We start from the raw sequence: 71,735 nt of genomic DNA, 5'->3' as shown, positions 1-71,735 counted from the left end.
CTGCAACTAGCCAAGGCTTTTCAGAGCTGCATCCCCACCTTGCCTGGTGAATATGCCTCTCCCAACTCTGCACGGTGGGCCTATGCAGGGTTTCTATGGCCTCCAAGGAGGTGGTAACCACAGAGGGAATCTTGGCTCTTCCAAAAGGCCTTCGCATAGGAAGTTGAAGCTTTCACCCACCATTAGATAGATGTATGTGTCATGACAGGCCTTGGGTGGGTAGAGGGGGGCACTGGTCAGGAACCCCTGAATCCTTTATTTCTGCAAATTCCCAGAAGGTCTAAGAATAGTATCCTGCTCAGGGAAGGCACTCAACAATTTTCAGCAAATATTTGAGTCTCTACTATGTTCCAGGAATTGTATGAGGACACAGTAGCAGACAAGAGAGACAAGGCCCCTACCCTCAGATAGCATATATTAACAGGAGTACTCAATATATATTTATTCATCAGTTGATTTGGCTGTCTCAGCTCTTAATGGCTTAAACTACGTTTATTTATTTATTTATTTATTTTAGTTCTGGAGTTTGGGAAATCCAAGATCAAGGTGCCAGCTGATTTAATTCCTGGTGAAGGCTGTCTTTCTGGCTTGCAGACAGTGGCCTTCTCACTGTGTCCTCACATGGCAGAGAGGGAGCGGGAAAGAGAGAGAGAGATCTGACTTCCCTTCTTCTTCTTATAAGGACACTAATCCCATTAGGAGGGCTTCACCCTCATGACCTCATCTAAATCTAATTACCTCCCAAGGTGCTGCCTCCAAATACCAGAACATTGGGGGTTGGGGCTTCAACATATGAATTTAGGGGGAGGGACACAATTTAGTCCATAGCACTGGCTTTATCACATCTTTGCAAGTTATCATCAGAACGTTTTTGAGATGAATAATGTTTGTGTGTGGGAGTAACAGAAGAGCCATCTGTATTGTTTTCTAGAAGGGGTAATAGCTATCAACTGGAGTCTTAAGACTACTGGAAAATCCTTCTTAAGATGTTTAAGTGGATAAGCCACTAAGAGCTTAGTAACTGAGAAGCAAGGAAACAGTGAAATGGAAAATACGGGAGTATAAATTGAACTTTGAAGACATCATATTAGAGAAGTCAGAAGATGGCTTTCTAAAAGAGTGTTGTTGCATTTGAGTAATAGAAGCCAAGAGCCAGGCATGGTGGTGCACCCTGTAGTCCCAGGAGGCTGGGCTTAAGGGATCTCCCAGGAGGCTGCAGTGAGCTATGATCATGCCACTACTCCCCAGCCTGAGTGACACAGCAAGACCCTCTGTCTCTCTCTTTTCTTTTATTTTTAATAAGAAAGCTAAGCATATTCTTTAAAGTACGATCATTGCAGATGATAAATGCACATTTGGCCATGTCTATTTTTCTGCTCCTTTTAACTAGTTTTAGTTCTGTTTTCCTTTTTCTTGTCCTGTTTTATAGAGGAAAATATTTCAATTTTTAAATGTCTTCAAAGCTTTTTTGGAGTAGAGTGGGGTATAAAAAAATACTTAAAAACAATCAGACTAGTATGTGAACAATAGATGTCCCCTGGGGTGAAAGGCAGGAACAGCTGGGGCGGAGAAAAGTATGCTGGGAAGGACAGAAAGTCCGCTGATAGCATTATTCCTCTACGTGGTTCTGAGCACAGTGTTCTGTGTCATTCCAGACAAAACTGACCTTTAACTAAAGAGTTCTTTTTTAAAAACCAAGTACTTTTGGTACATCAAGGCCCTCTGCTCCTTAGATAACTGAGATCCCTTAATTGGACAGTAATATGGTTTAATCCATATTCACAACTTTCAGGAAAAGGAACGTATTGTCTTAGGCTTGATACAGTAGATCAAAGTGGAAGAAAATGAGATAGACTTGGATGACAACCTAGGAATCTGCTTGAACACAATCCACTGGGGAGGGGTAGGGTGCTATTCTCTCAGGTTGAAAATCAGTTCAATTTTGCCACAGGTGGGCAAGGGCCTTTGTTAGCTTTGCCCTGCTTCTTTACAAAACACAGGCAGAATCTGAACCCCTTTTTGGAGATCCAGAGAGTAAATACCCTTCCTTTCACCTGAAGCTTCAAACGGCTGACTTTGAGCCTCTGCTGGATCCAGACAGTAATTTCCTTCTTTAATGCTTCCATAAAGTTGGTTTTTCCTGCTGAGCTAGGTGGTCCACAGAGAAGCTTTCCCTGACACAGCTTCCTGTTAGGGGTGACCAGGGGTCATCATCCAAAATGCATCCTGACTGCTGGGCCTGCAGGCTCTTAGGGCTAACTCTGGAGAAATGGGCCACCTCTCATGCTCTAGTCCTGCCGCTCCAGTCCCTCACATACAAGAGCTGGGTGTCCTCCATGCTCAGAAAGCCTAACTTGGAGCCAGGCACACAGGAAATGTTAGCTAGTTAGCATTGGCTCTAATACTTTAATGTGTATATAGCTTTCCAAAAGAAAGTATGAACACAGCTATCAGAATGGCTGAAACAAAATTAGTGATAATACCAAATGCCAACAAGAGTGCAGAGAAACAGAATCACTCATATATCACTGATAAGAATGTAAAATGCTACAGGTGCTCTGGAAAAACAATCTGGCAGTTTCTTACAAATTTAAACATGCACTTACCATATGACCTAGCAACTGCACTCCTGAGAAATAAAAACCTATGCTCACACAATAACCTGTATATGAAAGTTTATAGCAGCTTTGTTCATAATAGCCCAAAGTGCAAAATAGCCAGATATCCTTTCACAGGTGAATGATTAAACAAACTTTGGTACATCTATACCATAGAATACTACACAACAATAAAAAGGAATGAACTATTGGCCAGGCACGGTGGCTCACACCTGTAATCCCAGCACTTTGGGAGGCTGAAGCAGGTGGATCGCCTGAGATCAGGAGTTCAAGACCAGCCTGGCCAATATTGCAAACCCCGTCTCTACTAAAAATACAAAAAATTAGCTAGGCGTGGTGGCAGATGCCTGTAATCCCAGCTACTTGGGAGGCTGAGGCAGGAGAATCACTTGAACCCAGGGAGCGGAGGTTACAGTGAGCTGAGATCACGCCATTTCACTCCAGCCTGGGCAAAAGAGTGAGACTCCATCTCAAAAAAAAAAAAAAAAAAAAAAAGGAATGAATTATTGATATATAGAACAACTTGGATGGAGCACAAGGAAATTATGCTGAGTCCAAAAAAAAAAAAAACAAAAAAGAAAAGCCCATCCAAAAATCATACTGTATGATCCAATTTATATAACATTTTTTAAATAACAAAATTATTTATGATACTATAATAGTGAATACAAGAATACCAGACATTAAGCATCTTTCAAAACCCGTAGAGCTTCACATTTTAAGGAGTAAATCTTTTTTTTTTTTTTTTTTTTGAGACAGAGTCTCGCTCTGTTGCCCAGGCTGGAGTGCAGTGGCGCAATCTCGGCTCACTGCAAGCTCCGCCTCCCGGGTTCACGCCATTCTCCTGCCTCAGCCTCCGAGTAGCTGGGACTACAGGCGCCCGCCACCGCGCCCGGCTAATTTTTTGTATTTTTTAGTAGAGACGGGGTTTCACCGTATGATCCCCCCGTCGGCCTCCCAATCTGTGGTTACAAGGTGACCACCGGCCCGGCCTTTTTCAGAGTCTTGCTCTGTCATCCAGGCTGTGGTGTGATCTTGGCTGTGGCTTGTAGTGTGCAGTGATGTGATCTTGGCTGACTGCAACCTCCGCCTCCTGGGTTCAAGTGATTCTCCTGCCTCAGCCTCCCGAGTAGCTGAGATTACAGGCATGCACCACTATGCCCAGCTAATTTTTGTATTTTTAGTAGAGATGGGGTTTCACCATGTTGGCCAGGCTGGTCTCGAACTCCTGACCTCAGGTGATCCACCCACCTTGGCCTCCTGAAGTGCCGAGATTACAGGTGTGAGCCACCGCGTCTGGCCAGGGGTAAATCTTAAAATGCACATTTAAAAAATAATTTAGGAGGTCAGTAAATCCCAGGATAAAATGCAGAATATGACCAAAGTATATAAATGTAATCCAAAAATAAGAAACAGCCTGACGGGCCATGTGCACTGGCTCATGCCTATAATACTAGCTACTTGGGAGGCCAAGGCAGCGGGGGATTGCTTCAGCCCAGGAGTTGGAGTCTGCAGTGAGCTATGATCATGCCACTGCACTCCAGCCTGGACAACAGAGTGAGACCCCACTAAAAAAAAAAAGAGGAAGGAAGGAAGGAAGGAAGGAAGGAAGGAAAGAAGGAAGGAAGGAAGGAAGGAAGGAAACAATAAAAGGGTGCAGGAGTAAGGTGCTGACCTAAGTAACTTTGGAAGTGAAAGGGGTCTATACAACTAAAAGCAAATGGAATTGCATAAAAGTCCCATACTCTTGTTGATAAAGTTGTTTTCTATGGAGGTATGGATTCAGAATTAGCAATTCTGAAAACCACCATACATGTTTACTGGAATTAAGCAATTAAGTAAATGAATAATGGACGATGGGAGTGATTGTTGGAGTGGGAGGTTACAGATAAGGGAAAGAAGCTGGAATAATCCATGTGGCAATGGATTCACGTTGGAGACGTGAGTGTGAACTCATATTTAGCTTAATATAGGCACACATGGTTACATCTAGAAATATTTACAGATATGTGTGTATCTAGATGGGTTAGCATACACACCTCTAATTATTTGTCAACTGAGAGGGTCTATAAGAAATGACAGCCTAGCAGAAATGAACACACCTAGAGCCTATTCTCCAATTAAATGAATCAAGACTTCTTAGAGGAAAAGGCTGATTCTAAGAATGGGCATGAAACACACAATTTGAGCCTAGAGGATCTTGTAGTGCCAGGAGGTAAAAACATGCTCAAAAAAGAAAACACAAAAACTCCTTATATCAAAAGGATACAGGAATCAACTCAAAGAACTCCTAATGGCCAAAACTGGAACAATTTGAGCAAGAAAATGAGTAAAGTAGTATGGGATTATAACCGTAAGTATAAAATAAATATTCATGACTCTGCTGATACAAATAAATGATTGAATAAAAAAGTAAATTGGGGAGATTAGACATATCTCTATACATAACGAGGATCATTTGCAGAAAAATAAAAAATAAAAATGAATAAAAAGATATATCTCCATGCAGAATTCCAAATAATTGATGTTGATATTCTGCCCTGAAGAAGTTAGAACATAATTCCCTACTTCTTAAATATGAGTTGCACACAGTGACTTTCTTCCCAAGAGTACAGTATGAAATAGGATTAAAAAAAAAAAAAAAACTTTGCAGTGGTGAAACCTGACAAACACTATCTGAAGACAGATGGTCAAGGTCAACATCAACAGTGATGTTGGCCAGGTGTGGTGGCTCATGCCTGTAATCCCAGCATTTTGGGAGGCCGAGGCGGGCGGATCATTTGAGGTCAGCAGTTTGAAAGCCTGAGCAACATGGTGAAACCCTGTCTCTACTAAAATACAAAAAAAAACAAACAAACAAACAAAAAAAAAACAGCTCAGCATGGTGGTGGGCACCTGTAATCCCAACTACTCTGGATGAGGCAGGAGAATCACTTGAGCCTGGGAGGCGGAGATTGCAGTGAGCAGAAATCAAGCCATTGCACTCCAGCCTGGGCAATGGAGCGAGACTCCGTCTCCAAACAACAACAACAACAAAGCCAGTGATGTCGATGTGATGACAATGGCACTTTACCTCTCTAGTCTTCCTCCCTAAAACACATTACCCCAATGTGATCTTAAGGAAATCATTAAATAAGTCACAATTGAAGGACATTCTATAAAATACCTAATCTGTATTCCTCAAAACTCTCACCAGGCATGGTGGCTCACACCTGTAATCCCAGCACTTTGGGAGGCCGAGGTGGGCGGATCACAAGGTCAGGAGTTTGAGACCAGCCTGGCCATGATAGTGAAACCCTGTCTCTACTAAAAACTACAAAAATTAGCCGGGCATGGTGGTGCGAGCCTGTAATCCCAGCTACTCGGGAGGCTGAGGCAGGAGAATAGCTTGAAACCGGAAGGCGGAGGTTGCTGTGAGCCGAGATCACGCCATCGCACCCCAGCCTGGGCGAAAGAGCGAAACTCTGTCTCAAAAACAAAACAAAACAAAAACTCTTAAAGTCATCAAAGACAAGGAAAGTCAGAGAAAGTGTCATAGCCAAGAGGCGCCTAAGAAGATAAAACTGCCAAACAAAATATGGTATTCTGGGTGGCATCTTGATACAGAAAAGGGACATTAGGAAAACACTGAGGAAATCTCAAGTATGGACTTCAGTTAATAATAATATATCAAGATTGGTCCATTCATGGTGACGTAGGTGCCCCACTAATGTTAGATGTTACTAAGAGTGAAAACTGGGCCTGGAGTATATGAGAACTCTCTACTATCTTAACAGTCTTCCTGTAAATCTAAATCTGTAAATCTAAACTTCTAAAATTAAAATTTTATATTAAAAGGAATGAGTGAGGGTTGTGGTTTGCCTGGGCCAGGGTGGGGACAATGCCATTGCACTTTCTCCTTTTCTTCACTGCGTCTCCCTGAAACCCCTGGTGCAGCAGCTGCTCAGAAGATCCTCTGCTGAGATGGTCTAATGACCGGGGGACACAGTGGAAAATTCACTATCATCACTGCTTCCCAGAAGGAGTGATTTGTACCTCTCTTCCTAAGTTCCCAATTTGGTTTCCCATTCTATCTCATGTGGCTTTATTTGTTTTTAATTTATTTTTCAACTGTTATTTCAGGTTCAGGGATACATGTGCAGGTTTGTTACATGGATAAATTGCATGTCACTGGAGTTTGGGGTACAAATAATCTCATCCGCCAGATAGTGAGCATAGTACTAGACAGGTGTTTCTTCTTTTTCTTTTTTGACACGGAGTCCCACTCTGTTGCCCAGGCTGGAGTGCAGTGGAGCGATCTCCACTCACTGCAAGCTCTGCCTCCCGGGTTCAAGCGATTCTTCTGCCTCAGCCTTCGGAGTGGCTGGGATTATAGGCATGCGCCACCATGCCTGGCTAATTTTGTATTTTTAGTAGAAACGGGTTTTCTCCATGGTGGCCAGGCTGGTCTTGAACCCCCAACCTCAGGTGATCTGCCTGCCTCATCCTCCCAAAGTGCTGCTATTACAGGCGTGGGCCACCACGCCTGGAGACAGGTGCTTTTTCAACCCTCCCCCACCTTTCACCCTCCACCCTCAAGTAGACCCAGTGTCTGTCATTCCCCTCTTTGTGTCCACATGCACTCAATGTTTTGCTCCCCCTTTAAGTGAGAACATGTGGTATTTGGTTTTCTATTCCTGTTGTTAGATATGAGTTCTAAATTTCTTTTCAAAAAATTAATATGTCAGTATGTTCAATTCTTTGCCTTCTAGTTTTAAACTTAACTTCCTCCTAAAGCAACCTTTTTCAGTTACCTACTCCACCCTAACTCATCCCAATTACCTACTCCACCCTGACTCTTTCTGATCACCTGCTCCATCCTAACTCGTTCTGATCATCTGCTCCATCCTAACTCATTCTGATCATCTGCTCCACCCTAACTCATTCCAATTACCTGCTACCTGCTCTGCCCTGACTCTGGCCAAAACACTCACCCCGTCATTCTCTTTAAATTAGCCAATCAAAATTAGTTTAGCCTGTACAGTCTAACCCTAGCCAATAAAAAATGACGCAACAACAAAAGCCATGTGCATCAAAAATAACCCCTTCCCTTCCCTTGTCCAAGTGTGCACTCACCATTGTTCCATCTATAAAGGCACACCCTTCTGTATAAAAATACCTTGCCTTGGCTGGGCGCGGTGGCTCATGCCTATAATCCCAGCACTTTGGGAGGCCGAGACGGGCAGATCGCCTGAGGTTGGGAGTTCGAGACCAGCCTGACCAACATGGAGAAACCCTGTCTCTACTAAAAATACAAAATTAGCTGGGCGTGGTGGTGCATGCCTGTAATCCCAGCTACTCAGGAGGCTGAGGCAGGATAATTGCTTGAACCTGGGAGGCAGAGGTTGCGGTGAGCTGAGATTGCACCATTGCACTCCAGCCTGGGCAACAAGAGTGAAATTCTGTCTCAAAAAAATAGATAAATAAATAAATAATACTTTGCCTTACTAAAAAAAATTTATATTCGAGTGCTATTTCTTTTGCAGCACTGAAACTTCATATATAACACTGTGTTAATTTGCTTAGGCTATTGGCGTCTGGCTGCATCTATATTGTTGCTAAGGACATAGTTTTTTTATTTTTTATGTTGTGTGGGGTTTTATACCTCAATTTTTTTTTTTTTTTTTTTTTTTTGGAGACAGAGTCTCCAAAGGCGGAAGTGCAGTGGCATGATTATACGATTGCTCACTGCAACCTTGACCTCCTGGGCTCAACCGATCCTCCCACTTCAGCCTCCCAAGCACCTGGGACTACAGGTGTGTGCCACAATGCCTAATTTTTATACTTTTGTAGAGATGGGGTCTCACCATGTTGCCCAAGCTGGTCTTGAACTCCTGGGCTCAAGCGATCCTCCCACCTTGGCCTTCCAAAGTGCTGGGATTACAGGTGTGAGCCACCATGCCGAGCCATACCTAATTCTTGACTCAACTCCCTGGGCTCAACCAATTGGCCTAACATATATTGGGCAGTTGCATTACCTGTCTACCTCCTTATTACTGCAGTAATCAGATATGCACACTTATTTGAAATTAGCATGATTAATAACCCTCCACTTGACTCCATTCACACAATCACAGATAACTGTGGTAAAAATCAGCAGCAGAAAAATACCAAGAAGAGGCTCTCTCAACATTAAGAGATATTCCTATTAGTGAAGTAAACTAAATATATTTTTCTTGTAGCCAAAGTACATTATACCAAAAACTGAATTTGATGTAGACTTTTCTTTTTTTTTGAGACAGAGTCTCACTCTTTTGCCCAGGCTGGAGTGCAGTGACATGATCTCGGCTCACTGCAACCTCTGCCTCCCAGGTTCAAGTGATTCTTGTGCCTCATCCTCCCTAGTAGCTGGGATTACAGGTATGTTTCAACACCCCTGGCTAATTTGTTTATTTTTAGTAGAGACGGGGTCTCACTTTGTTGCGCAGACTGGTCTCAAATTCCTGAGCTCAAACGATCCACCTGCCTCAGCCTCATAAAGTGCTGGGATTACAGCGTGCACCACCACACCCAGCCAAGACATAACAATTTATATTAAAATTTTGAAATAACGAAATTACAGAGATGGAGAACAGATTCGTGGTTGCCAGGGATTCGGGATGTAGAACAGAAAGGGTATGAGTACAAACAGGTACCATAAAGGATCCTTTGATAATGGAACCGTTATGTCTCTTGACTGTCATTATTGTTGCAGTCATCTACACATGTGATAAAATTGTGTAGAACTACATACACACATGAGCAGGTAAAAATGGCAAAATCTGAATAAGCTTTGTGGATTGTACCAGTGTCATCCATTTTCCTAGTTGTGATATGGTACCACAATTATGCAAAATGTTACCACTGGGATAGTCTAAATACAAGGTAAGTGGAATCTTTCATATATTTTTAAAGGCATTAGTTGTTATTTTTATTCATTCTTTTAAAATTGACATATAATTCATATACCATAATATTCGCCCTTTTAAGTGTACAATTCAGTGGGTTTTTTTTAGCATATTCACAGTTGTGCATCTAGCATAACTATCTAATTCCAGAACAATGTCATCATCCCCAAAAGAAACCCCATACCCATTAGTAGGCACTTACCATTCTCCTGTCCTCCCATTCTCTAAAATCTGTTAATCCACTTCTTGTCTCTGTGGATTTACTTATTCTTGATATTTCATAAAAGTGGAATCATACAATATATGTTCTTTTGTTTCTGGTGAACATTTTCAGGATTCATCCACATTGTAGCATGTGTCAGTACTTCATTCCTTTCTGTGGTTAAGTAATATTCTATTATACAGATAGGCCATATTTGGTTTATTGATTGATTTGGTTTACTGATTGGTATCTAGGTTGTTTCCACTTTTTGACTATTATGAATAATGTTGCTATGAACACTTATGTACACATTTTTGTGAACATACGTTTTCAATTCTCGAGTATATATCTATAAGAGGAATTTTTGGGTCATATTTTAACTCAATATTTAATTTTTTGAAGGACTGACACAGTTTTTCAAGATGTACCATTTTACATTCCCATCATCAATGCACAACAGTTGCAATTTCCTCACATCCTCAATAACACTTGTTATTATCTGTGTTTTAGATTATAGACATCCAAGTTGGTATTAAGTGGTATCTCATTGTGGGTTTGATTTTCCATTTTTCTTGGCCCTGTTTCACTAGCTTTTGTCATTCTAGGAATTAATCTGTTTTATCTAGGTTATCCAATTTGTTGATATATACTTAATCCTTTATAATCCCCTCTATTTCTGTAAAATTTGTAGTACTGCCCACTTTTTCATTTCTGATTTTAGTAATTTGAATCTTCTCTTCTTTTTTCTTCATCAATCTAACTAAACGTTTGTCAATTTTGTTGATCTTTTTAAGGAACCAACTTTTGGTTTTACTGATTTTCTTTATTTTTTTATTCTCTTTTTTTTTCTTTCTTCTTCTTCTTCTTTATTTTTATTTTTGGAAGAGACAAGGTTTTGCTGTGTCTCCCAGGCTGATCTTGAACTCCTGGGCCCAAGTGATACTCCCACCTCAGCCTCCCAAAGTGCAGAGATTACAGGAATGAGCCACTGTGCCCAGATGGCTTTTCTATCCTTTCTTTCATTTATTCCTTTCTAATATTTTTTCTTCTTCCTGCCACTTGCTTTGAATGTAGTTTGCTCTTCTTGTTCTAGTTTCTTTTTTTTTTTTTTGAGATAGAGTCTTACTCTGTCACCCAGGCTGGAGTGCGGTGGCATGATCTCGGCTCACTGCAACCTCCGCCTCCTAGGTTCAAGCAATTCTCTGCCTCAGCCTCCCGAGTAGCTGGGATTACAAGCGCCCACCACCACACCTAGCTAATTTTTGTATTTTTAGTAGAGATGCGGTTTCACCATCTTGGCCAGGCTGGTCTTGAACTCCTGACCTCGTGATCCACCCGCCTCGGCCTCCCAAAGTGCTGGGATTACAGGCATGAGCCACCGCGCCCAGCTGTTCTACTTTCTTTAGGTGAAAAATTAGGCTACTGATTTAATTTTTTTCCTTCTTTTTAAATGTAGGCATTTATAACTTCTGTATATTTATGCCAATTTCAGGTGAATCTATAATTATTTCAAAGTAAAACCTTATGAAGAAAGTATGTATTAGGGGAGCCATGTATGGTGATGACTCAACTGTTATATTTACCCTTAAGTAGCTTAATTTAGTGGAGAAAGATATAAACAGAGTGATACGGAAGATGGGACGAAGAGATGGCTGGCTGCTGCAGAGATGACAGAAAACACTAAGCGATATCCAGGAAAGCCACGAAGGCACAATCAAGGGCTTATTTGAGTTGAAGAGTGATGCTTTTTATCTCCTTTTTTTCTTTCTTCCTGATATCTCCTTCTAGATGAAGAGAGTGATGCTTTTATCATGAGAGTTCCATACTCAGAGGCCCAGCCTCTAGGGAGGCTGTCACTTATTTCTCCTCAGATCTTTAGAGACCACAGCTGAAGCCATTTGAGACAGGGATGGACCTACATTCTGATTAAGGCTAATGTTCCTAGCTGAGGGCTTTTCTCTGTAGCTCAAAATGTTCAAAGTCACCCCGTCTCGTACCAAGTCACTTATGTGTTCTAAATGTACAGACTGACTCCCTTCACAAAAGGTAGCAAGAATGGTATTTAAACAGCAAGGGAAAACTGTAGAAAATTTGTTTGGGACTGGGAGCAGTGGCTCACACCTGTAATCCCAGCACTTTGGGAGGCTGAGGCAGGTGGATCACATGAGGCCAAGGGTTTGAGACCAGCCTGGCCAGCATAGCGAAACTCCGTCTCTACTAAACATACAACAAATTAGCTGCGTGTGGTGGTGCACGCCTGTAGTCCCAGTTACTCAGGAGGCTGAGGCATGTGATTCGTTTGAACTCAGGAAGTGGAGGTTGTAGTGAGCCGAGATCGCGCCACTGCACTCCAGCCCGACGACAGAGCGAGACATTGTCTCAAAAAAAAAAAAAAAAGAAAAGAAAAAGAAAATTTGTTTGGGTTGTTAATGCTGAAAACATTTATTATAACTTTTCATTTTGAAATAATTCTAGACTCACCGAAAAAAGTTGCAAAAATAGTACAAAGAACTCCTCTGTACCCTTTAGTCAACATTTCCAATTCTCCCAAACAGTAACAACTTGAATTGGGTTGCTAACACTTTTTTTGATGCTTATTTTTAATTTGCTTTTTTTTTTTACTAGGTTTTTCTTTTAGTTTATAAAGCAAAACAATATAAAGAGATACACAAGTGAGAAATCTTGTTCTTGCCCCTACCCTTTATACCCCATCACTCTCACCCCTCACAAACACAGGTGACCATCTGTCTTTTTCTTTATGCAAACATAAACAAAAAAATATGTTTTTCACCACCCTTGTCTCTGTACACATACAAAAGCTAGCATCTATGGATACTGTTCTGGATCTTGCATTTATTGTTTAACAATATAGTTTAGAAATATTTCCCAAATTGCTAGGTGTGGTGGCTCATGCCTGTAATCTCAGCACTTTGGGAGGCCGAGGCAGGTGGATCACCAGAGGTCAGGAGTTTGAGACCAGCCTGGCCGACATGGTGAAATCCTGTCTCTACTAAAAATACAAAAATTAGGTGTGGTGGCAGGTGCCTGTAATCCCAACTACTAGGGAGGCTGAGGCAGGAGAATTGCTTGAACCTGGGAGGCGGAGGTTGCAGTGAGCCGAGATCATGCCATTGCACTCCAGCCTGGGTGACAAGAGCAAAACTACATCTCAAAAAAAAAAAAAAAAAAAAAAATCCCAAATGAGAATGTAGCCATGCTTTTTAATTTTTTTTTATTTTTAAAGAACTTTAGGGCCGGGTGCGGTGGCTCACGCCTGTAATCCCAGCACTTTGGGAGGCTGAGGCGGGCAGATCACCTGAGGTCAGGAGTTCGAGACCAGCCTGGCCAACATGGTGAAACCCCCATCTCTACAAAAATACAAAAATTAGCCAGGCATGATGGCGATGCCTGTAATCCTAGATACTCGGGAGGCTGAGGCAGAAGAATCGCTTGAACCCGGGAAGCGGAGGTTGCAGTGAGCCAAGATCATGCCATTGCACTCCAGCCTGGGTGACAAGAGCGACAAGAGCAAAACTCTTGTCTCAAAAAAAAAAAGAGAGAACTTTAGTATTTACTCCATCTACCCTCCAGCAACATCTCAGACATTGCTTATGGCTCCCTCTTTTCTGTCTAACCTGGATTGTTCAGATCTCAAATTCTCCAAGCATATTTCATTTTCTGCACTGTGTAGGCTCAGGGCTTACACAGACCTCAGGCAGTATGACTGGAGCAAAGCCATCAATCCCTTGTGCCATCAGGACTACAGGGACACATTCAGAAACAACACCAACAGGGTGATGATTGCTTAGCCTGAGCGACACCCCAAAGAGATCACTCCGGGCCAAAGAGACGAGATGGTCTGGAACAAGGCCTTGTTGCCAAGCAACCCCGGAGGGGATGAAATTAACGCAGTCTGTTTTTCATGTAACTGCATCTCAGATGAAAGCTGAGGCCAGAGTTGATCCTATGCAAAATTAATAATTACCATATGATTCTTTCTTTTAAATGGCTGTTGCCAAAAGACCGAGGGCTAAAGAAACCAGTATATCCTTTATTTAAAAGGGATAAGGGAAAAGGAAAAAAAAGAACAAGTATATTCAGATCCTGTGTTTTTCCATTTGCGTCTTAGGTAGGAAATCAGACATTGCTGTCTTAGACTGCTGTTGAATCTGCCTGGTGGGAAACCTGCTTTGAAAGCAGATCCCAAGCAGACAAGATAATATGTACCAAAGAGCTGAGAAAAGACATTTTTTTAGGGAAAAGAAAAAGCTTAGGATCATTTGAGACCCTTTTAATGTCCTTTCTAGAAGATCTAAAATGTACTTTTCCCCATTAGTACATTCAGAGAGGGCAAATTGTTGTAAAAATAAAAATAACCCTACTGCTTCCACTCCACTCTCCCTAACCTCATACTTAAAGGCTGAAAAAGCACAGATTGAGATACCCAGTAATCCTTGCTTCTTGAGAGCTTATTAATATTTTTAAAAATGCAAAAATGAGACAGAAAAGAAGATTCTACCCCCACCTGCTTTTGCTGCGTTGATTTGGGTAAATTAACTGTGTGGTCAGAGCAGAGCGATGGCCTTTCTCACCAAGAGAAAATTTTTGATTATTATTTTGTGGTTATGCAATAGAACATAATTCAAAACAAAGCATTTTTTAGCCAAATAAACTATTTTTTTCTGAAAAGGAAAACTTTCTTGCCTAATGGAAGGTTGGATCCAGACTTTGTTCTGGGGAAAGTGTCCACCAAGTTCAGTGACTTCCTCTTAACATTTATGCAATGAAATTATTGGCATTGAGGGATGACTCCCTTCTCTCCCTCCTGCCACCTCACCACCCTCACCTCATACTGGGCCATCAGACTGGCAAATATCCTCCCAGCCAACTTTCCCCTGTGCAGCTGTGTTTGCTGATAAGGTTGAGCAGAGCGTACCAGTACATAGAGAAAACCAGAGAGCAAAAGGTGCATGCTTGATTTGGGGGACCTCTTATCATTCAAAGTCTCAGCAAGAAACAGATGGTACAGTCAAATTGGGTGGGGAAAGGGTGTTACGATGGGCTGGTAACATGGGTTGGGAGTCATTACCATGTCTAGGCCTGAAAAAATGAGAGAATTGGGAGGCAGAGGGGTTGTGTGGAGAGGGCTGCCTCACGACAATGTCAGGCTCAGGGGGAATGAATATCCCAGTGTCACTTGCCTTCTTCCCTCTGATGTCTGGCTAGGACTCCTCATTTGGCTGGAACCCACCAGAAGTCAGAGGACAGGGAAGCCCTTTAAGGTAGTACCTGCAGAGCAGCCTCCTGGGGCAGGGAGCAGCAGGGAGATGGTGGCACACAGAAGATGGCCAACACTGAACCTTAAATAACTTTTTTGGTTCCCAGTCTATTCAATCACTCAGCCAGCACTTATTGATCACCAAGCTATTTGATCAACCAGTACTATTGATCACCAAGCTGTTGATCAGCCAATGCTTATTGATCACCAACCTATTGATCAGCCAGCACTTACTGATCACCAAGCTGTTTGATCAGCCAGCACTTATTGATCACCAAGCTATTTGATCAGCCAGCACTTACTGATCACCAGACAGGCACTGAACTAGGAGATACAGTGGTAAAAATGCAGCCCTCATGGCTCACAATTCTTGTGGCTGCATCAGGCCCCGGCAAGCTTCAAACCATATCCAGACTGAAGGTGTAAGATCACAGCTCTCCAGCTTGTACTGTAGTTATCACATGACTTCTCTTATCTTCTTCCTGCCTGTCAGGAAGGAGTATGGTCTCTGGTTACACTTAATAGTGGTGATAATGGTGACATGTACTTGTTGGCGTATGTTAAGGTGCGGATATTGAAAGGGTGCATATACAGAAGAACCCAGAAAAAGAAAAACACTGGGTCTCAGGAAAGGCAGGAACGGTGGTAAAGCCAGGTCACAGGAGTTTCTCTCCAGCACTTGGCTCTTCATGCGACCCAGCTGCTACCCATGCATCTGACCCTCTGCCTCCTCCACATACACCCAGCTTCCGGCTACAATTTCCATAAATGTAGCCCCGCTCATCTATCCATGCCAGCCTCACTTGAGCTCACTACCTAGTCTATGTGGGGTGGTCCTTGAGCTGGCCCCCTTGGTCCTGGCCCAATCAGTGGCCATTCCTGGGCATAGAATAGCTTGGTGCTATCTCTGAGCAGGGGGCTATAAATGAGGCAGTTTCCCCGCTCTATAGGAGATACTGGGCATGGCAGAGCCCAAAGCTGACATGCGCAGAGCCCCCTACTAGGAGATGATAAGCTCCTGGAGGCCAGGGACCTAGGACTTACACTGGTTTTCCAGTAGCATATGGCATCATTTCATGGAATTCAGCCACTCAATTGACATTAAATTAGACTGGGCAAAATAACCCCAAAGCTAAAAAATGGATGCCTCAATCACATCTGTCATAGGAATCTTTTAAAGCACCAAGACAGTTGACATTTGTTGAGAAGGACATTGTTGATCCACAGGCAGAGAAGCCAACCTGTGTTTGGGATGACAAGGAGACAGGCTGGCAAGGTGCACATCCTGCTGGGGACAATGGCTCCTTTCTCCTGAAATGCCTCCCAGCTCTGTGTGGCCAAGCCAAGGTGAGGCAAAGCTGAATTCCTTGCCCTAAGAAACCTCCTGCAGCAGCAGGAGAGTAAGGGAGGTGCTGCCTTTGTACTGTGGTGACCTGCTTATTCTGTTTCAGTGACACAAGCTCATTGACATTGTATGGAGAGACTGATGTCATCAATTCTTCCCAGAGCCAAGCTGGCCTTTCTGATGGTGCACATGGTACTCCAATGCTGTGTACCATAGAGATGTTTTCCTCCTGGCTGGATGTGGGGAATTGAATTCCTTTGGCTGAAAATGAGCTATGAACCATAGTAAAAGCTGCTAGTAGGAAGGCCTTTGGACTTTACTGGCTTAGAATTTCTGAGGCAGAGAATAACTGTTTCCCTTGTAGGCAAGGGAAACAGTTTTCTACATGGCAGTTTTCCAAATCAAATTCTTAAGTCCAGAGACTTAGCTGGAGAGCATCTTGAAGGTTCTCCATGAACGGTAGGCACTGACCCTTGTGGGAGGGGAAGGTTTTAATTAACTTTGTCGGAGAAGTTTCCAAGCACTCTTCAGCTGTTTTGGAATGTTGTATTCCAAGTTGTAGAGGTTATGACTTTCTCTTTCTGGAACCCAAAAGCGACTTGTGGAAGCAAAATGAGAACAGCTTTTGGCCTCCGACACCACAATGCATCAGCCAGACCTGTATGTTGCCACTAAACCGAGGAAAAACTGTCTCTGGTGTCTCCTTATGGCCAGAATGGCATGTTCGACTTTAGACATGAAGACTTGGCAGTTTCGGAGCAGCTTGTTGAACCTCTGCTAGGGTCTGGGTCTTCTCCCAACGCCTGGGAATTTGAGAGACAGCCAGCTAATGGAGTGGCCCACTGTGCAGTGCTGGGTACCAGGAGAGGGGAAATGGTGGCTCCTTGGTACCATGAGGCCTGACATCTTGGAACAGACGGCACCTGTTGGGACTAATGTATCTAAGAATGTCAAGGAAAAGCATGTGAGAACTTTTCTCAATTGAAAGGATGTGCTGAATCTTTTCAAGAATGGGCATCCCATTCTCCCATTCAGGGAAGACTGAGCCCCTTTTGTCCAGCAGGCACCATGGTGGGTGTTAGAAGCTAGAGCAGTGAATTAGTCACACATTTTAAGGACAAGGACCATGTTCCATTCTTCTCTGTCTTGCTCGTAACAGGTACTCAGGCAACACTGCACTGAAATGGTTCTTTTTTTTTTTTTTGAGATGGAGTCTCACTCTGTCACCCAGGCTGGAGTACAGTGGCACAATTTTGGCTCACTGCTACCCCCGCCTCCCAGGTTCAAGCGATTCTCCTGCCTCGGCCTCCCGAGTAGCTGGGACTACAGGCAATTGCCACCATACCTGGTTAATTTTTGTATCTTTAGTAGAGACAGGGTTTCACCGTATTGGCTGGGCTGGTCTCAAACTCCTGACTTTGTGATCCACCTGCCTCGGCCTCCCAAAATGCTGGGATTACAGGTGTGAGCCACTGCGCCCAGCTAGAAATGGTTCTTTCAAAGTCCCCTGGCTTCACCCCATCCTTCAGTGTCCATTTTTCATCTCCTTCCCCACTTTGGTGTCCTGTCTCACCAAATTAAGGAAAATGCAATGTCTTCCCTATGCAATTGCTGCCTTGCACAGAAATTCACCTTTAAGCCAAACCAATAATCTACAAACCAAAAGAAAACAAGAGGGGAAGGGACGAATAACTGATTTCCCTGTGAGCCCTACCTAGTTTTCATCTGGCACTTTCTGATTCTAAGTGGTTGCTGGTCACACTGACAGATAGCCTGTTTCTCCTTAACTCTTCCTCCTCAACCACCTACTCTCTCATTAAAGAAAAAATTAAGAAAATTTCCTCATTATAAAAATGATAAATACATTTAGAAAAGAGAACACATTGTCCCGCCCCCACTACATTTTTGGTTTTCTTTTGTTTTGTTTTTTAGCGACACTGTCTCACTCTGTTGCCCAGGGTTGAGTGCAGTGGCATGATCATGGCTCACTGCAGACTCAACTCCTGGGCTCCCTACGATGATTAAAACATGATTTTCAGGCCAGGAATGGTGGCTTATGCCTGAAAAATCAAAATTTTCAGTGCTTTGGGAGGCTAAGGCAGGAAAATTGCTTGAGCCCAGGAGTTTGAGACCAGCCTAGGCAACTTAGCAAGACTCTGTCTTTACAAAAAAATTAAAGAATTAAGTGGGCATCTTGGCATGTGCCTGTAGTCCTAGCTACTTAGGAGGCTGAGGTGGGAGGATGACTTGAGCGCAGGAGTTTGAGACCGCAGTGAGCCACGATCAGGCCACTGTACTCCAGCCTGGGTGACAAAACAAGAGTGTGTCTCTAAAAAAAAAAAAAAAAAAAATGTAGGGTGGCTTTCTGAAGCCATGCTTGGCCCTCCCCTCTCAGGGGTTTCCAGAGGAGGCAGATGAGCAACCCTTGATCTCTGACCCTCAACTCCATTGTTTACCTGCTGCCATGCAAAATGCCTCAACCGCAGGGTTTGTAACTTCGTGCAGATGATCACAGCTGCCCAGATGTTCATTTTAACTGAATTTCACTCATATAAAAGTGAAGGAAATGGGCAGGAAATGAGGAGAGGGGCCCAGTAGTGAGACTGTATGTTTATAATGGAAATAGCAGCAGCCTGGGGGCCGAGCTGTCAATTTAAGTTCAACCTTTACCAATGACTAGCTGTTCCTTATACAAGTCCCCAGCCTCTGTAAGTGTTCACTTTATCATTTGTGAAATAATACAATTGATTTTATTATCTCTAAGGTTCTTTAAGTTGCTCTGTCATAGAGTTTAAGAATAAAATGTGGGAGCTAGGCTGGGGTTGGTGGCTTATGCCTGTAATCCCAGCACTTTGAGAGGCTAAGAAAAAAAGAAAGAAGAAGAAGAAGGAGAAAAATAATAAAATGTTTATTTGGCTAATCTACTTTCTCCCCCACCATGTTCTTCCTCTTTTCACCTCAAAGACCTATAAGTTTTCACCGTTTCTTGTTACCCAGCTCTGCCGCTGTTCTTTTTGGTAAAGAGTGAAATGTTTTTTCCAACTGTTCATGCAGTGGGCAAACTTGTCTTACTTCTCGGTCATTTTTATGCTTTTCTCCATGACCTCTCTGTTGTCTTCCTAGCCTTTTATCCCAAACTAGGCCTCACACAAGCAGGTTTGCCTCTCTGATCTGTGGCTTTAATTAACATAACGAATGAGCAAACAAGTCTTTATTGGGCATTTACAATGAACAATGCACAGCTTGGTGCTGTTGAAGATAAAATAGGTTTAAGACATGTTCTCAGCCTTCAAGGAGACAAGACCTGTGGGGCTTCAAATCCCTTAGCTGCCTTATGTTCTACTGCTAACATCTGGGTGCCAACACTGATACCCAACCCCCCACACCCACCCAACGCTACTGTGCTCTGAAACCAGCTCTTCGGTGGGATGCTGTGTCTCCACACTCTGGTTTTTTTCCTTCTCTCACTTCTTCCTGGCTTCCTTTTGCTGGATTCTCCCTCTGGGTCCATCCACTAAATTGGATCCTCAGAGGCTCTATCCTAGGCCCTCTTCTTCTCTCAGTCTCTTCATTCCTTGGACGAGTTCAACCATACTCATGACTTCAGTTACCATCTATATGCAGATAATTCCTGTGTGTGTGTGTGTGTGTGTGTGTGTGCGTGTGTGTGTGCGTGTGTGTGTGTGTGTATTCTTGGTTGCTATGGTTTGTCTCCACCAAAACTCAGGTTGAGGCTTAGTCCCCAGTGTAATGATATTGAGACATGGTGAGACCTTTAAGAGACATTTGGGTCATGAGGGATCTGCCCTCACAAAGGGATTAATGCAGTTTCTTGAGCATGTGAGAGCAGGTTGTTATAAAGTGAGGCTGCCTCTCATGTTTGCTCTTCTCGCATGTGCCCGCCTCCCCTTTTGCTTCTCTGCAATATTATAACACAGCATGAGGTCTTTACCGGCAGCTGGCCAGATGGGCCACCCAGTCTTTCACCTCCTGGCCTCCAGAATTGTGAGCTAAATGAACTTCTTTCCTTAATAAATTATTCAGCTTCAGGTATTTTGTTATAGCAACAGAATATGGATGAAGACACTGGTCTTTCTTTGGGTTCCAGACCTGTATATCCAGTTGCCTCATGGGCAGCTCCACTTCAACATCACATAGACACCTCATACTCCCCATGGTCACCACCGAGTGTATCACCTTTCCCACCACCCTGCTCCTTTTCCCTTGCCAGTGTTCTCAAACTCAGTAGATGGCACTGCTACTGTCTACCCAGCTGTTCAATCCAGCAACCTAGGACTCCTCAATTTCCACAATCTTCCTGTCCCTGCCCCCAAATCCAATCAAATTGCCTTATAAATATCTTGAGATAAGCCAGGCATGGTGGCTCATACCTATAATCCCAGCACTTTGGAAGGCTGAGATGAGAGGATCAGGCCAGGAGTTTGAGACCAGCTTGGACCAACCTTGGAGGTTTGGATTAATATACATATATACATGTATGGACTAGTATACATATGTATATATGTACACACACATATATGTGTGTATATATATGTGTGTACATATATACATATATATACTAGTCCAAACCTCCAAACTTCCAAACATTATCTCAGCCAGAATATATAAAGAATGCCTACAAATGAATAAGAAAAAGACAACCCAATTTAAAATGGACAAAAGACTTCAACAGGCACTTTACAAAAGAGGGCATCCAAACAACCAGAGTGCATATGAAAGGGCATTTACTGTCATGATCAAGTTAAATGCAAGTTAAAACTGCAACGGGGTATCAGTATACCTCCACTGAAACAGCTAACATTTTTAAAAACCTGATGATACCAAGTTTTGGTGAGGTGTTGGAGCAGCTGGAATCTTCATACTGATGGAAGCGTAAACTGGCACAACACTGTTGGGAACATGTTTGCCTGGAATTACTAAAAGTAAACATATGCATCCCTTGTAACCCAGCAGTTCAATGCCTGGGTATGAAGCCAACAATAATGGGTGCTTCTGTCCACCGAAAGATGTGACCTGGGTTCATGATTTTGTTGCTTTTCCAACATACAGGTGGCTGGATTTGAAGGGGCTCCCTCATATCCTCATCACCCCTCACTGTGCCCAGAAGTGGCAGCATGCACTGCTTCCCTGCCAACATGAGCCCTTCAGCTAAACCTTGGTCACCAGTCCAGATGACCCAGTATTCTGTCCTGCACACTGACCTCACTGGGATTAACTCCATCCATCAGATTCTAGTGCAGGCCCACAATCCTTATCCAGGAGTCAGAATTTTCCAGATTTTGGGAAGTAATTGTATATATATATCATAGTCTATCTAACACCCCATGTTTCACTGCAGATATATGAATGTGTTTGGAGCAGCTCCATAATCAAACACCTTAACATATTTGTAGTGAAACATAGGATAAATAAAAACTATGCCCTCCCATAAGTTCCAGTCAGAATTTGCTGCCATGTTAGTTTTAGTGCCACCTTCTGAAAAAACTCATTTTCCAGCCCTTTATGGACTTCAGAACTGCAGACAAGATTGTGGACCTGTGGGAGGAGGGGTGGCCTTTGTCAGCTCAGGGAGGGAAAAAAAGAAAACAAAACTGTACATTTCCATTTCCCCAAAACAACCAACAGCCTTTGGCCTTATATCTACATAACCAAAGGACCCTCCAGTGGTTTTTTTCCAAGGGGATTCAGTGTATCTACTGCTAGAATGAGGAGTGACGAGAAACTTGTAAATAGTTTTTCTTGTTAAAAAAAAATTTCTACCACATCTGGCTCTACACTACAGTAGGTGTAGCCCGAAGTATAAGATTCAAGTTCCTTGCTCTTATTCACTTAGCTGAAATGCTTGAGGTTTCTATAACACATATTCCCTGTGCTTCCTTAATAGACACACAAACACCCATGTGTATGGCTTTAATTTTGAGGTATTTAACTAGATATATAACAATGCACAAAGTAATTTCCCCAGCTCCTTTCCATGACAACTATTTAGATACCCTAGCATAACAATTCTTATGAGTTGGCCCTACAGCCAGAGTAGGAATACAGCCAGGGATGGGGTGGAGGAGGCAGGGCAGCCTGGAGAGGCTGGATAAAATGATATTTCAGTATTTTTAGTGAGACAGAAAAAAATTCATGCAAACAACTCTATTCCTTCCCCTTCTTTTTGTTTTGTAAAATCTTTCTTTCTCCAAAGCTCAGCTTTGGATTAGACCGTTGTTGACCATGTCTGCTTAAGTCTTAGATAAAGACTTATTTATTTGACCTGCATATCCATAGTTGCTGGAACTGCTCATTTCAATTTTCCTATTGTGTACACTGTGTTGGGAAGCTTGGCAGGAAGCACACTATGGAAATGTGGAACCAAACAGTTGAATGTGTGCGATTTGGGAAGTTCAGCAGATGCCAGGGCTTAGCAGGCTCCCGGCTTGTTCAAGACTAATCCTGTGGATTTTCATTCTTGTGGGCCTCATGCCCCTTAAGTCTGAGGGCTGGGTCCCGCTGGGTCCCACCCAGACTCAGTCCACACAGCTATCTCTCAGTTGTCCTACTAGTAACGACCAAGGTAGTGCTGTGCTGACTCTTGGATGCTCTCCTCTTCCCTCTCCCCAAGGAAGTGGAGGGTTCCAGAAATGGCTGTGGTCAAGGCTGCCATGTTTTCTCTGGACATGAGTGTAGACTCCAGGTTGGATTCTAGGAGACCTGAGGGACTGACAATGCAAATTCATCTTCCCTATAGCAGATGACATGTGTCAGCCAGATCCCCCCTCCACGACGGAAGCACTCATGCCCCCATCTACTGGTAGTGCTGATGGTGGCAACGGTCTGCTGAGTTCCTCTTTGACACTTGTCCTCTGTTGCAGAGACAGTCACCTTGCCTAAGGTGAAGCTCACATTGACGACAGGCAGCCCACATCTAATGACTGGCGGACACAGGAGTAAAAAGGCTTCGTCCTTTCACCTCAATTTGTAATAACTCTGGGCCATCCCACCACCAGAGCTCCCTGAAAGATCAGCTGAGGTCTTTACCATGACTGCATTGCAGTTCAACTTCTCTTTTTGTCCATTCCTGCCCACCTCACTTCCCCTCGGGCTGTACCCTTCAATAAACTTCCTGCTTGCCAACCTCTGTGTCCGAGCTTGGAAACCTTACCTACAGCACCCCCTTTATCGGGCGGGTAGAGCCCTGTGTCTGGGGGACCATGCCTTCTTCATGTGATTCATGCTGCCCTCCCCCTCCACCCTATCCCACCATCCTTTGAAAACTCAAATTGGTCTAAACGATTCAGGATAGCGCTACACACTCTTGCCAGTGATTGGCTTAGGAAGGGTCATGTGACTGTCTTCTAGCCAATGAGACGAGAAAGGAACTTGGGTAGAGAACTGTAGGAAAGGTTTTCTGGGTCATAACAAGAGAAAAGGGAAGATAGAGTCCCTTTTCTGTCGGATGTTGGCTCTGACTGATATGCCTGAAATAGCTGTAGAAAGCAATAGATGTGAGAAGAAGATGGAGCCAAGAGAACAGCAGAGAAGTCAGACTGAAGCAGAGCCACGACTTGCTGGGTTGGAGCCTATTCTGCCTGTGATTTTCTTGTCATGTGTGATACATCCCCTTTGACAGCACAGAAGGGATTTGTCACACAAGTACTTAATGATGAAGTTGCATCAAATTTGCAATTTTTGTTCCAGTTCCAACTGCCCATTTCATTTTCCCACCTTTTGGGGGCCTTTGTGTTTTGAAATCCTTGGTTGTCAGGATTCTTTTCTTCTTGGAAGTTTTCTAGTGCTCCAAACTCTCTTTTTTTCCTGATTTTTGATGACTATTAACATGTCTGATTGATCAACTAACCTGCTTCCTTTTTCCATGGCCTTATGGGTGTAAAATTTATACGGGCAATGTTATGCAATGTGTATGCAGTGCTGGGGATGGAGGGCTGCTGACTCTGAAAAACCCTTTCCTGGGATGACCTTTGATAAGAAGGAAATGGTGATGAAAAGCTTTCAAAATGTAAGGGAATGGGGCTTGGACCTAAATGGTTAGCACAGACTAGGATATTCTTAGAAAATGCCTCCCGCCTCTCTGTAGTTGATTTTGAAATGTCAGTTCATAACTGCCGTAGAGTTTGGCACAGGGAAAATTGCCTAACACAGCAGTGGGATTGATGGGTGGAGAAGCCCTTTCTTTTTTCCCACTTGCCCATACTCCTCTCTGCCTAAAGACTGCTGCTTCTTTTTTTTTTTTTTTTTAAGTGGATGTACAATTTACAAACAATCAAATGCACATATTTCAAGCAGTTAACTAATAAAAATTATTTTTTTCCAGAAAAGAAAAGCACAAATATGAAGTTTACAGTGTAAAGAGTTGTGACAATGGTATGCTCCCATGTAACCAGCATTCCAATTAAGTGGTAGAATCTTTCTCTTATTCCAGAAAATTCCCTCATGCTTTTTTTTCAGTTAATTCTCTCTTTATCCCAGAAGCAACTCGAGTTCTGATTTCTGCCACCATAGATAAGTTCTTGCCTGTTCTTGAACTTCACATGTACTTGCGTATGACTTCTTTCACTCAGCATAATGTTGGAAGATTCATCTGTGCTGTCGCATGGATCCTGCTTCCCTTTCAGACTATTTATGGGATCTGTTGCTCTCTGATTTCCCTGACTGCCGACTGTCGTGTTTGAGGAGGAGGCCCTGCCCTTCCTGGCAATAGTTTTGCTGTAAGACGATTTTGCCAAGTGAGTTTCATAAGTCACTGGATCCTAAAGATCAAGCAGGTGGCTCCTTCCAGGGACAGCCAATTGATTTTTCCATTCTACATGATTATATTGATGATGATGGTGTCAGAACCCTTTGGAATGAGGACAGAATGGCAGTTCCTCCAGTGGAGGGCCCAGGACAAATGTTGAGAATGCCAAGCATTCTATGCCAAGATACCACTCGTACTTTATCCTGATGGGGACTTGGTTCCATGGCCAAGACCAAGGAGGGAAACCAACATTTATTAAGCCCCAAATGTTTGCAGGTACTTGGCCATAAATGACCTAATTTCCTCTTCCTGAGAACTCTTTAGACGTTACTGTTCCCATGTGGACCACACTTGGCTTCTTCCCAAGGTGGGATTTGAACCTGGAATTGGGGATTTCCATACCATGGTTTTTCACTAGCAGCAGCCAAGACCTAGGCCACTGTATCCATCTGAGTTGTTGCATGCATATCTCCATGTGGTGGTTAAACCTCACAATTATGTCCACAACGGATTGCCACAAAGCAAGACTTGGAGCCAGATACACTCCCTTTCTTCCTTTCTCAATAAGAACCACCTAGAGTTGGCAGATTCGTCTTCATTTTCTAAAAATATTCTCTTTCTCCATAGCCAGGCAGCTTTGATCTTTGGTAAAGGTCGGCAGATCTTTGTTATGCCCCCTGGAAATCACTGTTTTGTAACAGTTATGTTTACAACTGAGATGGTTTCTAAACCCTGAGAAGCATAACAAAGGGCGATGCCAGCAAAAAGGCATTAAGTTCTCTAACAGGCTTATGTCCTGATAATCATATTAATGGCACTGTCTCATGCTTGATGCTGCCATTATGGGCCTCTCCTCTTGAATATAATTTTTCAGTTTGATGATAATTAAGACTATGATTTTGCATTTCTCCTTACTGAGAATTGTATTCCCAAAACAATATGATGACTGTAATAGAGACAGCTGTTCATGTCCCTCCAAATTGTTGACCATAGGTACCACCACAATGTCCTATACACGCTGGACTTTACCAACCTGGGAATTTTAGGTTCTTTCAGCATCAGGACTCTGGGATATGGAACAAGTCCCCTGGGAATCATTACATTTGTTTCTATATCTGCATCTGATAATGAGGCTTTATGTTTTTCTACTGTTACAAAGTCCAAAGTCATAGTAACCTTGGGAGCAAAGGGCCTGCTTTAAGAGCCAGGTGATTTTTAACCTGTGATTTAATTGTCCAACGTTCAAAATATTATCTCTGGTATTAGGTATTTGGCTTCCAGAAAGCTACTTTTGGGGCTTCATTTGCCAGGTCCAAGGGATTGGACTAGAATTCTAAGAATTCCAGTGCCAAGCTTCCACACTTTCCATCAATAATTAATATTTTAGCTATTGAGAGAGGTGGTTGTTGTTTTCATAATTCCACTTGGGACTGATTAACAGACTAGGAAACATTGCCATCCTTCTGTGACAACCTAAGTTGGAGGATATACAAAGTTTGGGGATTTCTGCTGCTGATGCTATCTGGGTGTGCCTGGCCCTTAGACAGGCTGGGAACTTTTCTAGATCTGTGCTGAAAGGAGGAGGGAGACACAGGGCTTAGGCACCCATCTGGCCATGGGGTTTGCCACCGAGGAAGAAGGCTTTCATTCTGAACCATGTCCAAAGGGCTGCAGGGGTTGGTTCCGACAGAACCAAGAAGCTGGAAGCCAGCTCTGGGCTTATAGATGTTTGAGTTCTGGGGTGGCATCTCATGGGTTCTGTACCTGAATGGCAGGTTTTTGGGGTGCTCCTGGTTAGTGAGGCAGAGGCAGTAAAGAACAAAGGAGGTGGGTGTGGACCAGGGCTGTGGCTCTGTGGGCATGAAGGTGTCCTAGGCTGGCCAGGTGAAGTGAGGCAAACCGCAGACCTCAAAGGCTGAGAAGGAGGGGCATTCAGGTCTGCTTGCTCAAAAGCTTGCAGTCTGGCTGGGCAAAAATACCAGGTGGATGTTGGCACCAAGGGGACACAGGAAACTTGTTGAAGATCAGCCTGTTTCCTCACCAGAAAAATGGGTGACAAGGCCGGATGCTGTGGCTCATGCCTGTAATCCCAGCACTTTGGGAGGCTAAGGCAGGTGGATCACTTGAGATCAGGAGTTAGAGACCAGTGTGGCCATCATGGTGAAACGCCATCTCTACTAAAAATACAAAAATTAGCTGGGCGTGGTGGTGCATGCTTGTAATCCCAGCTACTTGGGAGGCTGAGGTGGGAGGATCACTTAAACCTGGGAGGCAGAGGTTGCAGTGAGTTGAGATTGTACCACTGTAGTCCAGCCTGGGGAAAAAAAAAAGAAGAAGAAGAAAGAAAGAAAGAGAGAGAGAGAAAAAAAAGAAAAAAAAAGAAAAGAAAAAGGAGTGACATGGAAAAGTCAGACATGAGAGGCCCAGGGCAAAGCACACAGGATTCACTGTGTAGTCTGGGCTGCCTGTCCACCTGGGAGGAGCACATGAGTGTGACTGAGAGGTGGCAGGGCTACAGGAGTGACAACACGCTGGGAAGCAGGAGTGCCAAGGGAGAAATCTATGACCTAGAAACTTTCTGTAGACCCACTTCAGACTGTGAGATCAACAGTCTTCACAGCCACAAAGAAATGGGCACATTCGCAAATGTTCTCAGGATAAATGAGCAGTCTGGATGCCTTCCACTCCACCTTCTCCAGGAAGCCTCCCAGACTTTCCCAACCCAGATTAATTGTTCCCCTATCTGATCACTTCTCCTCCACCTCCCACAAATGCTGTTGTTCCTTTGGGGAGACTGTTGCCCAGCCATACTGCCTGTCCCCTGCCTGGTGCTTTTTATCTTCTGCTCTCCTGGTCATTCCCTCTTCCCCACTCTCTTAAAACTTTAGCTCCTGGCTCCATGGCCTTCACACCATAACTGCCATTCCTCCTCACATCCTGGATGGCTTTCCTGTTCACACAGATGAACTATCCAGTGCCCTCTTAATCTCTTGACCTCATATTCTCCAATGACTTTCTCCTCTATGCCTCCCTATCATGTCCTGGCATTGTCATGGCCCTAAACTTCTCCACCTCCTGAACCCCGTATTTCAGATCCAGATCTCTGACCCAACTTTCTCTCCTTCTGGTGTGACTTGGTCTTGACCCCTTGACTTTTCCAGTCCTTTGGCTCCTGTCCTTTCTCTCTGATCATTTACCATGCCACCTTACTTTTGCCAAAGCTCTCAATTCCTTTGCTCTTCTGGCCTGGTAATTTCCTCATTTGAGCTGGCACCACAGTGGGCAGCTGAGCTGTTGGAAGAAACCACACAGGAGGGCCAAAGCACACCTTAAAAGTTCACAGGTACCAGCCTCAAGTGGACTGCCATGCTGCCTTGCTATCTGGCTGTTTTCTCTGGTCATCACGACCCTCTCAAACTCCTGCAGTGACTGTCATACCTTCTCCACTCTCTTCAAATCTGTCATCTCTCCTTGCCCTTTTGCTAGCCTCCTTTATGTCACAGAGTTAAGAGGAAATCATCAGGTGGAAAGGTTCAACTACCTCTGTGACGGCAGCCTAGCTCAGTCCTCCTCCAGCCTCCTTCCTCCTGTTGTAGTAGAGAAGGTGGCCCCCGCCTGAGGTCAGCCTTTCTGCCCACACTCTGGTTCCATCCCTCCCATGGTCACTGGAGCCTTTGTGCTCCATTGTCCTTTCTCTACTGTACCTTTATCTTCCTCTTCTCTGTGGGATCCTCCTTATTTGCATTTAAATATACTGAAGTAATTCTATCCTAAAAATAATTAAAATATATGAACCAAAATAAACCCACTGCTGACATAACATTCCCCTCCAGCTATTTCTCTGACTTTTCACAGTTAAACCTTTCAAGAATTGTCTGCACCTTGTGCCTTTCATTTCTTCACCTCTTGCTCATGCCTCCATCCACTCCAGTCTATTTCCCATCCCCTTCATTCCACCAGCTGCTGCTCTGTAAAAGTCCCAACGACATCAAGGTCACTAACTCCAGTGGATGTTATTCAACTTTCACTTCACTTGGGTCACTTAGCCTTGTTTTTTTTTTTGAGATGGAGTCTTGTTCTGTTGCCCAGGCTGGAGTGCAGTGGCGTGATCTCAGTTCACTGCAAGCCCCGCCTCCCAGGTTCATGCCATTCTCCTGCCTCAGCCTCCCGAGTAGCTGGGACTACAAGCACTCACCACCACGCCCGGTTAATTTTTTGTATTTTTGGTAGAGATAGGGTTTCACCGCGTTAGCCAGGATGGTCTCGATCTCCTTACCTCATGATCCACCCGCCTCGGCTTCCCAAAGTGCTGGGATTACAGGTGTGAGCCACTGCGCCTGGCCAGCCATTTTGAAAAAAAGACATGAGGGTCTCGCTATGTTGCCCAGGCTGGCCTCAAATTGGGCTCAAGCTATCCTCCCACCTCAGTCTCCTGAGTAGCTGACACTACAGGTGTGTGCCACTAGATGCATCTTTTGTCAGCCATTTTGAGTGCTGTTGACTACTGCCTCCTGCTTAGAGTGCTTTTGTCCCTGGACTCTGTGACCCCACCTCCCCAAGCTCCTAGTTTTTTCTTTTCTTTTTTTTTTTTTTGAGACAGAGTCTCGCTCTGTCGCCCAGGCTGGAGTGTGTGGTGTGAACTTGGCTAACTTTAACCTCCACCTCCTGGGTTCAAGCGATTCTCCTGCCTCAACCTCCCAAGTAGCTCAGATTAGAGGCACCTGCCACCACACCCAGCAAATTTTTAGTAGAGATGGGGTTTCACCATGGTGTCCAGGCTGGTCTCAAACTCCTGACCTCAGGTGATCCACCTGCCTCGGCCTCCCAAAGTGCTGGGATTACAGACGTGAGCCACTGCACCCGGCCAAGCTCCTAGTTTTCTTCCTGCCTCTCTGGCTGCTCTTCCACCTCCTCTGCCAGAGGTTTGCCTCTGTCTGGCCCTTAGATAAGAGTTCCTCAAGGCTCAGTGGTAGGTCCTCTTCTGATCTAATTGTACACTCTCATAGGAGCCCACGTGCCTCTGGTGACTTCATTACCACTGCCACACCAGCTATTCCAGCCCCAGCCTCTCCTCAGAGCACCAGACCCTGCAGCCAACCACCTGTTCAACATCTCCACCCGGACATCTCACAGGCACCTCAAACCTACTTTGACCAAATGTGAACCTTGAGAGGGTTCCCCAACTCAGAAATTGGCACCACCATCCATCTGGTTAAAGAAGCAGAGATCTGGGAGTTTTCCTTGATTCATCCCCCTTAAGCAATTACCAAGTCTTGTTGGTGTCTACTTCTCTACATTTGCTCTACTGCTTAGACAAATGGCCCCTCTCACATTATAGCAACAGCCTCCTAACTGTCCCTCCACTCCATTCTTCCTCTTTCCCTATTCCTTCTTCACATTGCAGTCAGAATTATCTACTTCAAAATGCAAAATTGAGTGTATGACTCTTGTTTCAAATGTCTCAGGATAAAGTCCAAACTCTGTAATGTGGTGTACTGGCCCTGCGTGATCTAATCCCTGCCTGCCTCTCTAACTTCCTCCTCAACCACTTCTTCCTTTATAGTCTGAACCAGCCAGGAACTCCTCACGGACTCCCCAAATGATCTCACCACCTTGAACTCCCCTTGGCCCATATCACAATTGTAATTAATTGAGAGTGCATTTAATTGTTAAGCCCCTCTCTCCAGCTAGACTGTGAGCTCCAAGCAGGGAATGTGTTTGCCATGTTCACCACTCAGCGTCTAGTCCTGTGCTGCATCTAGAGGATGGCCAGCACATTTTTGTTGAATAAGTGAGTAACACATCTCTGCCTACTGATGATGGACCTGGGTCCCAACCTAACAGTAGGGACTACAGCCAAGCGATGTGGAATCTAGCATTGAGTTACTCCCCAAAAGACACAATGTAAGTGTTGTAGATATACTCCCAACTGTGTTAAAACCATCATGGAGAAAATGCCCTTATCTATTTGAGACAGAGTCTTGCTCTGTCGCCCAGGCTGGATTGCAGTGGCATGATCTCGGCTCAATGCAACCTCCACCTCCCGAGTTCAAGCAATTCTCCTGCCTCAGCCTGCCGAGTAGCTGGGACTACAGGTGCCCACCACCACACCTGGCTAATTTTTTTGTATTTTTCATAGAGACGTTGTTTTACCATGTTGGCCAGGGTGGTCTTGAACTCCTGACCTCAAGTGATCCGCCCACCTTGGCCTCCCAAGGTGCTAGGATTACAGGCATGAGCCACCGTGCGCGGCCTAAGAATATCCTTATTTTTAAATTTCATGGCCTGGGCAGCCTTGGGCAGCTGCGAGGGACACAAGCTTAATTTCCTAGTTGGTTGCCAGCTGACTTTGTAGCAGTTCCTTTACTAAAAACTCCTTGGCTGGCCATCCTTGCAAGCATGTCTGTGGCTACAGGGAGTGCATTTAAAGGGAAGACACATATGCATGGAAACAATATACCAATCTGATGGCATAGAAAACCTTCCTTAGATGTCCACTTTGTCTCATCACTGCATTTAAATATCAGACAGCAGCCTGGAGATATCCTTATTTAAACCCAGGAACATGGACTTAAGATTATTTTGATACAGAATGAAGACATAGAACTTCATTTATTAATTTATACTCCCTAGAGTTTTTTTTTTTTTTTTTTTTTTTTTTTGAGACAGAGTCTCACTCTGTCACCCAGGCTGGAGTGCAGTAAGCCGAAATCGTGCCACTGCACTCCCCCATACTTTTTTTTTTTTTTTTTTTTTTTTTGAGACAGAGTCTCACTCTGTCACCCAGGCTGGAGTGCAGTGGCACGATTTCGGCTTACTGCAACCTCTGCCTCCCTGAGTTCAGCGATTCTCCTGCCTCAGCCTCCCAAGTGGCTGGGATTACAGGTACATGTCACCACGCCCGGCTAAGTTTTGTATTTTTAGTAGAAACGGGGTTTCACCATATTGGCCAGGCAGGTCTCGAACTCCTGACCTTGTGATCCGCCCGCCTCGGCCTCCCAAAGTGCTGGGATTACAGGCGTGAGCCACCGCGCCCGGCCTATACTTCCTAGAGTTCTTAAAGAATTTCTAGCTTCTGTTTCTTTAAACATGTTTTATTAGCTTTCTAAATTATGAAAGTAAATACAACTGGAAAAATACGAAATCCAAAGTCAATGGAGTAAAAAAATGTAACTTGTTTGTTTCCCCTCCCCGCGTAACCGTGGTTAACAGTCGGTGTGCACCCTTACAGATGTTTTTTCTATGAATATACAAACATTCGACTTGTTTCTTGGACTTTACGTCGCAGTCCAAGGAGAATCATGTGAACAGCATGAAAGCAGCATGGTCCGAAGACTGCAAACCATAATATTTCCATATCTACTGACTCAGAATTCCTGTTTCTAGAGGACCGCACCCACGTGGCTCTGTGCATCCGCAGCAACTTGGTCTTTCTTCCTTTGCTGAGTTTGGTTAAGAGAAAGGGCCGATTAGTGAGTGGGCTCAGTTCACAGGTGCCTGAAATTCCTACTTAGCAATGTTCCTTTCCAGCTGATTCCGCCTCCGAGAGCCTTAGGAAAAAATGCTAACAGTTGGGAGCGAAGCGTCCTTAATTGCTCAGTCCAATTATCTAGATGGGTCCAGGTTCGGTTTCGATTCAGCGATAAGGACCAGGGGGCGGGGACGCTTCCAGGTGAGCCCCTGGTGAGGCTTGCCTCCCCGCGGAGCGCACGCGGGTCTCGCTGGCTGGGCTGGGCCTTTCAAGACCAGGTAACTTCTCCATCCTGTATCGCCAGGCTTACCTGGGGGCCTCAGAATTGTGTCAGCTGCGTCTTTGAGTCACCTTGGAACCCCTCGAAGGAGCGCGGGGCTAGGAGGGCGCCTCGGTGGGCCTGGGGACCCTGCTGGTAGGTGTGGTTGGCGCCAAGGCCGCCTCTGGCCGGCGGAGCCCTGCAGTGTCCGGAGGGGGCGGTCAGAGTCCGGCCCTTTAGGCCTCGCCTGGGTATCCGCCTTGCCCGTTGGGCTGCGGCACGGGTTCGGGCCGAGCGCCTGGCATCTTGCGTTTCTGGCTTCCTGAGACGGGCGTGGGACCTCGAGGAAACCACTCTGCATGACCCCACGAAGAGAACTAAGGACCACCCCTCACCCTTCCTGTCCTGGACGGCTTCATAAGCCAGAGGATCCAGTGGCAGTGCCAAGCAGGGCACCACTCTGGGTCGTGAGCACCTAAGAGGTGGAGCAAAGGTCAGGCCCCAAGGTGGCCCAGGCCTCCCTCCCCCGCCTCCCCGGCAGGGCCATTCCTCACCCGCCCCAGCACTGGAGGGGGCGGCCGGTGTCAGTCTAGTTCCGGTTACATACTGGACAGAAAAGGCCACTGGAGTCTGGCTAGGCGATGCGCCTAGTCCCCTAGCCTCAGACTAACCGCAAGAGGGGCCACCCACAACTGGAGGGGCGGAGGCTGGAGCTGAGTTTCATTCGTGTTTTTGGAGCTGCCGGGCATTTCCAGAGGGGTCGCCTTCCTAGAGGCCCCCTTTCCCCAGCTTAACCCTCGGCTTTGCAGGCGGGTGCGTGGGGGCTGGAGGGTCCCTGGAAGCCGCGGGGAGCGCGGGCCCGGGTAGGTCCTGGTGCCGGGTGGAGAGAGCGGAACCCTCCCAAAACTTGGGGCGCGGGGCGGGGCCGTCGGGCGGTGACGTGAGGGGCGGGGCCGGGCCCCATTGGCGGGCGGGCAGGCAGGGGCGGGGCGGGGCCGGGCGCCCGCGGCGGCTGCTGCGCCTGGAACCGGAGCGGGGAGTGAGGCGCAGCGGCAGCGGCGGCAACAAGTGCCGGAGGCCAGTAGAGTCGAGCCGGAGCAGTCCCTGCCGCCGACACCGCCGGGCCGCCCGTCCGGGGCGCCTCGCATGGAGCGTGAGCTGCGGCAGTCGCCGGGCTGAGCCGCGCGGAGCGGCCGGGACGTGGATGTGGCCGCGATCTCCCGCCCTTGCCCCCGCCCCGCCGAGCTGGAGCTGCTCCCGGACAAGGTAGGGCCCGGGCGCCGAGCACCCCCGCCGGCTCCCTCCCCGCTGCCCTCTCCCCGCCAGGCCCCTCTACCGGTCCCCTCCCGCCTCCCTGCTTCCCGGCCCCACCTTCCGGACACCCTGCTACCCCCGCCTGGTTCCTCGCCGGTTCCGGCTTCGTACCCGCGCCCCGGGGGAGGAAGCCGTCCCTAGGTGGCTCCTGCCGCATTTAAGCCTCCCCTACCTTCCCGCCGTCCCAGCCACCCAACCTCAGCCCAGAGGGAGAGGAGAGGGACACCGCCCGCTGCGGGGCTTTGGAACCTCCCAACCCATTCCGTGCCCACCTCGCCCTGGAGCCCGGGGACCTTCCCCCTCCCCGCTGCACCCCAACTTCCGGGGGATCCGGCGCCAGGGCGATGCGGGCTTTGGCAAGGGGCATCTGGGGCCGGGCCTCCTCATCCGGGGCGCGCGGGCATTTCGGGGAGGGGGGCGCGCGTGATTCGTCGCTTGCACCCCCGCACCCCACCCTCGCACTGCGCCGGCCTCCCGTGCCGCATGGGGAGATCAGGTGTTTTGTGAGCCAAAGAGCCGCCGGCAGCCGCTCCCCACCCCCAACCTCTGCCACTTCTGTCTCCGGCTCCCCCAAAACTGGTTTCTGCCAAACTTAGGGAGAACCTTTCGCTTTGACCTTTAAAAAAAATATTCCACACTGCCTGCGTTGAATGATTAACCAGGCTGCTAGCCCGAGTCGTGGGGGTGGGGTGGGGCGGGTTGGGGTGGGTGCTGCCAGGCCAGGGAGCGCCTGAAGCCGAACTCTGCCAGACACCCCTCGTGGGAAGGTGGGCGTGGGGGCCCCTGCCGGGGCTGCGGGCGTGGGGCTGGCGGCTACTCCAGCGCGGCTGGCGGACCCTTCTGGAGGCAATAAACCGAGTCACCTGGTTAATTTCCAGGCCACGGTATTTGACACTCGGGGCTGGGAAGCCGCAGAACCCCCTGTACCCCCATCAAGTAGAGGAGCAGTCGGGAGACTCCTCACAAGTGTCACAGCGTCAAAGCTCATCTTTAAAAATAAGTACATTTATAACCTGGGTTGGCGAGGAGGCGCTCTCCTGCCCAAAACGTAGGGGTGGTTAGTTTGTTGAGTGGGCTTAGCTCACAGGTGCCTGAGCTGTATCCCCCGTGGCTGCCTCAGCCACGCCAACTTCGCAGAAAGATTGTTTAGAACAATTAAACCATATTCTTTTGCCCTTCTCTTGTTGGAACCCTACCGTAATATCTGATAGCGAAGCCAGTTGGTGAATATAGAATTTCTACTTGTTAAAACAAATTCTTCCGGTGTAATTATTTGTGCCTCTGGAGGTGGTAAACGAGGTGGCCGATAGGGCTGGGACTGGGAGTGGAAAGGCGGGACCCTGGCCGAGCCAGTCCCGGGGCTCCGGTGCCGGCTCATAGTCGCACCCATGCGAATCTGACAGCTGACCCGGAGGGAGGACCGGCAGGGCAGGACAGGGCGGTCACTTCCCACTGTCCTAACTCCTGCTCCTGGTTCTTTTGAGTAGAGGGTGGTTAAGCCTGGAGGAATTTGGGGAGAGTTTTACTAGGAGCCCATGCGCTGTTTAAACCAGATTAGATTTTAAGAACACAGAAGTGCAGGAGCCCCATAGGGCTGTACTTGAGTTAATTTGAGTAATCCTTTTCCTCCCTGCCCAGCCTTTACAAATGTGTTTATCATTAGATATTCTGTTTGAAACTACTTTTTTAGTTCGGAATATTGCTTTTTCTCCCTACAGCAAGGGTTCACTGTTTCTCATTTACTTTTTGTGCAGACGGCATTTGTATGATGAAGGCCTAATTCTCTGTGAAACTGACCAGTTCTCACCCTTACCATTCATTAGACTTGATTCTGCCACATTTAATTCAGTGATCTTGGGCAAGTTATTCTTCACCTGAGCCTCATTTTACACATCTGGTTTTGGGGATGGTGGTGTCTGCTCTACAAGATTATTTCTGAGGACAAATAGGATGTTTGCCAAACTCCTAGCACTGCACTGGGAGAGTTAAGAAGTGCTTAATAAATGGTGGTCATTGCTGTAATCAATAGAGAAGTTCCTCCTGGCATTGACTTCCCCTTACCAAAAACAGTAACCCTGTGGTAGCCGTTTAGATTTGCCTGTCTGAGACTGAAATCAGCCACATTTGGCAGATGCACATCAGAAGGTTCTTAAAACCTAAGTAGTATTTTGAGGAAAATAAACATGATTTGCTTGTTCAAAAATTATGAATTTTTTTCTGGGCTTCTGGTGAAGGGCTGAGTATATGAAGGTTTGTAGTTTTGAAGATTTTCTTGTTTTAAAGAAAAGTCAAAAGTTTTAGGTTTCTGATACACTAAAGTTATGCTAAAAATAGGAAAGTGAAACTGATTGATTTTCACTATACTGTTCAAATGTGTGGGTTTTTTTTTTTTTAAATAGTTGCATTAGTGAGGCATCATTGGTATGTTCTAGAGAGAAATATGCGGGGCTTTTTCAGCTGATACAGGGATAAAAGGTGAATCCTCTGTTTCTCAAACTTTGAAACTTAGCTTTAAATGTTTTTTTCTTTTTTTTTTTTTTGAAATGGAGTCTCACTCTGCCGCCTAGGCTGGAGTGCAGTGGCGCAATCTCAGCTCACTGCAACCTTTGCCTCTCGGATTCAAGTGATTCTCCTGCTTCAGCCTCCCGAGTAGCTGGGATTACAGGCATCCACCACCATGCCCGGCTAATTTTTGTATCTTTAGTAGAGACAGGGTTTCACTATGTTGGCCAGGCTGGTCTTGAACTCCTGACCTCGTGATCCAGCTGCCTTGGCCTCCCAAAGTGCTGGGATTACGGACGTGAGCCACCGCGCCTGGCCTTAGCTTTAAATGTTTTCTAGAAATTCTGGGGTTTCATGAAAATCCTAATTTAGGGATGCTGATCCACAGGTGTTAATGTTTTTGACATACTGGGTCAGTGCTTTTCATTCATTCTAACTTGGTTAATGGATGCAGTATTTGACTCTATTTTTTGTATTTTTTTGATGGTTTTATTGGAAAGTCTGTTAGAGACTTCAAAAATTAATAACTGCCTATGGTTACTTTTATAAACATTGAGATCTTGAGATCTTGCAACTAGGATAATACTTGGTGATGTGTAATCTATTGCAACATCCCTGATGGTGGTACATACATTACCAATACTGAAAGATTCTCATAAAGGCCTTTTGGTCTCTTATGTAAGTGCCCAGGGGAAACTCAAGTCATTTGGTTGCTTGGTATTTTTGGTGTGTACAGAAGGTTAAAACATGAATTAAACTAGACTCTGAAGTGGTAAATGTTTCCTGGCTGCATCCAGTAAAGAACACAGCACAAACACCCAAAAGGTGTGGACCCAGCTGTCTTTTTCTCCACTCTCTAAGGTGGGATTGCTGTTCCTACGTACTTGCCAAATATGTCTGCAAATTACAGAATGAATACATTCCTCTCTCTGGAGAGGCAATTACTGTTTGAATAAGAAGTGTATGTGTGTGTGGGGTAAGGTTTTTGGAGAATTGATGTAATGATTTCATCATCACTCACTGGTAAGGAGGCTTTGCCAGGCTGAACAAAGCTTCAGCAAAGAGAACTTGTTACTTGATGGAGAATTTATTATTAGGGCTTATGTGGCACAATTACTTTGCTGCTGGAAAAAGTTATTTGTACTGAGTTTTCTATTTGTTACAAATTTTAAGAGTTGAGATTTTTGCCCTCTGTGTGTTGCCCTGTGAGTATTAACGACCTCTGCCCACCAGCTTTGTCTTTTTGCCTTGTCTTAATTTTTGTAACAAAAATTCAGATGTCTTTTGAGAGTCATACATGTGTCTGTGGAATTTTAGCTTTAGGTATTTTCATATATAACTCTAAGAATATGTTACAGATTATTTTCTGGAAATCTATAAGTTAAATTAAAAAAAAAATTTTCTGATGTGGCTACAGAGGGGGAAATTCCCAGTAGCCAGGAAATTGATACTTTCTACTTTTCATTCTGTGGCATTTTAAAACAGAGGGTTCAGGTGTCTTCATTCTGATATGAGTAGGATGTACGTAGCTTACCAGAATGTTGAAAAAATTGATAATCCAAGGTAATCAATTCTAGCATGTGGCTAGGTTCTGTCCAAGTGCCATGTGGTGGTTTAGTGGTTAAGAGCATAAACTCAGAGTCCATAAGATGAGGATTTTTTTTTAACTTCATGTATAACATGCAGTAAAGTGTGAGAAGTGTTAATATTAAGCATGAGCTCATGTATGTAAGCTCTCAGATTAAGAAATAAACATTTTCAGTACTGCAGAAGGTTCCTGCGCCCATGTCTTGTCCGTGTTCCCATCCCTCACCCTGAAGGAACTGTTATTCTTTCTTACATCATCATAGATGTGACTTGTGTCATCATAGATGGGTTTTACCTGTTGAACTTCATGTAAGTGGAATCAGTCATACAGTGTGGCATGTACTCTTTTGTGAAATAGACTTGAATTCTATTTTTACCACTTACTGTGTAACTATGGACAAGTTACTTAATCTGAGTCTCAGTTACGTATGGGGATGCCTAAAGTTAAAATTACACGAACTATTTCAGGATAAATTTTCTCACTTGTAAAATGGGGAAGATAAAGCCCTATGTTAGATTTACTGGGGAAAGTAATATATAGCTAGACCTAAAATACCTAGCACTGTGCCTGACTGCATTTTCCTCTTCCCCTTTTTATTTCTTTAATAGGGTGATAACTAAAGCAACTAGATCTTTTGTGTTTAAACGAGCTATTTCATTAAAAGTTCTGTAGGTCTTTTATTGAAAGTTAGAAGACAAATCTTTATTTAATACTTTGTTGATACAGCTTTAGCTTTAAGATGTATTATTTGTTAGTTGATTGCCTGTTTTTGACATTTCCTCCCTAAAGACAGTCATTGAAATGTCCCGTTCAGAGCTGTTTGGCCACCTGTGTAACATGAGCTAGGATGCAGTGATGAGAACTGGTTTATGGTCGATTATGGAGCTTGTGGAAGAGTTTAGTTTGGGTAAGAGTCATCAATAAGTGCCCAAGATGCTCACAACATCTGCTTTATGTTTAGTGAAATAATTATTTCAGAGGTGAAAGCACAGGGCCAATTATTTTAATTGCTTGCTTCAGACAAGCCACTTAAAACATTTTCAGCTTTTGTAATCTTACCGTGTAAGTGGTATTACATAATTCCATGGCCTCATGTCTCCTTATTTGTTTGGTACTTTTCATTTTTGGACCCATTCTTCAAATGTAACTTGGGTAGTACTTGGCATTCTTTCTAAATGACTTTCATTAAATGTTTATTTAGAAAAAATATTCAAGATAAAGTAAAGGAAAATAAAACTAATTCTACCCTCTCTCACCACTATAACTACAGTTAACTTGATGTGGGTCCTTCTAAGTGCTCATTTCTTCTTTTGTACACTTCTAGAATGACCTTAGGAAAAACATACTTCCAATACTTTATGGAAATTTAAAACAAAATATGGGCCTGCTTAGAGATGTCTAGCAGAGAAGGCAAGAGTCTTTGTAGGCCTAAGTTCAAATCCGTCCACACTGTGGTCCCTACTTGTACCTTTGTTAGTGCTGAGCAGACAGTCCCCAGAGACTCCATCAGAGGGTCCCCTGGTCTCCAGATTACAGTAGCCAACATGGAAAACCTGCCCTGGAATACTTCTCCGTTAAGACCACAAAATGTTTGGTGAAGTGGGCAGTTTGTTCTCCGACCAAACACGCATTGATTGAGCACTTGGTGTATGCCTAGCACTGTGCTTGGCTGTGCATGATTGCTGCCTTCAGTGGGCAGTGTGGTGGAGACAGCCAGGAACTGGTAAGATTGCCTTGGTAGAGGTGTAAGCAAATTACGTGTTGGAGGCAGCCAAGAAAGGCTTCTTAAGGAAGTGGCCATTGGGCTTGGTCTTGAAGGATGTGAATAACATTTTAGGGGCAGAGAAAGGAAGGTAGAAGTGCTCAAGGGATTGTAGGCTGAGAAAACAGGATACAACAGAAAGGCTCACAGAGGTCTTTTGGGGAAACAGCAGGTGATCCATTGGGTTTGGAGTGCATGGTGCTTAGAAAGGTGTAACAGGCCATGATGCAACCTTGGGGATCATGCAGAGATGTGGCAGTTAATAGTTATGGAGGTAGTGAGGAACCAGTGAAAGTTTTTGTGGTCAGGAGAGAGAGGGAGAGAGGGTGTGCTGACAAGTTATGGCCAGGCTTGCATTGAGGAAGATGGGCCTGAGCGTGAATGAGGCGAGCCTGACCCGGGGCAGGTCATTGCAGTCCCTCTGTTCTCTGCTTCTCATTTGACCTCTACCAGTCTCTCTCAGAAAGAAGCTGGAGGGATCCTTTAAAAACTGAAATGACTTGAGGTTACTTCTCTACTCAGAATCCTCCAGACAGAATCCCTGTCTTCTTCAGAGGAAAGCCAGAGTTCAAATGTCACCTACCGGGATTGGTGATCTGCCCTCCTCTCCTACCTCTCCTCTCTCGCTCATTTCACTCCAGGCACAAGGCCCCCAGCTTTCCTGCCTCTGGCCTTTGTGGTGACTGTTCCCCCTGCCTGGAACTATCCTCACCTCTTCTCCGAGAAGAGGTTTTCTCTGATCACCCTGCATAAAGCAGCCTTTCCTTTATCCCCTGTGCAGTGCTTCATATTTCATCTAAGTGTTTATCAACCTTACAACAATCGACTCTGACTTGACTCTTTGCTGCCTGTTTTCAACACTGCTTGGTTTAAGTAGGCGTTTGATATTTGTTGAGTTAGGCCACTTCATTAAAATTAGTCTTAGTAGAGGGGAAACTGAGGGCTCAAACCAGGGCAGGGATGGTACAAGATTGAAATGTGTATGTGTGTTATTTGGAAGAGGTGGATGAGAGAAAAAGACTCACGGTGGGTGTAAAGGAATTTGGAAACCAATTAGGAGAGGTTAGGAGAAGGGCCATGACACAGGTATATTGGGGCGTTTTTTAGCATATGAGATATGGGAGTCTGTAGTGATGGCTAGGGGACAAGAATGGGGGGAAGGGAAGACCCAGCAATAGACTTATGCCCAGAACTGCGGAGCAAGTCCATTTTGTGGGATGGGGCCAAGGAGCAAAGGCTGCCAACATGCAAGAGAACCCCGGGGGTTCCTGAGCTTGGGGTGGGGTAGACATGGAGGCCAGCAGTATTGGGTGCCCTAGAAAGTCAGGAGGGTGCAAGGACTGCGAAGATTCTAGAAGGTGAGGGGGATTGGGAGGGTCAAGGCAGGACAGATGGGCATGACAAGGAGCATGTGCCTGGAGCCTTTGGAGAGGGAGAGGCTGAAGATGGGGGAAACAGTGGAGATTGCTATTGGTGCAAGACCCCAGAAGCAGCAAGAGCTGTCACAGGGAGTGGAGATCCTGGGAGTGGGGGGTTGGGGACTGGCTGAGGTAGAGAACTTGAAGTAGGTTTTGGTCCCAGAGCTGACATCAAATGTCGTTGTAACTATGGCAACCCACTTAGCTCCTGTTTCCCACCTCCCTGCAAAATAGCATGAAACCTGCACAGCCAACTTCACATGTTTATTATTGGAATCCATTGAACTCATGAATATGAAAGTGTTAATACTCTGGGAAGATATTTCTATGGACCATAAACTTGCTGCAGTTTATTTGTGCTTCAGAATTTTTTTCGAGACAGAATTTCCCTCTTGTTGCCCAGGCTGGAGCGCAGTGGCATGACCTTGGCTCACTGCAACCTCTGCCTTCTGGGTTCAAGCAATTCTCCTGCCTCAGTCTCCTGAATAGCTGGGATTACAGGCATGCACCACCACGCCTGGCTAATTTTGTATTTCTAATAGAGACAGGGTTTCTCCGTGTTGGTCAGGCTGGTCTCGAACTCCCAACCTCAGGTGATCCACCTGCCTCAGCCTCCCAAAGTGCCTGGTGGAAATTTTTCTAATTGTTTATTTTCTTTGAGAAGCACTTAACATCCAACTGGTTCTCCAAAGTACTCTTTTTTGAGTCTTGATCAGGGAATAACACAATTGTGGGGAGTTTTATGTGCACCTGTGTGTTTTTAACCCTCCAGATATGGCTCTAGATTGTTCACTGGCAAGCCGGATGATATTTTCAGATTCAAATATATTTGTCTAATAATGAAAGGGTCGAAGTGTTACAAATGTTATCCTTTCTAAATAGTCAACATTTGGAACTAGTGAGATGTATTTTTACCTTTATTATTTTATGGTTGTATTTGAAGCTTGTTTATAAGGAACTTATGTAACTTTATTCTTGAGATGCAGCCATTATATTTTTCTCCTTTTCCTTTACCACATAAGGAATTATTTCCTTCAAATGAACTTAAAATATCTCTCATGAATACTCCTATTTTTAACTGAATATTTCTTTTTTTAAAAAACTTTTATTTCTCAAAGTTCTGATGGATCGTCTTTTTTTTTAACTCTTTACAATGGAAATTTTCAAACAAGTGCAGATACAGAGAATGGTATCATGAAGCTTCAGGTAGCCACCAGCGGCTTCAGGGTGATGATTCTTTATTTTCTTCTCTACGCCACTCACGACTAAGGGCCCATGGGCACCATCCAGAGAGGGAGAGAGAGGAGGTCACACTGGACCACAGAATGTGCAGTCATCAATTTAGAGATAGTGGAGGCTGGGGGAGAGGGTTGGATGCCCCCAGGGAGAGTGAGAGGCAGACCAGGGAGACTGGAAGCCCGTGGCATCGGGATTGCTGTGGTCCCTGGTCCCTCCACATATGTGATCACCTACGGTATATGAAGGGAACGTGCAGAGGCTCGCTTAAAACTGAGGTGACTTAAATTGCTTGGTAAAAGAGGCCCAGTTTCTAAGCAGTTCAATAGGGTGCCCACATACTGAGCAAACGTGTTCTCTTTTTACCGTGGTGACAAAAACTTTTCTTGGCAGGTGGCCAGAGAAAGCTATGTTACTATTGCACTTCTTTAAATATGGAAGCAAGTCTTGGTTGAAGGCCTGAATGATGCCTCCCCTTATATAGAACATTTGGATAAAAGGCCAAAGTGTTACTTTTTTTGAGGATACATATTTTAAAATGTATATGGTTTATTTTGATATTTAAAAAGAAACAACTTGAAAAGAACAGTCCTGAAACACTTGTCAGTAAGGTGTTGGGATTTAACCAGCCTTTGAGAAAGGGAGAAGGGGCGGGACAGGAATCCGAGATGGAGCACGGAGCAGGGAGCTGGTTTGCTTGTTTGCCACCTTGCTCTGAAGTTGCCACCCAGGGTCACACGTCACTAGAAGTGTTGTCCTCTGGGAGGAGGATGATCTCTGACTGTGGAGAAGAGGCAGCATCCTAGAGGGAGCCCAATTTAACTGGATGCTCAGTGTGAGAGGAGGAGCGCTGGCACTTAGTGGCTGGGTGCTGTGGGCGGGGCCTGCCAGCCCTTGGCTGTCATTTGCCACCTGAGGAACAGGCTGCTTAGTTCCAGCCTCCCGGCTCACCTGGAACCATTTCTCCTGGGAAGCATCATAGCCAAGAGAGTGGATTCCAGGCGGTGAGGGCTTGGTACTCCTTTTGGGGGATCCTGAGTGCCAGGAGGAGAGGATGAAATCGATGGAGTGGGGGAATCGAGGCTGTCCTCATGGAGGAGGAGACAGGATTTGAACCTGGGCCTTCAAGGATGGGGGTAAAGATGGAGAGAAGCAAGATAAGGGATGTTTTAAGCCAGGAGAAACCAGGCTGAGCGGAGGTATGGGTGGAGGATAGTAGTTGTTGTTAAGGGGTGCTGGTGTCTAGAGGCCTCCGGGAGGGGTTTTAGGGGTGGCCTGCCTGGATCAAGGATCAGCTTGGATGTGCTCAGCGAGAATGGGGATGCCCATTTCCCTCCATGCAGCTCTGGGCTGGCGGCGGCCCATCTGGATTCTTAGTTCCTGCCCTCTCCCGCTACTTTTTCTGGGAACATCAGACAACTTTCCGATCCAGTGAGCCAGTTTACTTTTCTGTGAAATGAAGACACCTCAGTCACCACTTGACTGTGTATCCAGTTGCGCCCATGGCATATAGACAAGCCCCCACTCAGCTAATGGGTGGGCACTAGGTGGGCAGTGGTTAATTTGTTTTATTATAAGGAGTGTCCTTGATACCTTTATCTCATTTCTCTATTTTTTTCCCTTCCCCAAAGTATCATACCATGCACTTTAATCCAATATTATTTTTATGTATTTTTTATTCTTGTGGAGACAGGGTCTCTCTATGTTGCCCAGGCTGGCCTCGAGCGATCTTCTCACCTCCACCTCCCAAAGCACTGGGATTACAGGTGTAAGCCACTGTGCCTGGCCTAGTACAACATTATTTAAAAATCTCTACACATGCCTATTCTGCAGAACTTTCTGCACTCTTTGTGCCTGCTTTTGGAAGAGCGAGTCAGGCAGCTCTCTCCAAGCTGCTCCCCTACAAGACTCCAGATGGATAAGCCGAGGAGTCCTGCAGTCTGAAGTTGTAGTACCTCACTTTCTGGTGTCCCCTTCACTGTAACCAAGGGCATATTCTCTTTTAAGAAAATGTGTCACTGGAAACCTTCATCCTAACTACCAAGAAATTGAGACTTCCCAAAGCAGTTTATTAAATTACTTAAAATACAATGAATGTCATTGGTATAATTGTAAATATTTATTGAAGTTACAAAAGGTTATTTTTAATATGCTATATGTAATCTCAAGTTGCAGCATGTTCAAACAATGCTTTTCTGATTTTGAGGTTATATTTTTATTTTGGAAGGAAGACAAATGTAAACGTTTATCTTGCAGGGAAATGTCAGGGATGCTCTCAAAGTCTACAGTTCTTTTTTTTTTTTTTTTTTTTTTAAGACAAGGTCTCACTCTGTCACTCAGGCTGGAGTGCAGTGGCACCATCTGGGTACACTGCAACCTCCACCTCCTGGGTTCAAGCGATTCTTCTGTCTCAGCCTCACGAGTAGTTGGGACAACAGACATGCTACAGGCCCCCATGCCCAGCTAATTTTTGTATTTTTTTGCAGAGACGGAGTTTTATCATGTTGGTTAGACTTACGGTTCTTGAGAGACAAGAATTGCCAAGTATAATTTAATAGAATTGGAAGGGCAGTGGTTGTTTTGAAAGAGTTTGTCTGTAGAGTACCTGATGGAAGCGAGGTAGATCAGTGGTCCCCAACCTTTTTAGCACTGGGGACCGGCTTTGTGAAAGAGTTTTCCACGGACTCCAGGGTGGGAGGACATGCGAGATGGTTTCGGGATGAAACTGTCTCACCTTAGATCATCAGGCATCAGATTCTCGTAAGGAGCATGCAACCTAGATCCTTGCATGCGCGGTTCACAAAGGGTTCGCCCTCCTGTGAGAATGTAATGTCGAGCTGATCTGACAGGAGGCGGAGCTCAGGCAGTAATGCTTGCAGGCCTGCCCACCACTGCTTACCACCAGCTGTGTGGCCCTGTTCCTAACAGACCATGGACCGCTAGGGGTCCGTGGCCCAGGGTTTGGGGACCCCTGCCATAGATTATTCTTTTTGCCAGGGAAAATAATGGATTGAATTTGATTGCCTGAGTGCTTAATATTAAAATGCTTGTTTTAAAATTTAAAATTTGTGCTTCTCTGTGTGTGGCCAGTTATCACACCAATGGAACTAGGTGATGGGGAATGGTGTACTTTTGAAAGTTGATCTTATGAATTTGAGAGGGGTCATCTTTAAATTTTGTAAATTGGTCATTAGTTGAATTCTTGTACATTTTACTATGTAAAATGACAGTAATCACTTTTTCATACCTATGTGAAAATAGTCTCCTTGTCTGTATGTGTCTGTAGACATGAGGAGCCCACATAACAGACAACAGATTCCTCCTTCCTTCCCCCTTCCTTCCCCTCTTCCTCCCCCCGCAATCTCTACGCCAAGACTGCCAAGATGGGGCCGATGGCCTACTTATTTCCAGAAGCACTTGCACAAGGTCACTTTGATAACAGTTTATATAATGGGATTCTGTTTCTAGTCCAGTAAATGTAATTTATGCTTGTGCGTTTCTATTAATTTTTAATTGCCTTCTTTCTCACCTCCCCCATCCCTGAGGCCTATGTTTGTTTATAGATTTATTTAATTGTATGTGTTTCCTGAGTCATGTTTTTAGGTGATTTACTGCCTTGAGATGACACCACGTAATTCTGTCTTGAGGAGTGAGGCCTAGAGGGGAAAGCTCCAGAATTGGTAGATGCTTAGGATACTTAAGGAGAAGAGGGCCAGGACTGGCACAGAGCCAGGGACCGGGGGAGGGATGCTGGGGAGGGGGGCATGTGTGAAATTACCCAAGAATGGTTTGCTAGAGCAGTGTTTAAAATGTTTGATCAAAATGGTCAAAGAATACAAAATGTCCTTAGGTTAGGTCCTGGTTCCTTTACTGTCCCTCCCCTTCTTGTTCTCATATTTATTGATTGTGTGTTGAGTGGTAGGCACTAGAGATGCGGAAGTGAATATGGCCCACTCTGCCCAGGAGTCCTTGGTGTGTCAGACCTGTTATCACACAGTGTGCTAAGTCAGATAAATGTGGGTGAGGTGGTGGTAACAGCAAGGGGGAAGAAATATAAGCAGCCCAATCTGGGTGGGGGCAGTGGGGTGGGAGGAAGAGGTGATACATTGGCGCTTTTTTTTTTTTTTTTAGAGAGAGAGTCTCACTCTCGCCCAGGCTGGGTTGGAGTGCAGTGGTACATCTCAGCTTACTGCAGCCTCTGCCTCCCGGGTTCCCGGGTTCAAGCGCCTCAGCCTTCCTAGTAGCTGGGATTACAGGCATGAGCCACCACACCTGGCTAATTTCGGGCCATTGGCTCTTTTGTTTTTATGTTGATAGCCCAGAATGGAAGCTATAGACTGTGAGAAAAAGACTTTGTTACTAATGATAATTTTGACTAATGGACTCCCCAGTCCCCTGGTACTCGTGGTAGTAATCCTGGTTCTCCTCCCCAGGGCAGCCTTGGGCAAGGCTCTGTCTCCCTGTGCCTTGGTCTCCTGTGCTGTAAAAGAGGTATTACAGTGGATGGTCTATAAGGCCCTGGTATAGAAATTCTTGGAGCTTCTTTCTGGTAATGAAATTGGTCACAATCTGTGTGTGAATTCATGTGCATGTTGTTGAAAAACAAGTAAAAGAATGAGGTAACCCAGGCGTGGTGGCACACTTGGAGTCCCAGCTACGAGCTGGTGGCTGAGGTGAGAGGATCACTTGAGCCCAGGAATTCAAGACCAGATGGGGCAACACAGAACACAGGCCAGACCCTTTACCCGCCCTCACCCCCCACACACACCAAGAGTGAGATGGTACAGTTGGTGGGTAACGCTGGTTCTTTGATCCCTTTTCTGTCACAGGAGAGCTGGGGTCTGGACCAGCCCTGTGCCACCGTCCCAACCCTGTGGCAGGTTGTAAGGCTGTGCTGGTCTCCCTTCACTGCAGGCTGTGATGTTGGAGGGAAGGAAAGGCAGATTTTCTCCACCTGTAGCCGGCTCTGACAGGTGTTTAAGACGAGGCTAGTTTAAGCCCCGGCAGTCTCTCATCCTTTTGTATGAATAATCAAAACTAAGTCATCACAAAACACATCCGCAGGGGATTCTGCCTATGGTGCGGAAGTGTTACCAGACCAGGACCCCTGGATATGTTAAACCACTGAGTGGTTCCCAACCGGCCATTTTGTTGTCGACATTATTACTTTCTCCTATCAATTTGGAAAAAAAAAATTCAATTTCCCCTGCCTTTCCTTGGAATGGTTTACATCTTCCTGGGTGGGTATCCACAAATGCAATAATTTTGGTACCTTAATTTTTTAAAAGTACAACTTTATTTGGGGATTCTCTATCCTCCTCGAGCAACGGTGTTGTGTGGTACAAAGTATAAGAGCTTAGACCCAGGGTTGGGGCCGAAGTCCAAACACTGGCTCCACTGGGATTAGCTCTGTGACCTCAAACTAATTGCCTCACATTTTTTAGCTTGTTGTGGAGATTAAATGAGATGAGAACATCCCAACATTAAAAATGGGCAAAGGGCATAGGGGAGTAGGAAGACCAGGAAGGAAGCATATGAAAAGATGGCGTCAATTAAAACAGGGAGATGTTCTTTTTTGGTAAAGATTAAAAAGGAGGACAGTGGCCGGGTGCGGTGGCTCAGACCTGTAATCCCAGCACTTTGGGAGGCTGAGGTGGGCAGATCACTTGAGGTCAGGAGTTCGAGACCAGCCTGGCTAATATAGCGAAACCCCATCTCTACTAAATAATACAAAAATTAGCTGGGTATGGTGGTGGGCACCTATAGTCCCAGCTACTTGGGAGGCAGAAGTAGGAGAATCACTTGAACCCGGGAGGCAGAGGTTGCAGTGAGCTGAGATTGCACCACTGACTCCAGCCTGGACGACAGAGCAAGACTCCATCGCAAAAAAAAAAAAATAAATAGGAGTACAGTATTCACTGTCAGTGTGGATGACTTCATGCTCTTGGGTATACAACGAGAGGATAAATCAGTCTGACCTTTCCTTTTGGTGGGAGGTTAAGGGTGAGAGTGAGGGGAATAGCTTGATTCTATGCTAACTGACTTTAAAAGGTTGGGTTCCCTTCATAATGTTTCCTCCAGAAATAACCAGATGATGATGTGTCTAGGAGGGTGTTTATGTGTTTTCAGTTATAGGAAAAATCAGAAACAACTCATAAGCTCATTGATTAGCAATTGGTAAAGCCGTTGGGTGGGGTGGCTCATGCCTGTAATCCCAGCACTTTGGGAGGCTGAGGCAGGTGGATCATTTGAGGACAGGAGTTTGAGACCAGCCTAGGCGACATGGCGAAACCCTGTCTCCACAAAAAATACCAAAATTAGCCAGGTGTGGTGACATGCCTGTAGTCCCAGCTACTCAGGAGGCTGAAGTGCGGGGGGATTGATTGAACCCAGGAGGTTGAGGCTGCAGTGAGCTGTGATTGCGCCACTGCACTTCAACCTGGGTGACAGTAAGACCCTGTCCCCCCCGCCCCCCAAAAAAATTTGATAAGGCAGACCACGTTTACCTATATTCTGTCAGGGGAGTTAGAGATCCGACAGAAGACAAATGACTCTTCCCCTGTGAGCTGAATCTGCTTTAGAGAAATTAAGTCTTCGGGACAACAAAACCAACTAAAATTGTAATCAATGGGCATCCAACTTGGAGTTCTTCATTTTTTCCCTTATTTCATGTTCCTATGTGATGTGATCAGTTTTCTGTTTTAAGTAGAAGGGATATGAAAAAAAAAACACATTCCTCTAGTCCATCCAGCAGCAGCATTTGTCCACTTAGCCACAGCGTCACATACCCTCTTCCTAGCAGCCCTGGGCCCCACCAGCTCCTACCTGCCCTTCTAGTGTGGCCTCAGAACCTGTCTGTCCATGAACTGGCTGTGTCCATCTCTGCCTGCAGACACTCTGTGCCCCTACCCCATGTCTTGCTTGCCCTGCTTCTCTCTACATTTCTGAAATTTGCCCTGTTGGAAGCCCCCCCACTCAGATCCTGCCTTGTCCCCTGCTGTTGACTAAAGGGCTGTCACGTATTTATTACCTCTGCCAATTCAGCGTATAGGACCCATGTTTTATACCCCCTTTTCCCCAAACCCCAGACTTAAATAAAAATGTTCATTGTTAGAAATGACTCTGGGTTGGTGATGTAGAGATCTATAACTTGTGCCAGTTTTTAAGTATTGCCTTTCTGCTCCAAATTCACCCTCAGTTACCTGATCTCTGAAAATGGGTCTGGGCCCTTTTAATGTTTTTTCTTTGCCTTTTGTAAGTAGAGGGCTCTGAAGGGGACCTTGTATGAGGAAGGGATTTCATGTGTGCGCATGCGCGTGCTTTTCCTGCACTCCTATATTCCTGCAGGGCACACCTTTCTCCAGCATCTGTTGCTCTGTTTTCTACAGCTCTGGCATCAGTGGTGGTACCAGGAGTCTAAGACTGGGTGGTCCTCATCCAACCCAGATCATTGCTTCCTACAGCCTCTCAGCCCCCATGTGTGTACCCCAAGCCTCCCTGGTGCTGGCCATCTGGTTAGCTAGCCACCTGATCTTTGTCCTGAGCACAACCCTAAGCTGCTCTGGCCTAGGGTATACATTGACACAGCAAGCTCCTATGGACGGAGGCCTCTTCACTCCGGTCCAGCAGCACCCGATGACTCCCTGTGTGTGCCCCTCCTTCCTTCTGTCTGCTTGACTGTCTATACCCAGACTTGCTTGCCTGTACCCTAGAGGGTTGCCCCTGCTGCTTGGTGACTGGGGGGGATCTCTGGCCTAAGTACCCAGGAGTTTTTCTGCCATCTATACTTTCTTCAACAAATTCAGAAAAACCCCCTGCCCTACCAAATTTTGGGGAATATTTTTCATCTGTTCCAGGGCATCCTTTAGATTGTTATTCCAGCTTTATAGTTTACTCAAGTATCATATTTATTGTATTAAACTTTCCTTGCTTAGATTACTGTTTGGTTTCTACCTGCTGGTTGAACCCAGACTGAAAAACATTCTGTGCAGCTCATCTAAGAAAGCAGAAGGATGAATCAGAGAGAAGTCTTTAGAGACTTCTGAGGGCTCACTGAGAGCCTCCCTGCTTGTACACAGGTCCTAGAGGTTGGAGTGGAAGCATTTACCAAGCCATGTACAAGCTCTTACCAAGGGCTTCCAAAATGCACTAAGCTCCCCAGGAAGGGACTGCTTGCCTTCCAGTATTTCTTTTCTAAAATGACTGTCAGCTGGGGCAACATGAGGAGACCTCATCTCTACCAAAAAATTTAAAAAATTAGTTGGGTGTGGTGGTGCATCCCAGCTACTCGAGAGGCTGAGGTGGAAGGATGGCTTGGGCCTGGGAGGTTGAGGCTGCAATAATCAGGCAGCTATAGTCTAGCCTGGGCGACAGCAGAGACCCTGTCTCAAAAACAAAAAGTGATTGTCCCACTTTAGGTAAGTAGATGCCCCCAGGTTGCAAATGTGTACTAAGGATCTTCCTCTAGGTATGCTTCCCATGACTGTCATGGCCTTGTAGGTTACAATTGCTGGAGGTCCATCCCTCTCCAGAAAGGAGGTAGAGATGCCCCATTTTGGGATAGGGTGCAGGAGGGATCACGGTCTGCTGCGGAAGAAGATGGCACCCTCACCTGGAAGCACTGCTGAATCCCACACACCTGCACACCCATGAGTCTGCTGCCTTTGGTGGTCTGGGGCTGACTGTGGGAAATGAGGGGGCGGCTGTACTTCTCACCCCAGTTTACCTCTTCAGATCTTATCCCCACCCTCACGTCTAACATGGAGTCAGCACTGCTGAAATTCTTATCTCCCCTAAGTCTAGCAAGTTATTTAAATTTTTCTGTTATCCTTTAGTTCTTAATAAGTGAGATAGTTTTCTATAAACGTGTCTGTAATTCAGCACACATGTGATTTTTCCATTGTCATCTCTTAGGAGAAAGGGTGTATATATATATATATAATCTGGTTTCTACTGAACACTGTGTTCAGTAAACTTGTCCAGATGACCAAAGTATCTGTTCCTTTAGCAAATGCTGGGTGAGTCTCAGGTACCATGTGCTGGAGTGTAATGGTGGTGCAGTGTGAAGACCTTGACTGTGGAGGGTTCCCAGGCAGAGGCATCCTGATCAGGAGCAGATAGCCTGACTCCTGGGTAGTGAGGCTGGTGTTGAGGCTGGGGCATACCCTTGGGCAGGAAATCTCTTAGAAGAGAGAAAGAAGTGATGAAGCCCTGAGTTCAACCTCTGGGAATGGAGAAGAAAGGAGTTCTAGAAAACAACAGATACATAGCTAGAGTTAGGCTCTGAGGGAGCAGTAGCATATTGGTGGTGGTCTGGGGGAACTGGGGGAACAGCATGAGCAGGGAGGGTGTGTCCAGGGGACTGAAGACTTGGGAAATAGGACATATTTGGGAGCATAGTGGGAAAGGAGGCTGTAGGCTATTGCAGGCTCTGTGGAATAGAGGAGAGATGAGGAGGGAGCTGCCAGTGGCGTTATGGAAGCACCTGGCTCCTGGCTGAATGCGCAGAGCAGGAAGCAACTCAAGGTAATGTGGGGTTTTCACCAGGTGCCTGGGAGCTTGATCCATTGCACACGGAGGCCCGAGGAAGAGGGACTCCGCAAGGCATGTGGAAGCTAATATCTGGAGTTAGTTGGTTGACCCGTGAACCCTCCTTTTGGAGGTGATGCTCATGGCATTGAATGGATGAGTTTGTAAAGAGAAGACTACTAAAGAGGCAGTGAAGGACAGAACTTTGAGAAATGTGCTTCATTTAGGGTTTGGTGGAGAAAGGCAGACCCCTGAAGAGCTATTGGAGGTTGTGTCATCCCATTTTACAAAGGAGGAAAGTGAGGCTTAGGGAGGTCGGGTAACTTGCCTAAGGTCACAGAGCCAGTAGGTAGCATAACCAGAATTTAATCCTGGTCTTCTCACTCCAGATGTCAAACTGGTTTTCCAGTCTGAAAATGGATCTGGGACATCTCCATCCTCAAACATCTGCTACCCTTATTTTTAAACTGCATAATCTTTCCACCTAGACCTAAAACCCTCTTCAGTTTTACTAAAGGCAGGGCAGAATGGCCTCTGGGAGGGTTAATTCCCTTCTCCTTTTTTCCCAAAAGTTCTGTATGTGTTTATTTGAAGAATACATCTGGTAGCTAATTTGATTTGAAATGATGAATATCATTTGAGAAAATTGGCCACACTGGGCTTTCGGGGGGTTGTAATCAGTGGGGACCAGAATATGTCCTGCCAGATGCTTTGATCTATAATGTCACCTGTGGGACTGTGTAGGTGAGTAGATTAATTATAAATACGTTTCCCTTTTAATTTTGAACATGAAGGCTAAAAGTAATGGCTGGGAACCAAATTCCTTAAATCTAGCTGACAGTCGTTCCGTGACTTACAGACTGGAGAGCAGAGGCAGACCATCATCTTAGCTGAGTGCCAGCCTCTTGGTGAGGGAATCTGCGGAGTCCTGAGGCTCCCTTGTCCCGGCGAGAACCCAGGCCAGGCCTCTTTCCCCAGTCAAGGAACAAGCTCTAGATGTGGCCCAGCTCTTCTGGTTCCACTTTGCTGCTCCACTCACACCCTTATCACTCCACCATCTGCCAGCAGTGCTGGGAGCTGTTCTCTCCCCTAGAGCCATTTAGCTGCAAACTGTCTCTGTCTCTGTTTATCTGAGCAGAACCTGGAAAGGGCTGGCAAGGACCAGGCAACAGATGGGACAGCCAGAGAGTTGAGGACTTAGGTAAACTACTCTTGCCAGACTCCCGGAGGTGGTGGGGAGGGCAAAGGGCAGAGTGAACATGCTCCTCTGGCCTTGTGATATGGCAGGGGACTTGGGCTGTTTCTCTCTGAGGATTTGTGTGTCCTGTTGGAGCAGGAAAGTAAGCAGGAACCAGGATGCCCCCTAGACATGGAGGCTGCTAGCTCTGACACTCCTGGGGTTTAGTCAGAAGCTTGGATTTCCAGCCCCTTTCTCTCAGCCTGAGTGGGTGGGGGTGACTGGTCATTTTATTTCACGGTTACAAGGAGGCCTCGCTTTTCTTTCATCCTTAATCTTGGCAGCAGGAGAAAGTGCAGGGCAGTCTTGGTACAGGTCTTGGGTCTGGCTTGTACGTATTGCTCGTTCTGTCCCTGGCTAGTTACTGTTGGGCATCTTTTTAGCCTGCCTGAGCCCATGGCAGGGGAGTCAGACCCTGCCTGAGTTCTGGGAGAGAGTCCTCATGGCTGTTGGTGGCCACATTCAAATGTTTTCTGGCCAGTAGTTTTGCTTCAGTGCTACAGGGCTCTCGGAATTGAAGGGAACCTTTTTACGGTCATTGGGTTCAGCGATTCCCAGTCTAGTGTCCATGAATGAAACATTGGAATTGTTTCAGTATTTGAGTCCTAAGGAAAATAGCCTGTGTGGGCTAAGTAGGTATTGAAGACCTTTGCTTTGGTCAGAGTGAAACCAACTGAAGGTCATCTCATGTGGATGGGTGGAAGGGAGTCCTGGGGGAGGAGGGATCATAGCTTCTGATTTTTCTTTTTTCTTTTTTCTTTTTTTTTAAAGAGATAGGGTCTCACTCTGTCACTCAGCCTGGAATACAGTGGTACAATCTCGGCTCACTGCAGCCTGGATATTCTGGGTTCAAGCAGCCCTCCCATCTCAGCCTGCTGAGTAGCTGGGACCACAGGTGCATGCCACTACGCCCAGCTAATTTTTTTTTTAATGTAGACATGGGGTCTTGCTATGTTGCCCAGGTTGGTCTCGAACTCCTGGGCTCAAGCAATCCTCTCACCCTGGCTTCCTAAAATGTTGGGGTTACAGGCGTGAGCCATGGCACCCAGCCCATAGCTTCTGATTAATAGAACAGTGGGACAATAGGAAAATGGGTGCCTTTGAAAATCATGGTTTTGCATGGGAGAAAAAAAAAATTAAAAACAGCCTCTTAGCCAAGAAACTAAGGTCTTGAGAAATTGGCTTCCCCAGGGTCATAAAGTCCACGTGAGTCACTGTCTGTTTTCACAGCTTGGTAATCTTTCCCATGTTCCAGTGCAATGTGTAGAAGAAACTAGAACTAGAAGGCCTGGGTGCAAGGCCTGACTCCATCACTTGCTGGCTGGGAACCTAGGACTCTCAGAGCCTCGTTTTTTCTCATTTTCTTTTAGGCGAGAGATGAATGGGGGCTGCCTTTTGCCCAGAGCCTAGCCTGTAGAGTCACTAATGTTACTTAGGATAGTACACTGCCTCCCATATCTGATTGTTGACTCGTAGTTTTGTGGGTTAAAATGTATAAATACAGAGCTTTTAAAAAGTTACTTTAAGAAGATTAACCATGGAAAATAAGACAAAAATCCCTTCAGTTCCTGCAGTCATAACCATATGCAGCAGCGTTTGCTTCCGTGATTGTGTGATGGTTGAAAACTCACACTCTGGAGCTATCGTTGCCTGGGTTTGAGTCCTGGCTCTACCATTTACCAGCTGTGTGACATTGGACAAGTTCAGTCACTTGTCCACCCACCCCGTGCCCCCTACCCTGTGCCTCAGTGAAATAAGCAGTGGGAATTTAGAGTATCTGCCTCAAAGGATTGCTGGTGCCTGGTACATATTTGTTAAGGCAGGTGTGTTCATGTTTCACTATTACATGTGGGAGCCCTTAGGACGTGGCACAGGCACAAGGGAAGGTGTGCAGGTAATAGGGATGGGTGTTATGACAGCCTCTATGCAGCACTGCAGGGGTCGAATACGGCGATGCTGACACAGGCTGGGGGTGGGCTGTGGAACAGGGAACCCCGCATGGGGCTGTGTGCTGTGTCCCGGTCCCCAGCGTGCGGCGGAAGAGGCTGCTTACAGGGCAGGCCGTTGGGCAGCGTTAAAGGATGTGAAAACACCCTCTCATCCCACCTCCCTGAATAAACCCACTTTGTTTTTTTGTAGTATTTTATCTAGATTGTCACATAGTTTCAGCATCATGTCTGTACTGTTTTGTAAGCCATTTTTCAGCTAAGGTTTTCTTTGTTATACTGTCTTTCTAAATATTTTCATTTCATTAAACAAAACCAACTGAAGTTTCAAAACTGTTCTGTCCCTGTTGGGGACAAGGTAAAAAGCTAAGGTTGCTTTGTGTTTGTATATGGGGTTTTCTCTTATTTCTGTTACAACAGAAAGTCTGTGTTTCACAGCGAGAGTTTATAACATCTTCCCCCAGCTTTGGGGTAAGTTTTCTTAAATTCTTCTTACGCAATGTAATTTCCTGCTGAAGAAAGGACACTGGAATTGGGTTTTCTGTCTGCGATGGGAATGTTTAGTCAGATATTTAGAGAGCTTTTTCCCACAGATATTTTTATGGGGGTCACTGCTTTATCCTCCTTTCCATGAACTTGGCTTTGTTCTAAGAGCCTACTAGAAGCCGAGTTCTCATGCAAGACACTGTGCCCAGGTCAGAAGTGCACGATGACATTTAACCTTGATGGAAATGTGCAGTTGAGAATCTTGTGTTTTCCACGTTCCTCTTCAGATTGGCTTGAAAGAAATACCCTTTAGCAAGTAATGGGAAGAGTTGCCTCAAATTGAGCCTTTGGGAATCTGAAGTCTTTTACAAGAAAGGCTGATCTGTTTCCTGAGGTGGGGCTGGGAGCTTGTAGATGCCCCCATTTCTCTTTCTTTGGAGCCTCTTAGTAACTATCAATGTACCATGATCCCGTGCCATAATCAGCCTGTGGGACTTCACTGTTGACCTGGACCAGGTAACTAGAATGTGGTTGAGCCTCATAGAAAAAAGAGATCCAGAGAGTCCTGGATTGGGAGCCAGAAGGTGGTCTTGTCTAAGCCTTGTCCTGTAACTCTTCCATAATATTCAGGCAAATCATCAGTCCCCTCTGAGCTTCCATTTTCTCCTGGTAAAGTGGCATCCCGTGCAATGAGAAATGAGTAGGAAAATGCCCTGCGGGCTGGAGGCCTTGAGCACTTAAGTGAAAGTTGAGGGTGGTGTTCCCGGGAAGGCCATTCATTAATCCCTGTGTCTTGAGCCAAGATGATGTGAGAACTGTACCTTGGCGTGGCCTTGATTGAGGAAATAAAAGACCGAATTGTAGCAGATGAAGTTGGAAATCTTGCCAGGGGTCAGCAAGCTTATTCCTCAAAGCATCCTCAAAAGAAGGACTGGTGTTTTACGTGATAGAGGCTTCAAGTGCTTGTGGCTGGATTCCAGTTATTCATGGTTTCCCTCATAATCTAGATGTATAAACTTGTTAAATTATCTGGAGTCATTTTTACATATTATTCACCCTGTATCTTTCCTAGGAGAATTAGCCCTGGAAGTTCACAACCTCCTATGTGAAGTACTGTGCTTCCTTTTTTCTTCCCTAAGCTGTCCTCTTTTACTCCAGAAATTTTGGTGAAGGTCTATTAATGTTTAAATCCCTTTACTGAGTTAAATTTTTGCCGGGTATTGAGCTGTTCATAGTATGTGCTGTTTTTTTCCTGAGTAGTTTTGCTCTGTCGCCCAGGCTGGAGTGCAGTGGCACGATCTCGGCTCACTGCAACCTCAGCCTCCCAAGTAGCTTGGACTACAGGAGTACACCACCATGCCTTTTTTGTATTTTTAGTAGAGGCAGGGTTTTGCTATGTTGGCCAGGCTGGTCTTAAACTCCTGGCCTCAAGTGATCTGCCCACCTCGGCCTACCAAAGCAAAGTTCTGGGTTTACAGGCGTGAGTCACTGTGCCCGGCCCCTTTGCAAATCTTTTTCTTCATTGTAGTTTTTTTACCATCACACGTTTCCTGTTGCCCTTCCTTCCAGACTAGGAAAGGCCTGAGACCTAGAGACAGCAGTACTGGGTCAAGGGCTCACTTTAGCATTAGGAGAATTGTCCCAAGTTAGAGAGAATCTTTTCTTTTTGAGAAGCATTTGAGAAGTAACTGGAGTTATCACTGAAGTCTCCAAAGGTATGAGGTTAGGTTTTTCAAGAATAGTTTCGTGGGCAGGAGACCAGGGAGTGGGTGCTGCTGATTGGCTGTGGATGCAATCAGAGCCATATGCTGAGTCTGCAGGGGGTTGGGGGGAGTCATGAGTCTCTAGTCTGGGTGGGGTAAGTCTGAAAAACATTCAAAAGACCAATCTTAGTTTCTATAATAGTGGTGTTAACTACAGGAGCACTTGGGGAAGTCAAAGATCTTGTGGCGTCTTCTGGCCACATGACTCCTGAGCAATAAGGGATTATAAAAACTGTGCTTACATTTTAGCAGAATTCAGGCCCCTCTCAATCCTAATCTTGTGACCTTTCATTAGCCTCAGCCCCCTGAACAAGGAAGGGATCAGTTTTATGGAGGGACTGTTACCATCTTTGCTTCCAAGTTAAACTGTAAACTAAATTTCTCCCATGGTTAGCTTGGCCTATGCCCAGGAATGAGTGGAGACAGCCAGCCTGTGAGGGTAGATGTGCAAGATGGAGTCAGCCATGCTAGATTTCTTACTGTCCATAATTTTTGCAAAGGTGGTTTCAGCAGTAGTAAATACAAGCAACCAGATGAAGGTCTACTAGGCAGATCTTTAGAGACACACAATAGCTTGTGAATTCCTGTTGATCTCATCTGGGCTCTCTAATATGTAATAGTTTTATAGCATTCTCAGCATGACAAATTTTTCCACTTTAGTACTGTTTGTTAGAATACAGTGAACTTAAAAATCCTCTTCTTTTAAAAAGCAAATACTAGATTAAAATAGTCGCAAAGCTTTCTTTTAGAGGTTGGAGAAGTGTAGCTACCTTTTGGTATGGTACAGTCTTGGAATCTGTTTGCCTTGGCTGGTATTCCAGTCTGCCCTTCTTTAAATGTGTACCTCCTCAGGTATAAAATGGGAATGAGTAATAGTACCTAAGGATAAATTCCCAGTTGAATTAATCTGATAAGAAAATCCTCAGCTCTTTATAGAACATTGCCATTCTACTTTTTTGGGCTATTTTTAATGTCACCTTGGTTTAAATGTTCGTTCTTGTATAGGTCATCCATGTCAATAGTGTTAGAACCTTGGATATCCCCAGCAAACCGTCTCATTACTCATTCTTTATTCTTCCATTGCCCACAGCCTGAAATCCTTTGATATTTTGCTAAAATATCATTTGTATTTCCCTTTTTCTTTTTGCTACAAACAATAGAGATCTTAAATATACACTTTAGGTTTTGACAAATGTACACGTCCATGGAGCCTTCATCAGGATCAAGACCTACATGGTACATTTCTGTACCCCAGGAAGTTCCCTCCTATCCTTCTTTAAGCCCACCACCTCCATCACTTTCAGATTTCTAGAACCTAAATTAGTTTTGCCTGTTCTTGAAGTTAATAGAAATGAAAATTTGGGTCTGGCCTTCATTCACAATGTAGTGTTGTAATGTTTCATTCACAATAGTTTCCCTTTCTGTTGCCGAGGGGTATACCATTGTATGCAGATGCCACAGTTTGATCATCTGTTCTGTTGATACTTGGGCTGTTGCCAGTTTTTGGCTATTGGGATAAAGCTGTCCTGAGTCTGCTTTCATTTTCTCTCTCTGAGATGCTCTGTGGTTCCTGTCTCCTGCTTCCTAGCCCTGCAACTTTGGGCAAGTGTCTTAATCTCTCTGCTTTGGTTTCCTCATCTGTAAAATGGTGGGTTGGAAAATAACTCAGGGTTGGGACTAGCATTAAAAAAAAAAAAAAAAAAAAAGATAGGGTCAGACACACCTATAATCCCAGCACTTTGGGAGGCTGAGGCGGGAGGATTACCTTAGGTCGGGAGTTCGAGCCCAGCCTGAGCAACGTAACCAGTCCCTGTTTCTACATTTTAAAAACTTGAAGTTTTTCAAATGAAATAGAAGAGAACTTGAGAGTGAATGACATGGAACTGCACACAGTGCATCACACGTGTAAATAGTTTTGTGGTGTATGTGTATACTAAACACAGTGTAAAATGTGTTTGTTATAACTTAGGCAAATCAGTTTGTCAAGCATGGTATGTGCCTTTGTAAGCAAGGAAGTTGAACTCTCCTGAGGTTATTATAATAGGTATTTCTAGCTTCAGCATGTCTAAAACAGTCATTTACATAGTGCTGCTGTGAGCCAGGCACTATTTTAAAAGCTTTCCATATAACATCATATACTCAGAACCATCCTTTGACGTGGGCTTGATTCCCATTTTATATATGGAGAAGTTGAGACATGGACTACCCCACTTGCCCATGATCACAAAGCTAGAAAGGAAGGGCCAAGATTTGAACCTAGGCAGTGCAAGTGTAGAGTCTTTGCTGTAAACCACTATTCCTGGGGAGACAAGTAAAATAAACTGTATGTGCAAATGCAAACTGATAATTAATTGATACAGTACTCCACCCCTTTATTCCAGATATGAGAAATGAGTGTTGGACGTCGAAGAATAAAGTTGTTGGGTATCCTGATGATGGCAAATGTCTTCATTTATTTGATTATGGAAGTCTCCAAAAGCAGTAGCCAAGAAAAAAGTGGAAAAGGGGAAGTAATAATACCCAAAGAGAAGTTCTGGAAGATAGCTACCCCTCCCGAGGCATACTGGAACCGAGAGCAAGAGAAGCTGAACCGGCAGTACAACCCCATCCTGAGCATGCTGACCAACCAGACGGGGGAGGCGGGCAGGCTCTCCAATATAAGCCATCTGAACTACTGCGAACCTGACCTGAGGGTCACGTCGGTGGTTACCGGTTTTAGCAACTTGCCGGACAGATTTAAAGACTTTCTGCTGTATTTGAGATGCCGCGATTATTCACTGCTTATAGATCAGCCGGGCAAGTGTGCAAAGAAACCCTTCTTGTTGCTGGCGATTAAGTCCCTCACTCCACATTTTGCCAGAAGGCAAGCAATTCGGGAATCCTGGGGCCAAGAAAGCAACGCGGGGAACCAAACGGTGGTGCGAGTCTTCCTGCTGGGCCAGACACCCCCAGAGGACAACCACCCCGACCTTTCAGATATGCTGAAATTTGAGAGTGAGAAGCACCAAGACATTCTTATGTGGAACTACAGAGACACTTTCTTCAACTTGTCTCTGAAGGAAGTGCTGTTTCTCAGGTGGGTAAGTACTTCCTGCCCAGACACTGAGTTTGTTTTCAAGGGCGATGACGATGTTTTTGTGAACACCCATCACATCCTGAATTACTTGAATAGTTTATCCAAGACCAAAGCCAAAGATCTGTTTATAGGTGATGTGATCCACAATGCTGGACCTCATCGGGATAAGAAGCTGAAGTACTACATCCCAGAAGTTGTTTACTCTGGCCTCTACCCACCCTATGCAGGGGGAGGGGGGTTCCTCTACTCCGGCCACCTGGCCCTGCGGTTGTACCATATCACTGACCAGGTCCATCTCTACCCCATTGATGACGTTTATACTGGAATGTGCCTTCAGAAACTCGGCCTCGTTCCAGAGAAACACAAAGGCTTCAGGACATTTGATATCGAGGAGAAAAACAAAAATAACATCTGCTCCTATGTAGATCTGATGTTAGTACATAGTAGAAAACCTCAAGAGATGATCGATATTTGGTCTCAGTTGCAGAGTGCTCATTTAAAATGCTAAAATAGATACAAACTCAGTTTTGCATAGAAAGGTGTATTTTGAATAGTTCCCATGTTGTTTTCTCACATTAGAGTAATTTCTATATTAAACCATGACAATTGCCTTTATGAGTGATATCCATTTGAGGGTCTCGAAACCCTTCAATTTGGTACTCACGTGAAGAGGGAAAGCGGAAGATGGTAATTTTTTTTACGGATGATATGGCAGGATGATTGATTCTGATCTTACCGGCTAGTGGTCATTTTTAAAAAACTTGTACCCTCTTATCTGAAATCCTGTTTCTGGAATTTGACCATTTTAAGTTATTTTGTTTGCCCTCTTCTATAATATTCCTACTTCCCATAATAATGACTGATTTATTTGTAATTCAGGTATTTATAAACCTATTGGCTACAAAGACTTTGTTAAACGTGATCCAGTGGTTTTCGTGAAATGGAATTATGTTTATGGGATTTGGGTAAATTTTAAATTGTCTAGAAAACTGAATTTTCAGTTGTCAGTTGTGGAATTCAGTTTTTCAACTGTGGAAATTTCCTGCCACCCCAACAGTATTTTCGTGTGTTAATTAATTTTGCAAAATGAGAATCATTGTGTGACACTCATCTAATTTATCTTGTTGTGATGTTATGGTCATAATAAGGAGAAAGAGGGTTTAATTTTTCTTGTATTTGCTTTGCTGGTGGTATCATAGTGTAATTTTAGTATTTGAAAATGAGTATGATTCCTTAATGGCCAACTGAAGATTGAATTGCCCCTAACAACCGTATCGTGTTAGTGGATTTTCAATATGGACCAGGAAGGCATATGTATTTTGAACTTGAGTGAAAAGATTGAAGTTGCAGACTTTTGCTTAGATGGTTTGTCAATTTAAAATTCCAGAATTGATTATTGCCATATTTTCACATGCTGCTTATACAAGATTATTATTCTGAGTAGTAATTGCTTCCCTGTCTATGTAGAAGTGCCTGTGTTTTTATTTATTGTTCAAAGACCAAAACATTTTCTTAAATATATTTTATGTAATATTTTATTTGTATACAGTGCTGTTGACGAAATATTTAACTAGAGCATGATATTTTAAATGTTAAGGTGTAACATATGTTAAATAAAACTGTTATTTTTGAATTTTAAAATTTGTTTTTTGGGGGTATGAACTACTAGAGTTTAAAATTCTGCCAAACTGTTACTTATGTGTACTATTGTGTAACATACTTTCTTGAAATATTTTTGTTTATAGAATTGAAGGTTCTTATCAGATGGGATACTGGGGACTATAAACAATGGAAATAAAGCCACTGTATTTTTAATTTTTTGTGTAATGTGTAATCTATAATCCTTTTGTTTCCCATATTTGAGAACATTTTCCCTGAAAGAGGCCAGTTTCCTCCCCAGAAACCCTTACAGTAGTGTTGAACTATCACTGTCTCTCAGTGCGTTATCCATCTTTGCATTTAAAATCCCCAAAGTGCTTTCCCGTTTAAAGTCTTTAAAGAAAAGTGAGAATATTTACTTATGCTTCCATTTTCAGTGAGTATAAATAATTTAATTAGGGAGTGGTGTGGCATTGTAAAGATTGTGTTATCCTAAGCCATTTCTATTTTGGAGTTTGTAGCCACAAAGATGAAATATAGAGGCAGCCTTGACTACTCAATTTCCTTTCATAGACCCATGTTGAGAAGACACTACCAACGTCCAGTGGGAAACAAGTAGACAATTGATGAAGCTCAAAAAACAGAAGGCTTAGTGTTGTAAGAGCAAACAGTCTAATCCTGTTTGGAATGTGGAAGCCATTTCTGAGCAAGTATGAGGACACAGGTGCTTGATTTGAGATTGAAGACTATTTTCAGCCTGGTCTTCCTGAAGGTTTCCTGGGGCCTGCATCTGCCTTCTACTCCCATGGCTGCTAGCACACACCTCCCAGAGGGCCACATTGCCACGTTACGGTTAGAGAAGTGTAAAGAAGTAAAGAAGCTCTGAGAACATTCACAGGTAATTGGATCACATTTGCATTTGTCCAAAAAACCTGACCACACATTCTCAGGTAATAGGTTTCTCCTCTCAGAGGAATTTCAATTTTTTTTATTGTTAGAGATTCCCTAATCTCTAGGTTTCAAGTCTCTTCTAGAGAAAGAAGAGATGGAGCAGATTTTGAATGAGGTGTGGAGGGCCACTGGGGGGCCTTTTGTGAGCCTTCAGTCTGCATGTGTGCTGTTGTTTGAACATGAGTTCTTGGTGCTGATGACATTTGGATGAGATGGTCTCTGGCCCTTCTTCATTTGGCAGAAGTTCTTGTGCAATGGCTGCCCAAGCCCACCACACTGGTCATTGCTGCCCTGTGAGATGGACCTCCTGGGCTTTTTAGCAGAGCACATTAGGTTTTAGAGCTTTACGCATGCTTGGGCTCTGTTATGGCGCAAACCCTTAAATCCAGGAAGGCCTCTCTTGGTGCCCACAATATGGGTTCTCACCTGATCCCCCATCTCACGGATGGAACTGCTGTAAGTCTAACTTATTCTTTGAGAACTGCTTAACAATTTAGGCCTCAAGGGAAACTGGTATTTTGGGCCCTTTTCTTGGCTATTCCCAAGTCATGTTGATTTTGAATTTGAAGGTCAAAAAGGCTGAAAGCATTGCCAGGGTTTGGACTATTCATAAACCCAAGCAGGTCTTAAAAAAAGAATGCAAGAGACAAGAATAGCTCATTCCCCTTCCTGATCCTGGTTATACCCATCTCCTTTCTTGAGATGGTCAAGAGAGGCTGGAGAGAAGAACAGGAAGTTGGGGGAGTGCTTTGTTACACTTGGAAATTGAGTCAAGAATTAAAGACACCCAAAGTGGGCCATCTCCTACTTGTCCACTCCTGATTGGTGGTGATGCGGAATATTTGATGTCCCGGGTCATCTTGACTTTCTCAGATGCAAAAAGGGAGGGTGACTTTACTAATGCAAAGGATGGGAAGCTGAAATGAATGAAGCCTTCACCTGGGCCAAAGTTTAACTTCTCTGTGATTTGCCTTCTGATGAAAAATGCCAGATGAAGTGAAAATTCTTGTTTCTTGCCTAGAACACGAAAATACATACTTTACATGCTGGGCTATTGAGGCTATGAAATTAGGTTTTCCTTAATGTAAATCCAATTGCTAGAAACATTTGCCAAATAAGATTTTTTGAACTGAACTTTATTTGCATTAATCTGAAAAATTGAAGTATTCTGACTCATGAAGTTCTCAAAGTAATACACTGAAAAAGTTTTGCCCTTAATACCATTATATCTTGAAAGGTAGAGGCCAAGAATGAGGGACTTCTGTCTTTAAAGAGTCCTAAAAATCTTGTTTGCTCACATGATATGAATTACCATATTTGTTGTAAATGCGCAACTTTGTATACACTAAAGCACTGCCAATATGATTTTTTATCAATTGTGCCTCAGAGATATTAAAATGTGACATCTTAAATATTACATATTAGAATAATTGAAATACAGCATGAGTCTTTATATATTTTTTTAAACCCTTAAATTGAAAGATGGAGTCCTAGGCCGGGCACGGTGGCTCACGCCTGTAATCCCAGCACTTTGGGAGGCCGAGGCAGGCGGATCACGAGGTCAGGAGTTCGAGACCAGCCTGGCCAACACAGTGAAACCCCGTCTCTACTAAAAATACAAAAAATTAGCCGGGCGTGGTGGCGGCGCCTGTAATCCCAGCTACTTGGGAGGCTGAGCCAGGAGAATGGTTTGAACCCAGGAAGCAGAGGTTGCAGTGAGCCGAGATCACACCACTGCACTCCAGCCTGGGCGACAGAGCGAGACTCCATCTCAAAAAAAAAAAAAAAAAAAGAGTCCTGTTCAGGTGCATTTCCTGCTTCTGTCACTTTGACCTGTGTTTATGAATTCTCATCCCAAGCAACCCTGGTGGCTTTTGAGCTTTGTCAGTTGCTTTCTTCTTGGCTGTTGTGCATGGTGAAAGGGGATGTATTAACTGCACTGAAGCAGCAAGAGTAGTTTTAATTTTATTGTAATCCAAGGGCTTATTTCTAAGTCAGGGGCCTGGCAGCTGAACAAAGTGTTTGCAACTTCCTGACAGCTGCCCCACACGGGATTGGAGGGTGGGCCTTTGATGCTCCTCAGGCAATAAGTCACATGGAGAACTTGCATCGTAAGTGTTAGCAAGGGCTCACCTCACTGCCTTGGAAACCTACCATCCTGTGACTCGCCCTTTCCCAGCCTGTCTTCAACTCACATCCTCTCTTCTTGCTCATCACCCCAGCCCTTCCTGACGTCGGCTTTCCTAGCTATTCTACTGGGCACCAACTTTCACCACCTCTTTAAAAAGTATCTCAAGTACAAAATAAACATCCTATCCTTGGTTTTGGTTTTTCCAGAAAACAGACTTTAAGACAGGGATTCTAGCTCAGGTAGACTTTTTTGGTGGAAGTGCAGGCACAAAGCTCGGCAGGAAGTGGCCCTTGGAAGGCAGCAGATGAGGAGTGTGAAGCCACTGCCACTGTGGGACTGGAGCTCAACCCCGCAGGGAATCTGGAGAACAGTGCAGAATACATGCCTCAGAATGCACCTGTCTGAGGCTTGAAGAAGCTGAACTTTTTTTTGAGATGCAGTCTTGCTCTGTTGCCCAGGATGGAGTGGGCGCAATTAGTGGCGTGATCTTGGCTCACTGCAACCTCCGTCTCCCAGGATGAAGCGATTCTCCTGCCTCAGCCTCCCGAATAGCTGGGATTACAGGTGCCCATCACTGTGCCCAGGTAATTTTTGTATTTTCAATAGAGACGGGGTTTTGCCATGTTGGCCAGGCTGGTCTTGAACTCCTGACCTCAGGTGATCCACCCACCTCGGCCTCAGCAAAGTGCTGGGATTACAGACGTGAGTCACCATGCCCAGCCTGAACTACTTTTTATTTCTATTTTTTAAGACAGAGTCTCGCTCTGTTGCCCAGGCTAGAGTGTAGTGGTGCAATCCCAGCTCACTGCAACCTCTGCCTCCTGGGTTCAAGCGATTCTCCTGGCTCAGCCTCCCAAGTAGCTGAGATTACAGGCATGTGCCACCCGTCCGGCTAATTTTTGTATTTTTAGTAGAGATGGAGTTTCACCATGTTGGTCAGGCTGGTCTTGAACTCCTGACCTCTAGTCATCTGCCCACCTTGGCCTCCCAAAGTGCTGGGATTATAGGCAAGAGCCACCGTGCCTGGCCTTAGTAGATTGTAGAATTCTGCTGGAACCATCACTCCACTACAAAGCCAATTTGGTTTTAAGTCATGATGATTCTCTCCGCCCTCTAGAAATTTTTTATTTTGGCCATCTTTTTTTCTTTAAAAAATTTCCTAAGCAGTTTGTTCTCTGATTGCTCCTCTTTCCATAGGAACCTGTTCTTCGTGGATGTAAGGACTGTGTATAAGAAAATGAATTAGTTTTTTTTTTTTTTTTTTTTTTACAATTCTTATCTCAGGGATTAGGTGAGTTGTTCACCCTAATTCTTATGGAGAAGAACAAATCCTAAGTGATGCTTGGTCCTTTAATGCAGGACTGAACTGATTTGTAGAAGTTCCTAGGAGGTGTTTCTTTTTCTGGGATGTTTACCCACAAGGCCACTTCCTATATTGGAAGGCTGGGTGAGGGTCACTGTATGGACGTATGTCCTGGCTTCCTTTCAGGGACTGAGCAGGTGGGGGGCAGGTAGCCTTGACCCCAGATCTTGGAGCTGCCTTTCTTCCCTTTGCTCTGGGTCTGTTTCGTGGTATTCTACTCAGCTGCTTCAACTTGAACCCTCTACCTCCCCTTCAGTTTAGGGAACATTCCTTAGCAGGTGAGCATCTGAGCTCATGTGCACTTAACCTGTGTGTTTGTGTGTGTGCATGTGCATGTGCATTTGAGTCTTAAGAGGAAGAGTTGGTAAAGCCAGCCCCCCAGTTAGTCACCCCTTCTGCCTCCAAGCTGGGAGGTTTCCAGGGAAGTCTTCCTGTAAACCCACATCCCATGCAGCCTTCTCCCCATCGTGTGCTGGGCTGCGGTTTCCTCTTCCAGTTTGTCCATTAATACAATGCCAGATGTTTCCCGTCTTTCACAAAATGAATTATTTCTCTTGGTGGTATTGTCTTCACTGCCAGTGCTGCCTTGGGCTTCTTCATTATATCTTTTGTTATTTAGGTAGGGAAGGAGGCAAACACTTCTGACCATCCACTATTCTGACCTGGGAGCCCCCAGCATTTTAAATGTATTAATTTAATTTTTTGAGATGGTCTCACTCTGTTGCCCAGGCTGGTGTGCAGTGGTGTGATCTAGGTTCACTGCAACATCTGCCTCCTGGGTTTAAGTGATCCTCGTGCCTCAGCCTCCCAAGTAGCTGGGACCACAGGTGTGTGCCACCACACCTGGCTAATTTTTTTTTTTTTTTGTATTTTTAGTAGAGATGGGGTTTCGCTATGTTGGCCAGGCTGGTCTCGAACTCCTGGCCTCCAGTGATTCATCTGCCTTGGCTTTCCAAAGTGCTGGGATTACAGATGTGAGCCACCGTGCCCAGCCTATTTATAATTTTTAAAGACAGGGTCTCTGTCCCCCAGGCTGGAGTGCAGTGACGCAATCATAGCTCACTGCAGCCTCAACCTCCTGAGCTCAAGTGACCCTCCCGTCTCAGTCTCCTGAGTAGCTGGGACTCCAGGTGTGCACCCCCATTCTTGACTCCCCAGCATTTCTTGTCTTCCCTGACCTGAGGCCTTCACCACATTGACCTCCACACCTGGAAATTCTCCTTCCTGCCGTGGATACGGCATCCGTTCCCCGGGTTCTTGAATCTCTGCCCGAAAGCTTTCTTTGGCTGCTAAGTGCTGGGCCTGATCCTCCCACACTGCACCCACAGCCTCTTCCTGGGTCTCTTCCTTGGCCTCCCCACTCAGTCCTCAGGGTTATCTCTGTGGGCACCCTCCCCGAAATATCTCCACCTCTCGTTCCTTTCTGAGTCAAGCCCACTCTTGAGTCCACCTCCATGAAGGGGCTGTTGGCCCTTCATACCAGGAGAACCCTTCCAGGTTTACTCCTAGCCCACCCATTCCCAGTGTCGGCGCCCTTGCCCTTCTCTTTCACTGGAGTCCGATCAACCCTCCCTTTCAAACAGTTCTGCCTCTCCAGCCCTCCGTCTCTCCCTGGATGTGCAAGTCAGCCTGTCCTTGAAGCCAGCACGACTTTTGGGGTCCCCTTTGCCCATCTGTGTACGCTTCTCAGCTTCAACCCCAGCAAGTCTCCTGCCCCATCCCCTTCCTGGGGAAATGGGTCTCTATCGGAGGCCCCAGGCCTGAGGGAGGTCCATTTTGTAGAAATGGAAGGGGTTCCATTTTATGGTTTCTAAGATGTATTTTCCACAAATTTAAAAGGATTGTCAGCTGGGTTTGGTGGCTTACGCCTGTGATCCCAGCACTTCGGGAGGCTGAGGCACGAGGATTGCTTTAAGGCCAGGAGTTTGAGGCCAGTCCTGGTGACTTAGTGAGAATGTGCCTCTATTGCAAAAAAAAAAAAAAAAGGACTGTCCCTTGGCTCCTGATCCTTTTAAGTGCTCTTAGCTCTGGGGCAGGCCCTCAGTTCCCTTCCAAGTTGCTCTGGGTTGCCCAGGAATGTGACGGAGGTGAGAACGCCCCTCATATCAAGGCAAGAACGTGAATATCTAGGGTCGGTGCCTCCATCGTCATTAGGATCAGAGTGCATTCTACTTTGCTTGTCCTTGTTGATATCTGCCCTGTGCTCAGAGTCAGCTCTCCCACATTCCCCCACTCAAATGTAGGAGCTTCCCCTCCTCTGACTGCCTTTGGGTGAGGCCCCTGCCCCTTGTCTACCGGAACTGGGTGGAAAGGACCTGAGACAGAGCTGTCTCCCTCTGCCTTATCCTCCTCCTCTGCCCCTTCTGTAGAGCTCAGTAGTGGGAAGGTGACCTTGGGAAGGGGCCTCTGGGGCTCGTCCACAGACACCCGACCATGCCCAGGCGGCACCCCTTCAGCTGTCAGAATTCCTGGGGTGGGTGGGTAGGAAGCAACCAGGCCCTTCCAGCCTCAGTCTGGCTCTACCCAAGACCTCCCTGGACACTAGAGAAAGCCCCAGCTCTCACCTCCTTTTGACTCAGTGACCCTCTGGGGCTCTTCCTCCTCTCATTCAAGGGTTCAAGGCAACTGGGGTTTGCCTTTTCTAGTTTTCCTACTCTTTCTACCTTTCCTACTTTTCCAATCTCACTGCAAAATGTGGCATAGTAATGAGGTGTTAACTCATCACTGGATAATTTATTTGTAGTCTGGCGTGGAGAGAGGGGAATGAAAATATAGACTTTTGTTGACACAACATGAAGACTGCAGTGGGAAAGGCTTGCAGGAAACCTAACTGGGCGGAGATTCGGGAATCAGGCAACAGGTGCCAAGGCGCTGCACAGGGACCTGGCCTGGGTCCTGCCTTGTCGTTTCAGCTATTGGAACATTTGAGGACAGACCTACCTGCTTCCGAGCTGCAGTCAACCAGGAGGCCAGAGCTGTGGCTACCTTGGCAGCAGCTGCCAAGCTGCTGTTTTTCTGGCTGGGGAGGTGGGAGAACCCAGGGAAAACCTCAGAAAAATAAAGAAAACCTGAATGTGGACACGCTCAGATGTCTTAAATAGTAACAATATCACATGAATCTTTACTCTTGTGGGATATGAGAAATGAGTGCTAGACACTGAAGATAAAGTTGTTGGGCTTAAAGTTGGTGGGAAATGCCTTTATTTATTTAATTGCAAAAGTCTCTAAAAGTGAGTCACCACGGAAGGAATGAAGAAGGAGGGGTTGTGATGGACTGTCAAGAAGGCTGGGGAACTTTCCCACTCACTGTCTTGAAGAGCAAGACAAACAGAAGTTGCAAAACCACCCCACTGAGGCTGGTGCTGGAGGCCTGAGGAGAGCATTTCATTGTTGGGGGCAGCCTGTCTCACTGGTCCCTCCTCCAGAAGTTGGAGAGATGCTACCTAGCTGAGTGTTTAGCACTTGTCCCTGCAACTGAGTACCTGCTCAACAAATACGGGCTGCCATGGCAATAAAAAACCCAGCTGTGGCAGATGTTTGTTACGGCAGACAATTAGAAATATTCTCTGCATTATCCCAGGTCTTGGCATGGTTCATTGTTGGTAGACCAACCCAATAAATTACTTTTCTGAGATAACATTGATGTGTTGGGTGAACCTTTCACTTAGAAAGCTATTTTATTTTACTTATTTTAATTTTTGAGACAGAGTCTCACTCTGCCGCCCCAGCTGGGGGAGTGCAGTGGCACAATCTTGGCTCACTGCAACCTCTGCCTCCCGTGTTCAAGCAATTCTCCTGCCTCAGCTTCCCAAGTAGCTGGGATTATAGGCGCCCGCCACCACGCCCAGCTAATTTTTTGTATTGTTAGTAGAGACAGGGTTTCTCCATATTGGCCAGGCTGGTCTCGAACTCCTGACCTCAAGTGATCTGCCCACCTCGGCCTCCCAAAGTGTTGGGATTACAGGCGTGAGCCACCGTGCCCAGCCTCACTTAGAAAGCTTTAAATTAAAAAGTAAACATTTTCAGTTTTGAATTAATTTTGACTTACTGAGAAGTTATAAAAATAGTATGCAGAAGCCAGGTGTGGTGGCTCATGCCTATAATCCCAGCACTTTGGGAGGCCGAGGTGGGCAAATCATGAGTTCAGGGATTGAAGACCAGCCTGGCCAACATGGTGAAACCCTGTGTCTACTAAAAATACAAATATTAGCCGGGCATGGTGGCGGGTGCCTGTAATCCCAGCCACTCGGGAGGCTGAGGCAGGAGAATCGCTCGAACCTGGGAGATGGAGGTTGCAGTGAGCTGAGATCGTGCCATTGCACTCCAGCCTGGGGGACAAGAGCGAGACGAAGTCAAAAAAAAAAAAAAAAATAGTATGCAGAGAACCCATATGCCTCTACCCACGTATTCCCAATGTTAACATCTTACATAACCGTATCATAATTATCAAAATCAACATTGGACCAACCAAGAACAGCAATGAAATCAACATTGCTGTTATTCTATTATCTGCACTGCAAACCTGACTTGAATTTTATCAATGTTTTTCACTAATGTCCATTTTCTTTTTTGTTCTTTTTTTAATTTGACACAGGGCTTCACTCTGTCACCCAGGGTGAGTGCAGTGGTGTGATCACAGCTCACTGCACCCTTGACTTCCTGGGCTCAAGTGATCATACAGGTGTATACCACCACGCCCAGCTAAGATGTCCACTTTCTGTTCCCGGATGCTATTTAAGGCCCCACATGACATTTGGTTATTTTTCCTTGGTTTCCTCCCATCTGTTTCTCAATCTTTCCTTGTCTTTCATGACTTTAACGCTTCTGATGAGTACTGGGTGTTTGTAGAATGTCCTTCCATTTGGGCTTGTATGGTGTTTTGCATGATTAGAATGAGGTTTCATATTTTTGGCAAGAATACCACAGGCGTGATGTTTTTTTCTGTCTCAAGGCCCCACATTGGGGGCTCATG

The 71,735-nt window shown here is 45.3% G+C and overlaps 1 protein-coding gene across 2 annotated transcripts; it reads left to right on the top strand.

Annotated features, from left to right (window-relative positions):
- The first annotated feature begins 32,864 nt into the window (after positions 1–32,864).
- On the top strand, positions 32,865–62,534 carry B3GNT2 (UDP-GlcNAc:betaGal beta-1,3-N-acetylglucosaminyltransferase 2). Of its 2 annotated transcripts, none has more exons than XM_058428368.1 (2): positions 32,865–32,882; positions 60,025–62,534. In XM_058428368.1, exon 2 carries the CDS (start codon positions 60,034–60,036, stop codon positions 61,225–61,227), a length of 1,194 nt encoding a protein of 397 aa, XP_058284351.1. In that variant the 5' UTR covers positions 32,865–32,882; positions 60,025–60,033; the 3' UTR covers positions 61,228–62,534. The 2 variants fall into 2 exon arrangements, with proteins under 2 accessions (XP_058284351.1, XP_032033140.1); XM_032177249.2 differs by lacking the exon at positions 32,865–32,882 and adding an exon at positions 33,895–34,129.
- The last annotated feature ends 9,201 nt before the right edge of the window (positions 62,535–71,735 follow it).

Source organism: Hylobates moloch, unplaced genomic scaffold (assembly GCF_009828535.3).
Source record: "Hylobates moloch isolate HMO894 unplaced genomic scaffold, HMol_V3 SCAFFOLD_15, whole genome shotgun sequence".
In the NCBI taxonomy this organism is placed as follows: Eukaryota; Metazoa; Chordata; class Mammalia; order Primates; family Hylobatidae; genus Hylobates; species Hylobates moloch.
The sequence above is the reverse complement of the archived record's forward strand: the minus strand, read 5'-3'. Positions and strand labels throughout refer to the sequence as shown.

Bases quoted from the DNA above. Each gene is read 5' to 3' on its own strand.
- B3GNT2 (XM_058428368.1), top strand. From the start codon at position 60,034: ATGAGTGTTGGACGTCGAAGAATAAAGTTGTTGGGTATCCTGATGATG.